Raw genomic sequence first — 72,089 nt, 5'->3', positions numbered from 1 at the left:
ACATACCTGGGAGATTAGCTCTCTCCTGAGTTTCAGTGTCTAGAGTACTTCCTGCAGGCAAGCTCTCCTCGTCCAGGAAATGTCCATAGATATCTGGTGTTCGGACCTGCCTCCTGGTAGAAGATGATGGCCAGAAACAGGGCCTGTCACAGAAGCTGTTAGTTTCTGTAGTCCACACTCTCTCCTGTGCAGACTAGTCTCGGAGGGATCTTGGAACCATGATGGCTTACCCAGGTGCTCTGGCAAAGCCCTCCCGGGTGGGGCGGAACCCTCTCTTCTGGTAGGGAATGTGCCCAGATGTCTGGAGCCTGAAAAGGCATCTGCCTCAGAAGCTGTGTCGCTTCTGCCTGTCCCAGAAACTGTTAGCTTCAGTAGTCCACACTCTCACCTGTGCAGACTCGTCTAGGAGGTATCCAGGAACCAAGATGGCTCGACCATCAGAATTTTAATACAGAAAAATATAGGGAAGTTAGGTGACACATCAGTCAATATACAATGAGGATACCAGATGTTTAATGACTCTTACACAAAACAGACTAATGCAAACATAAAGACTGGCAGGAACTGGGCAATAAAACAACTGAGACAAAGTCAGTTTTATCTAAGTTCAGCTATATTCTTAGAAGCCAGGTGTGAGGTCTTTACCCTCCTGGGCAAGGGTTTTCATGCCAAAGCCATAGTTCTAATTAGGGAGTTAACCTTCTCATGAATAATGCAATAATCTAGTTCCTCCTTAAATCACAGGCCAATATACTTCCTAAACCATTGTAAATTCCTGTATATGGGAGTGACTCAGCTTTTATTCTAAGTGATTGTGTATGGGGGACTTTCTACTAATAAGCAATGTAGTCTGCCATACATAACTATAATAAGAATCCCAAATTTACATTGCTAAGCTTGCCATGAGTTTTCTAACTCTATGTAGTAGATAGTAATGCCTGTTTTCTTTCACTATCTCTCTTACAATACTAGATGCAATTCTGAATGTTACTGAATAGGTAATATTCTTACTGGATTCCAAGCACATGGTTGGCTGAAGGACTACCTAGGGCATTGGTGAAGGTCAGGAAGCAAAGTTCAATTTTGCTTAGGTATTTGGCAAATCATTGCTTAGAGGCACCTATAATAAAAGAGTACAGAACGAAATCACATAGATTCCTGCACTGACTAATGAAAGGACAAGTTTGGAGCATTCGTTTTTTAGGATGCCATGGTTGCAGGAGACTAAGTTTCCATGAACTTTTTGCCTTGGGACTGCGTCCAATTTTTAGGATTGTCACTCATGTAAACACCCTAAATATCTTTGTCCTGCTTTCTTAAAATCCAGAGTTTCTTTTTCTTTTTTTTTTAATTTTTAATATTTTTATTACATATTTTCCTCAATTACATTTCCAATGCTATCCCAAAAGTCCCCCATAGCGCCCCCCACTTCCCTACCCACCCATTCCCATTCTTTTGGCCCTGGCATTCCCCTATATTGGGGCATATAAAGTTTGCAAGTCCAATGGGCCTCTCTTTCCAGTGATGGCCGACTAGGCCATCTTTCGATACATACGCAGCTAGAGACAAGAGCTCCGGGGTTCTGGTTAGTACATCATGTTGTTCCAACAATAGGGTTGCAGATCCCTTTAGCTCCTTGGGTACTTTCTCTAGCTTCTCCATTGGGAGCCCTGTGATACATCCAATAGCTGACTGTGAACATCCACTTCTGTGTTTGCTAGGCCCCGGCATAGTCTCACAAGAGACAGCTATCTTTGGGTCCTTTCAGCAAAATCTTGCTAGTGTATGCAATGGTGTCAGCGTTTAGAAGCTGCTTATGGGATGGATCCCTGGATACGGCAGTCTCTAAATGGTCCATTTTTTCATCACAGCTACGAACTTTGTCTTATTATACAGATCTTATTATACAGATCTATCTTATTATACAGATCTTTGTTCTTATTATACAGATCTTTCACTTCCTTAGTTAGAGTCATGCCAAGGTATTTTATATTATTTGTGACTATTGTAAAGGGTGTTATTTCCCTAATTTCTTTCTCAGACTGTTTATCCTATGTGTAGAGAGAGGCCATTGACTTGTTTGAGTTAATTTTATATCCAGCTACTTCCCCGAATCTGTTTATAAGGTTTAGGAGTTCTCTGGAGGAATTTTTAGGGTCACTTATGTATACTATCATATCATCTGCAAAAAGTGATATTTTGACTTCTTCCTTTCCAATTTGTATCCCCTTGTTATCCTTTTGTCATCCAACTGCTCTGGCTAGGATTTCAAATACTATGTTGAATATGTATGGAGAAAGTGGGCAGCCTTGTCTAATACCTGATTTTAGTGGGATTGCTTCCAGCTTCTCACCATTACTTTGATGGTGGCTGCTGGTTTGCTGTAGATTGCTTTTGTCATGTTTAGGTATGGGCCTCAAATTCCTGATCTTTGCAAGACTTTTATCATGAATGGGTGTTGGATTTTTTCAAATGCTTTATCAGCATCTAAGGAGATGATTATGTGGTTTTTGTCTTTGAGTTTGTTTATGTAATGGATTATGTTGATGGATTTCTGTATATTAAAACATCATGCATCCGTGGCATGAAACCTTCTTGGTCAGGATGGATGATTGTTTTGATGTTTTCTTGGCTTCGGGTAGCTAGAATTTTATTGTGTATTTTAGCATCGATGTTCATAAGGGAAATTGGTCTGAAGTTCCCTATCTTTGTTAGGTCTGTCTGTGGTTTAGGTATCAGAGTAATTGTGGCTTCATAGAATGAATTGGGTAGAGTACCTTCTGCTTCTATTTTGTAGAATAATTTGTGAAGAACTGGAATTAGATCTTCTTTGAAGGTGTGATAGAACCCTGCACTAAACCTATCTGGTCCTGGGCTTTTATGGGGGGGGTTGGGGGACTGTTAATCACTGCTTCTATTTCTTTAGGGGATAAAGTACTGTTTAGATAATTGCCCTGATCCTGATTTAACTTTGTTACCTGGTATCTGTCTAGAAATTTGTTCATTTCGTCCAGGTTTTCCAGTTTTGTTGAGTATAGCCTTTTGTAGAAGGATCTGATGGTGTTTTGGATTTCTTCAGGATCTTTTGTTATGCCTCCCTTTTCATTTCTGATTTTGTTAATTAGAATACTTTCCCTGTGCCCTCTAGTGAGTCTGGCTAAGGGTTTTTCTACCTTTTTTATTTTCTCAAAGAACCAGCTCCTCATTTGGATGATTCTTTGAATAGTTTTTCTTGTTTCCACTTGGTTCATTTCGCCCCTGAGTTTGATTATTTCCTGCCATCTACTCATCTTGGGTGAATTGGCTTCCTTTTGTTCTAGTTCTTTTAGGTGTGTTTTCAAGCTGCTCCTATGTGCTCTCTCTAGTTTCTTTTGGAGGCATTCAGAGCTATGAGTTTTCCTCTTAGAAATGCTTTCATGCCATAAGTTTGGGTATGTTGTGGCTTCAATTTCATTATACTCTAAAAAGTCTTTAATTTCTTTCTTTATTCCTTCCTTGACCAAGGTATTGAGAAGAGTGTTGTTCAGTTTCAACGTGAATGTTGGCTTTCTATCATTTATGTTGTTATTGAAGATCAGCCTTAATCCATGGTGGTCTGATAGGATGCATGGGACGATTTCAATATTTTTGTATCTGTAATGGCCTGCTTTGTAACTAATTATATGGTCAATTTTAGAGAAGGTACCATGAGGTGCTGAAAGAAGGTATATCCTTTTCTTTTAGGATAAAATGTTCTGTAGATATCTGTTAAATCCATTTGTTTCATAACTTCTGTCAGTTTCACTCTGTCCCTGTTTAGTTTCTGTTTCCATGATTTGGCCATTGATGAAAGTGGTGTGTTGAAGTCTCCCACTATTATTGTGTGAGATGCAATGTGTGCTTTGAGCTTTACTAAAGTTCCTTAATGAATGTGGCTGCCCTTGCTTTTGGAGCATAGATATGCAGAATTGGGAGTTCCTCTTTTAAGATTTTACCTTTGATGAGTATGAATTATCCCTCCTTGTCTTTTTTTTTCTAAAATTGATCCGATCTTTTATTATTATTATTATTAGGTATTTATTTCATTTATATTTCCAATGCTATCCCCAAAGTCCCCCACACCCTCCCATACCCACTCCCCAACACACTCACTCCCACCTATGGCATTCCTCCGTACTGAGGCACGACCAAGGGGCCTCTCTTTTCACTGATGGCTGACTAGGCCATCTTTTGATACATATACAACTAGAGACACAAGATCCGTGTGTGGGGGGGTACTGGTTAGTTCATATTGTTTTTCTACCTATAGGGTTCCAGATACCCCCATCTCCCTGGGAACTCCCTCCAGCTCCTCCATTGTGGGCCCTGTGTTTCATCCAATAGCTGACTGTGAGCATCCACTTCTGTGTTTGCTAGGCCCTGGCAGAGTCTCAAAAGAGATATCTATATCAGGGTCCTTTCAGCAAAATCTTGATAGTGTTTACAATGGTGTCAGCATTTGAAGCCTGATTATGGGATGGATCCCTGGGCATGGCAGTCTCTAGATGGACCATCGTTTTGTCTCAGCTCCAAACTCTGTCTCTGTAGCTCCCTCCCTGGGTGCCTTGCTCCCAATTTCCAGAAGGGGCAAAGTATCCATACCTTGGTCTTCATTTTTCCTGAGCTTCATGTGTTTTGCAAATTGTATCTTATATCTCAGGTATTCTAATTTTCTGGGCTAATATGCACTTATCAGTGCGTACATATCATGTGAGTTCTTTTCTGATTGAGTTACTTCGATCAGGATGATGCCCTCCAGGTAGAACCATTTGCCTAGGAATTTCATAAATACATTCTTTCAAATAGCTGAGTAGTAAGTACTCCATTGTGTAAATGTACCACATTTTCTGTATCCATTCCTCTGTTGAGGGACATCTGGGTTCTTTCCAGCTACTGGCTATTATAAATAAGGCTGCTATGAACATAGTGGAACATGTGTCCTTCTTACCAGTTGGAACATCTTCTGGATATATGCCCAGGATAGGTATTGCAGGATCATCCTGTAGTAGTATGTCCAATTTTCTGAAGAACTGCCAGACTGATTTCCAGAGTGGTTGTACAATCTTGTAATCGCACCAACAATGGAGGAGTGTTCCTCTTTCTCTAATCCTCCACAGCATCTGCTGTCACCTGAATTTTTGATCTTAGCCATTTGACTGGTGTGAGGTGGAATCTCAGGGTTGTTTTGATTAGTATTTCCCTGACGATTAAGGATGCTGAACATTTTTTCAGGTGCTTCTCAGCCATTTGGTATTCCTCAGGTGAGAATTCTTTGTGTAGCTCTGAGCCCCATTTTTAATGGGCTTATTTGATATCTTGGAGTCCAACTTCTTGAGTTCTTTACATGTATTTGATATTAGTCTCCTATCTGATTTAGGATAGGTAAAGATCCTTTCCCAATCTGTTGGTGGCCTTTTTGTCTTATTGACAGTGTCTTTTGCCTTACAGAAGGTTCCAATTTTATGAGGTCCAATTTGTAGATTCTTGATCTTACAGCACAAGCCATTGCTGTTCTATTCAGCAATTTTTTTCCCTGTGCCCACTATCTTTGAGGCTTTTCACAACTTTATCCTCTATAAGTTTCAGTGTCTCTGGATTTATATGGAATTCCTTGATCCACTTATATTTTACCTTAGTACAGCGACATAGGAATGGATCAATTCATATTCTTCTGCATTATAATCGCCAGTTGTGCCATCACCAATTGTTGAAAATGCTGTCTTTTTTCCATTGGATGGTTTTAGCTCCCTTGCCAAAGATCAAATGACCATAGGTTTGTAGGTTCATTTCTGCGTCTTCAATTCTATTCCATTGGTCTACTTGTCTGTTGCTATACCAGTACCATGTAGTTTTTATCACAATTGCTCTGTAGTACAGCCTTAGGTCAGGCATGGTGATTCCACCAGAGGTTCTTTCATCCTTGAGAAGAGTTTTTGCTATCCTAGGTTTTTTGTTATTCCAGATGAATTTGCAGATTACCCTTTCCAATTCTTTGAATAATTGAGTTGCAACTTTGATGGGGATTGCATTGAATCTGTAGATTGCTTTTGGCAAGGTAGCCATTTTTACTATATTGATCTTGCCAATCCATGAGCATGGGATATATACTACCATATCATCAGCAAAAAGTGATATATTGACTTCTTCCTTTCCAATTTGTATCCCCTTGATATCCTTTTGTTGTCGAATTGCTCTTGCTAGGACTTCAAGTACAATGTTGAATAGGTAGGGAGAAACTGGACAGCCTTGTCTAGTCCCTGACTTTAGTGGGGTTGCTTCCAGCTTCTCATCATTTACCTTGATGTTGGTGACTGTTTTGCTGTAGATTGCTTTTATCATGTTTAGGTATGGGCTGTGAATTCCTCATCTTTCCAAGACTTTTATCATGAATGGGTGTTGAATTTTGACAAATGCTTTCTCCACCTCTAACAAGATGATCATTTGGTTTTTATCTTTGAGTTTGTTTATATCCTGGATTATGTTGGTGGATTTCTGTATATTGAACCATCCCTGCATCCCTGGGATGAAACCTACTTGGTCAGGATGGATGATTGTTTTGATGTGTTCTTGGATTCGGTTAGCAAGAATTTTATTGAGTATTTTTGCATCGATATTCATAAGGGAAATTGGTCTGAAGTTCTCTATCTTTGTTGGGTCTTTCTTTCTGTGGTTTAGGTATCAGAGTAATTGTGGCTTCATAGAATGAGTTGGGTAGAGTACATTCTTCTTGCATTTTGTGGAATAGATTGTGAAGAACTGGAATTAGATCTTCTTTGAAGGTCTGATAGAACTCTGCACTAAACCCATCTGGTCCTGGGCCTTTTTTGGTTGGGAGAGTAGAAATGACTGCTTCAATTTCTTTAGGGGATATAGGACTGTTTAGATCATTAACTTAACCCTGCTTTAACTTTGGTACCTGATACCTGTCAAGAAATTTGTCCATTTCATCCAGCTTCTCCAGTTTTTTTGAGTATATATAGCCTTTTGTAGAAGGATCTGATGGTGTTTTTGGATTTCTTCAGGATCTTTTGTTATGTCTCCTTTTTCATTTCCGATTTTGTTAATTAGGTTGCTGTCCCTGAGCCATTTTATGACTCTGGCTATGGGTTTATCTATCTTGTTGATTTTCTCAAAAAAAAAAAAAAACCCACAAAAAACAAAAAAAATCAAAAAGAAACAGGTTCTTCTCTGGTTGATTCTTTGAATAATTTTTCTTGTTTCCTCTTGGTTCATTTCACACCTGAGTTTGATTATTTCCTGCTGTCTACTTCTCTTGGATGAATTTCCTTTTTTTTTTTTTTTTGTTCTAGAGCTTTTTTTTTTTTTTTTTTTTTTTTATATTAGAAGTCACCACTTTATTTATTTATTTTTTTAGAGCACAATTAAAATTTATTTCTACTTACAACTTAAAATACTTATAGCTATGTATCTACACTTACATATCAGTAACAGATATTTTGGAATATGATTCAGTTACATATTTCGAAGTTGAGGAAAGTCCCACAGTTCTCACTTGTTTCTGACCATTCAGAAATAAGAATGGCTTTTCCAAAGTCCAGCTTGACATCTAAGTAATAGGTTTTTTTTTTTTTTTTGGTCTGAAAACTGGGGAATTTATTTTTTTTTGATTTTTAATATTTTTATTACATATTTTCCTCAATTACATTTCCAATGCTATCCCAAAAGTCCCCCATAGCGCCCCCCACTTCCCTACCCACCCATTCCCATTCTTTTGGCCCTGGCATTCCCCTATATTGGGGCATATAAAGTTTGCAAGTCCAATGGGCCTCTCTTTCCAGTGATGGCCGACTAGGCCATCTTTCGATACATATGCAGCTAGAGACAAGAGCTCCGGGGTTCTGGTTAGTACATCATGTTGTTCCAACAATAGGGTTGCAGATCCCTTTAGCTCCTTGGGCACTTTCTCTAGCTTCTCCATTGGGAGCCCTGTGATACATCCAATAGCTGACTGTGAACATCCACTCCTGTGTTTGCTAGGCCCCGGCATCGTCTCACAAGAGACAGCTATCTTTGGGTCCTTTCAGCATAATCTTGCTAGTGTATGCAATGGTGTCAGCGTTTAGAAGCTGATTATGGGATGGATCCCTGGATACGGCAGTCTCTAAATGGTCCATCCATTCATCACAGCTACGAACTTTGTCTCTGTAACTCCTTCCCTGGGTGTTTTGTTCCCAATTCTAAGAAGGTGCACAGTGTCCACACTTTGGTCTTCATTCTTCTTGAGTTTCATGCGTTTAGCAAATTGTATCTTATATCTTGGGTATCCTAAGTTTTGGGCTAATATCCACTTATCAGTGAATACATATTGTGTGAGTTCTTTTGTGATTGTGTTACTTCACTCAAGATGATGCCCTCCAGGTCCATCCATTTGGCTAGGAATTTCATAAATTCATTCTGTTTAATAGCTGAGTAGTACTCCATTGTGTAAATGTACCATAATTTCTGTATCCATTCCTCTGTTGAGGGACATCTGGGTTCTTTCCAGCTTCTGGATATTATAAATAGGGCTGCTATGAACATAGTGGAGCATGTGTCCTTTTTACCGGTTGGGACATCTTCTGGATATATGCCCAGGAGAGGTATTGCTGTCTCCTCCGGTAGTACTATGTCCAATTTTCTGAGGAACCGCCAGACTGATTTCCAGAGTGGTTGTACAAGCTTGCAATCCCACCAACAATGGAGGAGTGTTCCTCTTTCTCCACATCATCGCCAGCATCTGCTGTCACCTGAATTTTTGATATTAGCCATTCTGACTGGTGTGAGGTGGAATCTCAGGGTTGTTTTGATTTGCATTTCCCTGATGATTAAGGATGTTGAACATTTTTTCAGGTGTTTCTCTGTCATTTGGTATTCCTCAGATGAGAATTCTTTGTTCAGTTCTGAGCCCCATTTTTTAATGGGGTTATTTGACTTTCTGGAGTCCACCTTCTTGAGTTCTTTATATATATTGGATATTAGTCCCTTATCTGATTTAGGATAGGTGAAGATCCTTTCCCAATCTGTTGGTGGTTTTTTTGTCTTATTGATGGTGTCTTTAGCCTTGCAGAAGCTTTGTAGTTTCATGAGGTCCCACTTGTCAATTCTCGATCTTACAGCACAAGCCATTACTGTTTTATTCAGGAATTTTTCCCCTGTGCCCATATCTTCAAGGCTTTTCCCCACTTTCTCCTCTCTAAGTTTCAGTGTCTCTGGTTTTATGTGAAGTTCCTTGATCCACTTAGACTTGATCTTAGTACAAGGAGATAGGAATGGATCGATTCGCATTCTTCTACATGTTAACAACCAGTTGTGCCAGCACCATTTGTTGAAAATGCTGTCTTTCTTCCACTGGATGTTTTTAGCTCCCTTGTCGAAGATCAAGTGACCATAGGTGTGTGGGTTCATTTCTGGGTCTTCAATTCTATTCCATTGGTCTATTTGTCTGTCACTATACCAGTACCATGCAGTTTTTATCACAATTGCTCTGTAGTAGAGCTTTAGGTCCGGCATGGTGATTCCACCAGAGGTTCTTTTATCCTTGAGAAGAGTTTTTGCTATCCTAGGTTTTTTGTTATTCCAGATGAATTTGCAGATTGCACTTTCTAATTCGTTGAAGAATTGAGTTGGAATTTTGATGGGGATTGCATTGAATCTGTAGATTGCTTTTGGCAAGATAGCCATTTTTACAATGTTGATCCTGCCAATCCATGAGCATGGGAGATCTTTCCATCTTCTGAGATCTTCTAGAATTTCTTTCTTCAGAGACTTGAAGTTTTTATTATACAGATCTTTCACTTCCTTAGTTAGAGTCACGCCAAGATATTTTATATTATTTGTGACTATTGAGAAGGGTGTTGTTTCCCTAATTTCTTTCTCAGCCTGTTTATTCTTTGTGTAGAGAAAGGCCATTGATTTGTTTGAGTTAATTTTATATCCAGCTACTTCACCGAAGCTGTTTATCAAGTTTAGGAGTTCTTTGGTGGAATTTTTAGGGTCACTTATGTATACTATCATATCATCTGCAAAAAGTGATATTTTGACTTCATCTTTTCCAATTTGTATCCCTTTGATCTCCTTTTGTTGTCGAATTACTCTGGCTAGGACTTCAAGTACAATGTTGAATAGGTATGGAGAAAGTGGACAGCCTTGTCTAGTCCCTGATTTTAGAGGGATTGCTTCAAGCTTCTCACCATTTACTTTGATGTTGGCTACTGGTTTGCTGTAGATTGCTTTTATCATGGTTAGGTATGGGCCTTGAATTCCTGATCTTTCCAAGACTTTTATCATGAATGGGGTGTTGGATCTTGTCAAATGCTTTTTCCGCATCTAACGAGATGACCATGTGGTTTTTGTCTTTGAGTTTGTTTATATACTGGATTACGTTGATGGATTTCCATATATTGAACCATCCCTGCATCCCTGGGATGAAACCTACTTAGTCAGGATGGATGATTCTTTTGATGTGTTCTTGGATTCGGTTAGCAAGAACTTTATTGAGGATTTTTGCATCAATATTCATAAGGGATATTGGTCTGAAGTTTTCTATCTTTGTTGGGTCTTTTTGTGGTTTAGGTATCAGATTAATTGTGGCTTCATAGAATGAGTTGGGTAGAGTACCTTCTGTTTCTATTTTGTGGAATAGTTTGTGAAGAACTGGGATTAGATCTTCTTTGAAGGTCTGATAGAACTCTGCACTAAACCCATCTGGTCCTGGGCTTTTTTTGGTTGGGAGACTATTAATGACTGCTTCTATTTCTTTGGGGGATATAGGGCTGTTTAGATCATTAACCTGATCTTGATTCAACTTTGGTACCTGGTATCTGTCTAGGAACTTCTCCATTTCATCCAGGTTCTCCAGTTTTTTTGTGTATAGCCTTTGGTAGAAGGATCTGATGGTGTTTTGGATGTCTTCAGGATCTGTTGTTATGTCTCCTTTTTCATTTCTGATTTTGTTAATTAGGATGCTTTCCCTGTGCCCTCTAGTGAGTCTGGCTAAGGATTTATCTATCTTGTTGATTTTCTCAAAGAACCAGCTCCTTGATTGGTTGATTCTTTGAATAGTTCTTGTTTCCACAAGAACTATTTGTGGAATAGTTTGATTATTTTCTGCTGTCTACTCCTTTTTGGTAAATTTGCTTCCTTTTGTTCTAGTGCTTTTAGGTGTGTTGTCAAGCTGCTAATGTGTGCTCTCTCTAGTTTCTTTTTGGAGGCACTCAGAGCTATGAGTATTCCTCTTAGAAATGCTTTCATTCTGTCCCATAAGTTTGGGTATGTTGTGGCTTCATTTTCATTGAACTCTAAAAAGTCCTTAATTTCTTTCTTTATTCCTTCCTTGACCACGGTATCATTGAGAAGAGTGTTTTTCAGTTTCCACGTGTGTGTTGGCTTTCTATTATTTATTTTGTTATTGAAGATCTGTCTTAGTCCATTGTGATCTGATAGGATGCATGGGACAATTTCAATATTTTTGTATCTGTTGAGGCCTGTTTTGTGACCAATTATGTGGTCAATTTTGGAGAAGGTACCATGAGGTGCTGAGAAGAAGGTATATCCTTTTGTTTTAGGATAGAATGTTCTGTAGATATCTGCCAGATCCATTTGATTCATAACTTCTGTTAGTTTCACTGTGTCCCTGTTTAGTTTCTGTTTCCATGATCTGTCCATTGGTGAAAGTGGTGTGTTGAAGTCTCCCACTATTATTGTATGAGGTGTAATGTGTCCTTTGAGAATTACTAAAGTTTCTTTAATGAATGTGGCTGCCTTTGTATTTGAAGCATAGATATTCAGGATTGATAGTTCCTATTGGAGGATTTTACCTTTGATGAGTATGAAGTGCCCCTCCCTGTCTTTTTTGATGACTTTGGGTTGGAAGTCAATCTTATCAGATATTAGAATGGCTACTCCAGCTTGTTTCTTCATACCATTTGCTTGGAAAATTGTTTTCCAGCCTTTCATTCTGAGGTAGTGTCTATCTTTTTCTCTGAGATGAGTTTCCTGTAAGCAGCAAAATGTTGGGTCTTGTTTGTGTAGCCAGTTTGTTAGTCTATGTCTTTTTATCGGGGAGTTGAGTCCATTGATATTAAGAGATATTAAGGAAAAGTAATTGTTGTTTACTATTATTTTTGTTGTTAAAGTTGGCATTCTGTTCTTGTGGCTGTCTTCTTTTAGGTTTGTTGAGGGATTACCTTCTTGTTGTTTCTAGGGGGTGGTTCCCGTCCTTGTATTGGTTTTTTTCCTGTTATTATCCTTTGAAGGGCTGGATTCGTGGAGAGATAATGTGTGAATTTGGTTTTGTCGTTGAATACTTTCGTTTCTCCATCTATGTTAATTGAGAGTTTGGCTGGGTATAGTAGCCTGGGCTGGAATTTGTGTTCTTTTAGTGTCTGTATATCATCTGTCCAGGATCTTCTGGCTTTCATAGTCTCTGGTGAAAAATCTGGTGTAATTCTGATAGGCTTGCCTTTATATGTTACTTGGCCTTTTTCTCTTACTGCTTTTAGTATTTTATCCTTATTTATTGCATTTGTTGTTCTGATTATTATGTCTCTGGAGGTATTTCTTTTCTGGTCCAGTCTATTTGGAGTTCTGTAGGCTTCTTGTATGTTCATGGGCATCTCTTTCTTTAGATTTGGGAAGTTTTCTTCTATAATTTTGTTGAAGATGTTTGCTGGTCCTTTGAGTTGAAAATCTTCATTCTCATCCACTCCTATTATCTGTAGGTTTGGTCTTCTCATTGTGTCCTGTATTTCTTGGATGTTTTGAGTTAGGATCTTTTTGCGTTTTACATTTTCCTTGATTGTTGTGCTGATGTTCTCTATGGAATCTTCTGCACCTGAGATTCTCTCTTCCATCTCTTGTATTCTGTTGCTGATGCTCGTATCTCTGGTTCCAGGTTTCTTTCCTAGGGTTTCTATCTCCAGTGTTGCCTCATTTTGGGTTTTCTTTATTGTGTCTACTTCCCTTTTTAGGTCTAGTATGGTTTTGTTCATTTCCATCATCTGTTTGGATGTGTTTTCCTGTTTTTCTTTAAGGACTTCTACCTGTTTGATTGTGTTATCCTGTTTTTCTTTAAGGACTTATAACTCTTTAGCCATGTTCTCCTGTAATTCCTTAAGTGAGTTATTAACGTCCTTCTTGATGTCCTCTACCATCATCATGAGATATGCTTTTAGATCCGTGTCTAGCTTTTCCGGTGTGTTGGGGTGCCCTGGACTGGGCGAAGTGGGAGTGCTGGGTTCTGATGATGGTGAGTGGTCTTGGTTTCTCTTAGTAAGATTATTACATTTACCTTTTGCCATCTGGTAATCTCTGGGGTTAGTTGTTATCATTGTCACTGTTTAAAGATTGGAGCAGACTCTGTGTTCCACTCACCCGAAGTCTCAAAATCCTGTGGCGGGTGTTGTGGGTAGTTGGCGAGTGTCAGCCGACCCTGCGCCCTAGCTACCCTGGTGTTGTTCTGACCAGAAGAGGCTTGTGGCCCTACTCAGGCCGGATTTCTGCCTCCCCAACCAAAGCAGTCTTAGGTCCCGCGTGATTGGACTGGAGCAGAAGCTGTGTTCCACTCACCAGAAGTCTCAAAATCCTGTGGTGGTGGTCGTGGGTAGCTGGAGGGTGTCAGCTGACCCTGTGCTCTAGCTACCCCGGTGCTGGTCAGGCTGGAAGAGGCCTGTGGCCCTACTCAGGCCGGTTTTCGGCTTCCCTAACTAATGCAGTCTCAGGTCCCGTGAGCAATTGGATTGGAGCAGAAGCTATGTTCCACTCACCAGAAGTCTTAAGATCCTGTGGCGGGTGTTGTGGGTAGTTGGCGAGTGTCAGCCGACCCTGCTCCCTAGCTACCTTGGTGCTGTTCTGACCGGAAGAGGCTTGTGGCCCTACTCTCCTGTATTTCTTTAATGGAATTTTTTTTATCCTCCCTAAAGGTCTCTATTACTTTCACGACATGGGATTTTAGGTCAGAATCTTGCTTTTCATGTGTGTTAGGGTATCCATGGTTTGCTGTATTAGGAGAACTGTGTTCTTATGGTGCCAAATTACATTGGCTTATGTTGTTTATGTTCTTGATCTTGCATTTCACCATTTGGTTATCCCTGATATTAATTGACCTGGGTGTCTCAGGTTAGAGCAAAGACAGATGAATCTGTGTAGCCTGGGTTTGATCAGGTTTTTTGGGATGTAGGCAATATTGTCTTTGGTTACAGCAGGCCTACTGTAACCAAAATGTTTAAACATTTTTCCTTGAAGAAAGGTAGGGCTGTGGGAGAACAGTTAGTTTGATCTGCCATTGGTGCAGGTGGAAGTACAGACCAGAAGGACTATGGGGTTATGTCAGGGTGGGTCAGGTCCCATGTCTACTGGGCTCTGTGGTCTTTACAGCTGTCATGGATATTGGTGCAAGGGTCTCCCCTGTGTTCCCAGTTAGGGAAGACATTCTGGGAGATAGGTAGGGCTTTGGGATCACTGAGTGGGCATGCCAGCATTCCACCAGTGCAGGGGCAGGTGGAGGTAAAGATCAGAAGGGCAATAAGGTTCTGGCAGGGTGCGATAACTCTAGAAAGTCTTATTTCTTTATATATCCCCTGATTCAAAGATTATTGAGTAAAGAGTTGTTTACATTCCACGAGTGTGTAGGCTTTCTGGTGCTTTTGCTGTGATTCAAGTCCAGGTTTTATCCATGGTGGCCTGATAAGATACAAAGCCTTATTTTACTTTTCTTGTATTTGTTGAGATTTGCTTTGTGACCAGCTATATATGATCAATTTTGGAGAATGAATCCATGAGGTACTGAGTAGGTATAGTCTTTTGACTTTGAATGAAATATTCTATAGATATCTGTTAGTTTCATTTGATTCACAAGGCCTGGTAGTGTCGTTATTTCTGTTTATTTTTTGTCTGGATGACCTATGGATTGGTGAGTTTGGGGTGATGACATGTGGGGTTTGATGTGCAACTTAAGCTTTAGAAATATTACTTTTCAAAATATGGGTGTCCTTTTATTTGGGGCATAGATGTTCATAATTGAGATAGCATCTTGGTAGATTTTTCCTTTCATGAGTATGAAGCATCCTTCCCTGTCTCTTTTGAGTAATTTTGGTTGAAAGTCTATTTTGTTCTATATTAGAATGGTTACTCCAGCTTATTTCTTGAGTCCATTTGCTTGGAAAACTTTTTTCTGGCCCTTTACTCTGAGGTAATGTCGATCTTAATTCCATCACTTCTTTTAGCCCGAGTTTATTGAAGTAGATAAGTTATTCCCTGTTATTTTGATGGTGGTAGTGGTGGTGATGGTAGTGTGAGTGTGTGTGTGTTTCCACTATTATGCTGGTATGTAAATATGTAAATACGTAATCCCTGTGTTTTCTTGAATGCAATTGTCCTCCTTTGATATGAGTATTCCTTCTAGTATTTTCTGTAGGGCTGGATTTGTGGATAGGCATTTTTGTGTTTTTAATTTGGAGTTGTCCCAACTTGGGATCTATTCCATGGGCAGAAACTAAATCCTGACACTATTACTGATGCTATGTTTTGCTTGTAGACAAGAGCCTGAAATGGGTTTTCTTTGAGAGACTTTATCATCAGCTGACTGAAATAGATGCAGATACTCACAGGCAAGCATTGGATTGAGTCTGTGGACTCCTATGGAAGAGTTAGGGAAAAGATTGAAAGAACTGAAAAGGGTAGCAATAACCATAAGAAAACCAACAATATCAACTAACCTGGATCTCTGGGAGCACTTAGAATGTGAACAACCAACCAAAGAGCATACCTGGCTGGTCTGACAATGCCTTTTTCTAGCCTCAATGGGAAAGGATGCACCTACTCCTATAGAGATTAATGTCCCAGGATGGGGGGGGTGTCTGAGAGGAAAGGGGGTGGGATAAAGGGGAAAAGAACTCTGTGAGCGGAGGTTGGGAGGAGGAAACATTTGGAATGTAAATAAATGAAAATTTAATCTAAAGTAATAATTTTATTATTAGTTATAGAGACATTAAACACCATTTGCTGTACATCACAGCACATTAGTGACTAATATTCAGCAATATCTTTCCCTGTGTCATATTTAAAGCAGAACTGACAAGTGAAGATAAAATTATGAAGTACATGTAGTAATTACTAAACTTATTAGAAAAATAATTTAGCAGTCAGAGAATTATTTAGAACATTATTTCAAATTTTTCAGTCTCTTATATTCAAGGAGTAGAAGTGTGAAATTATTAATATGTTCTCCATAAAACTGATTAATTTTCTTGGACAGGACTAATTTTATGGTTACCAATTTTGTGCTGTCTCAAATAGTGTTTCAGTAAGAAATCTTACCTACATTGAATTTCTTTCCTCTAACAGTGAAGTTCTAAATTCCTTAGCTTCATTATTATTCATCACTAAAACACTTCCCTTCACTGTCTGTCCTTCTCACTGATTCTTATTTCCAATTCACACCCAATCTTAATCATTTCTTCGGTCCAAATTGTCATCAGTCTACAATCATAACTACTTAACTCATAAAAAGATTTAATTTAATAATACTTTGTACAATTCTACATAAATAACCACACTTCACACATTTCCACTCACCAGTGAAGGTAAATAAGAAGAAACAGGTTGGAGAGTTAAGAGCAATACAACGGGCATTTGCAAGAGCAGACTTTGGAATGGACTATGTTATGCATTTTTTTCAGAGGACACATGAACACATGTTTTTGATTGGGCACCAATGACAGAGAAATTATTTTGTTAAGTCTGTCTTACAGAAACATTGAGTTTATTGACATTACTTACAACAGTGGTTCTCCATTTTCCTAATGCCACAACCCTTTAATACAGTTCCTCATGTTCTAATAAGCCCTCAGCCATAAAATTATTTTGTTGCTACTTCAGAATTATAATTTTGCTACAATATGAATTACAATGTAAATATCTGATATTCAGGATATCTGATATGCCACTCCCTAAGGGATTATGACTCACAGATCGTGAACTGCTCACTTAACAGAAATGTGGGTCAAGCATGGATGAATTAGAGACAAATGAAAGGCAATTCTGCAAAAATGACTTTTTGCTCTTATATGGAAGAGAAAGAGTTTCTGTTGGAGAAAATGTATGTTTAAATTTGGAAATAGTTCTAAGAAAGGAATTCCTGAAATGCTTCTTCCATCAGCATAGGGGAAAACCCATGAAACTTGAATCATTGGAGTTCCCTACACAACTTCCAAGCAACTTATGCCAGGCATGAGTTGTTATCCTTACTGTGTATATAAGTTTGGAGAAGCAATCTATGAATCTATAAGTTTTCAGGGCTTTCTGTGACTTTGATTGCTTCTTGAACCTTGTAAATGATATTTATATCTTGAATCTTAATAAGTGTTCCCAAAGAAGGGAGTGTTTTGATTCAGACAAAGAAAAAACTATAAGCATGGAGTTCACTAACTCTTCTAGACTTTAAAGGAGGACATTGGAAGAAACCCCCACAGAACACCAAGCTATCCAGCCATTAGAATTGAGCAATTGTATGAAAATGGAAGCTCTTCAGTATCCAGAAATATCATTCTAAGGTGATTTAGAACTGGTAACTTTCCAATGTCATCAGTTTTGAATGAGATATGTCACTTGTATCTTTGTGTAAAATTTTTTCATTACTTAAGAAGGCAAGAAAGAAGGTATTCTGAAGAGGAGTTATTTTCAGTTTTCCTAAGTACTAGATAATTAAGACATGGTTTAATCTGGATCCACATATAAAAATGTAATGTAAAAATGGATAGCTGAGATCCCAGGAAAACATAAAGTAGTAATTCCAAAATAATTGAGGAGCACAATATTTGGTCAACCTTTCCTCATAGTTCTGCTCCCATATACTATTCATAGAATCATGTTTCAACAGAGTATGGAGCATTTAATCTGCTTTTGAAACCTAACTTTGTAAGGAAATTTTATGCCAACTCATTAAATCTGAGCTATAGTTTAATGACCCAGACATATGCTTCATTTGTAAGAAGTTACTAAGTGTTAATAAATAATGGCCTGTGTGTGTGTGTGTTTATATGTGAGTTTGTGTATATATATGTTTTTCTGATGTGTGTGTATATACATGTATGTTCTAAGAAACTTATGTGTGGCAAGTCTTCCCTCTTGTCATCCTTACTGAATATATAAGTTTGGAGAAGCAATCTATGAATCTATCAGTTTTCAGGGCTTTCTGTGACTTTGATTGCTTCTTGAACCTTGTAAATTTTATTTACATCTTGAATCTTAATGTGATTAAATCATGTATGCATATCTGAAAGGATTTAAGGGTAGATGTTTAATTTAGGAGTAGAATATATGTTCCTTTACTCTTTTGCTTAGTAAGTAGTGAAAACTTAAGCATTTATATGAATGAAGAATCACTTATATCCAGCAGGCACCAGAGTGAGACCCTGTTTCAAAAGCAAAACAAAGGAAGAATTTCTGATGTTACAAATAATTACAATACTACATATTTTTTAAGTAATACATCAGTAAAAATTTAGTAGCATGTAAATCTTATAAACTAGAGAAACACAAATGGTAAAGCTTCTCAAAATGAAGTGTTTGGTATAGAAAGGCCTAGAAAACACCCATACCAGGTTATTAATCTTACAAATATGCTTGAAACATATTAGAGACTTCTTTTATATGGTAGATCCAAAACTAAAATTTCTACAGAAACACTGGTAAGCCATGTACTATGAGATTCTCACAAAAAGAACTCCAGTAACAAGGTATTCTTATAAAATAGCACATACAGTACAGATCTTGAAGCAATCTCTCATGAATAGACATCAATATTCCTAAATCTGTCCATGTCTTAGTCCTAGTTATGATTTCCATTGCTGTGATAAAATACTATAACCAAACCAACACTTGGAGGAAAGATGTACCTTGCTACTTCAGGTTGCAGTCTACCATGTCCAGATAGCTCCTCTGAACTTGGGGCAAAATGAAGGACTACCCTTTCTTAGCATCACTTCCTCTTCTCTGCCTGATCTGGGGAGCCTGGTCACCAGTCTTCTACCCAAAGAATGTCATTTAGTCCTTGGTAAAATTACAAGTTCTACTTCTTTCCCAATCAGAACCAACAAGTACCTAGCATTGCTGGATTGCCTCTCCGTATAAATTAGGCATTCACAGTAGTTTAAACGTCAGCCAATGATTACATTCATTGTGAAAACTCCTTCCAACTCTCTAAAGCTCCACTCCAAATAAGGTGTATGCATACAAGCTCACCCTGAATAAATATATGTGTATAAGCTAAGGTTGTCTATTTTGTTAAAACCTTCAAAGAATTGCTCCAATCCCCATCTCCACACCTAGCACTCACTCCTAGCTGGACTGGTATTCTGCAGATCACGCACACTATGAACCCCAATTTAACCTCTTTTCAGCCCTGTGCATAGTTGCATATTTACACCTGAAGGATGAGGAAACAGAGGACACAAAACCACAGCTTGACCCCACAGGCATACCACAGAAAAGGATTATTTCACCTTAAAACTTTCACTTCACACTCCATCCCAGAGTGAACTTAGGACAGGAATTCAAACAGGGAGGGAACTGGGCAGCAGAAGCTGAACCAGAGGTTATGGAAGAATACTGCTTAATAGCTTACTTTTCTTAACTTGTTTCTCTTGCTATAAGAAAGCACCAACAAAAACCTTCTGATGAGTGGTACCACAAATAGTGAGCCTTGTCCACCAATACCAACAGTCAATCCAGAAAATTCCTGACAGCCTTGCCCATGGGCCTCTGGTAGGCACAGTTACTCAGTTGAGGTTCCTTTTTCCCAAATAATTCTAACTTGTGTCAGTTGATATAAAACTATCCAGCACATGTGATAGGTCATTTCAAAATCTAAATATTGTCATCTTAGAATCTTAACCATGAGATAATGCTGGGTGGAAATAATGGACCTTGAACTGGGTGAGCATTAGATGAGATAGAGCATTATTCCAAAGGCAGCATGTGAAGGAACTGAGTAAGTGAGCCTTCCTCGGAAAGGCCCATTAGGGAGAGTCAGCAGTCAGAGAATGACACAGAACATAACACAGATTCTTATATTTTTCATTGTGAGCCTTGCCTTTAATGGCTGAGCCATCTCTCTAGCCCATAACAGATTCTTTAGGGCTAGAGAAACAAAGAAAATGTCTTACATGCATAGACTTTGGGAGGTGCAAAGTTCTTCATATTGTCCTTGACCTGGTACATCTAAGTGCCAACAGGTATGAAACCACACTGGAGAGGACTATAAACTTACCTTGGAATTGCAAAAGAGAGTGGTGATGTTCCTTATCCCTCTGGCCTCTCATGTACAACAGATCCCACAACAGAGGCTGCCAGTTCCAATGACAGACAAACTGCAAGGCTTATAGTGCACTTTCTGTGGAAGAAGGAGAAAGGAAGTTAGAGAGTCTAATAGAAAACCACAAGGTATAATAAAAGTTATTAAAATTAAGACATTAGGAAACCCCAACATTTAGGAAAGTAACACTAGTATCTAATTTAAACATAAAAGAAAAATAATTTCAGAAGTAAACTCAAAAACACACTGTACATTGCACATCACACAAAGTTGACTGCTGAGCAAAACAAAAACAAAAGCAAAAAACAATAAAAAAAATACAGTCAAATTATTCATTAAAATACTGCAAAAGCAGTCTCTATGCCATAAACTGAAATTCTCCACTCAAACATTTATTGGCCAGACCATATTCCTACTAGAAGAGTCCATTAAACTTCACTTAAAGCATTCCACTGGTTTATAAATCAAAGTCCCCAAATCTACATTCTTCCAAATAAAAGCATGGGCACACCTATCACAGCAATACCCCAGTGCCTGGTACCAACTTCTTTCTTAGGGTTTACTGCTGTGAACAGATACCATGGCCAAGGCAACTCTTAGAAGGACAGTAATTAATTGAGTCTGGCTTGTTGGTTCAGAGGTCCAGTCCATTATCATCAAGGTGGGAGCATGGCAATGTTCAGGCAGCCATGGTGCAGGATGAGCTGAAATTTCTACATCTTCAGGTGAAGGACACAAGGGGAAGACTGGCTTCCAGGGAGCTAGAATGAAGGTCTTAAAGCCCAGGCTCAGATGCTGGCTAGGATGTGGAGAAAGAGGAACACTCCTCTATTGTTGGTGGGATTGCAAGCTTGTAAAACCACTCTGGAAATCAGTCTGGCATTTCCTCAGAAAATTGGACATAGTACTACCAGAGGATCCCGCAATACCTCTCCTGGGCATATATGCAGAAGATGTTCCAACTGGTAAGAAAGACACATGCTCCACTATGTTCATAGCAGCCTTATTTATAATAGCCAGAAGCTGGAAAGAACCCAGATGCCCCTCAACAGAGGAATGGATACAAAAAAATGTAGTACATTTACACAATGGAGTACTACTCAGCTATTTAAAACAATGAATTTATGAAATTCCTAGGCAAATGTTTGGACCTGGAGGGCATCATCCTGAGTGAGGTAACCCAATCACAAAAGAACTCAAATGATATGTTCTCACTGATAAGTGGCTATTAGCCCAGAAACTTAGAATACCCAAGATATAAGATACACTTTGCGAAACACTTGAAACTCAAGAAGAACAAAGACCAAAGTGTGGACACTTTGCCCCTTCTTAGAATTGGGAACAAAACACCCATGGAAGGAGTTACAGAGACAAAGTTTGGAGCTGAGACAAAAGGATGGACCATCTAGAGACTGCCATATCTAGGGATCCATCCCATAATTAGCCTCCAAACGCTGACACCATTGCATACACTAGCAAGATTTTGCTGAAAGGACCCAAATATAGCTGTCTCTTGTGAGACTATGCCAGGGCCTAGCAAACACAGAAGTGGATGCTCACAGTCAGCTATTGGATGGATCACAGGGCCCCCAATGGAGGAGCTAGATAAAGTACCCAAGGAGCTAAAGGGAACTGCAACCCTATAGGTGGAACAACAATATGAACTAACCAGTACTCCGGAGCTCTTGTCTGTAGCTGCATATGTATCAAAAGATGGCCTAGTCAGCCTTCACTGGAAAGAGAGGCCCATTGGTCATGCAAACTTTATATGCCCCAGTACAAGGGAACGCCAGGGCCAAAAAGTGGGAAGGGGGGGGGGGAAGGAGGGGGAGAAGGTCTGGGAGTCTTTCGGGATAGCATTGGAAATGTAAATGAGGAAAATACCTAATAAAAATATATATAAAAAAGCTCAGGCTCACAATGACACACTTCCTCTACTAAGGTAACACCCACTCCAAAGGTTGACACCTTCCAATAGTGCCACTTGCTGAGCCAAGCAGAATGAAAACCATCACAATGAACAGTTTTTCTAGTTATCATTTCCTGTCATTCTCTTAAATATTCCACCCCTTCCCTATTCCACCTTGTATCCTCTATCTTTCATGTCTGTTCATTGTTATTGTTTTTGTTTATGTTGTTTGTTTGTTTTTTATTGAGTTTCATTAGTATGTTCATAGGCAAGTTTGGAAGTATTTACTGGAACTTTCCCACTTTATTAGTGACTGTATAACTGAAATAAATATTTCATCTTCCTGATCAACTGTTATCTGTGTATAATTCCTTAGGAAGGGGTGGATTTCATGTCTGAGTCAGGTTTTATAAGTAGTACTTTAGAAGGATTTTGTCCATTTTATCTAAATTATTAGCATTTTAAACTATTACAACATGTATTCTACGATCTACTTAATATATTATCTTATGTCTTAGATATATACATTTTACAGGATGTCTTTTATATATATTTTCTGTCACCTGACTGTATTTCCCCAAATTTATACTTCAGTAAGATAGGGTTAAGATGAAAATTTTATGATGCAAGGAATGTGCATATCATATTTTCCATAAGTAAAAATTAATTTTCTATTATTTATAAATTATCCATTATCATATATGCTGTTATCATAATATAAGAGGATAAAAATATGTTTATTTTTACTTTCTTGTGTCTTTGAAGTCAAAATCTTTTCCTAGGAGTTGAAGATTTATCTCAGCTATTGACCTATTGCTTAATAGGTCACAATGTTCTACTAATATAAGCATGGCTCAAAAAGAGAAGATATAAATAAATACATGTGCAAAATATTATTTCCTGGTAAAAACTTAAATAAGTACATTAGTGAATAAGCTTTTTGTAGCAGATCATCAAGCATTACAATAAATTATATTCTCTGTTAAAATAAGAATCACACTAGCTTCAAAAGTTACATAGGAAGAAATTGTTTTACTTTTCTTTAGCCATGATAAAATCAGTGTTTATGAGTAAGATAAGGGAGGAAGTGTTTATTTAGTTTATGCTTTTAGATCACAGTCCATCATTGAGGGGAGTCAGGATAGGAACTCAGGCAGAAACTTGGAGGAACACTACATGCTGGCTTACTCTCAGATCCATGCTTAATAGATTTGTTATATAGCCAGGACTACCTGACCAGAGATAGTGCTGCCCACAGTGAATTGAAAACTACAACAGTTAACAGTCAAGACAATCTCCCACAGACATACCCTCAGGAGTTCAATCTGATCTGGGTAAAGCCATAATGGGCTCTCTCCATTATTAGGTTGATAGGCCACATAAAATTGGAAGGAAATGCTAATTAGAACAATGAGATACTGTCCCTGTACCCTCTCGTTAGTCTGACTAAGGGTTTACCTATCTTGTCGATTTTCTCAAAACAAACAAACAAACAAACAAACAAACAAACAAAAAAACAAGCTCCTGGTTTGGTTGATTCTTTGTATAGTTCTTTTTATTTCTACCTGGTTGATTTCAGCCCTGAGTTTGATTATTTCCTGCCAGTCTACACCTCTTGGGTGAATTTTCTTCCCTTTGTTCTAGAGCTTTTAGGTATGCTGTCGGGCTGCTAGTGTATGCTCTCTCTAGTTTCTTTTTGGAGGCACTCAGAGCTATCAGTTCACCTCTTAGGAATGCTTTCATTGTGTCCCATAAGTTTGGGTATGTTGTGGGTTCATTTTAATTAAACTCTAAAAAGTCTTTAATTTCTTTCTTTATTTCTTTCTTGACCAAGTTATTGAGCAGAGAGTTGTTCAGCTTACATGTGTATGTGGGCTTTCTATTATTTATGTTGTTATTGAAGATCATTCTTAGTTCTTGGTGACTTGATAGGATGCTTGGGATTATTTCAATATTTTTGTATATGTTGAGGCCTGTTTTGTGACCAATTATATGGTCAGTTTTAGAGAAGGTACCATGAGGTGCTGTGAAAAGGGTATATCCTTTTGTTTTAGGATAAAATGTTCTGTAGATATCTGTTAAATCCATTTGTTTCATAACTTCTGTTAGTGCCCATGTGTGTCTGTTTAGTTTCTGTTTCCAGGATCTGTCCTTTGATGAGAATGGCATGTTGAAGTCTCCCACTATTATTGTCTGAGGTGCAATGTGTGCTTTGAGCTTTACTAAAGTTTCCTTAATGAATGTGACTGCCCTTGCATTTGGAGCATAGATATTCAGAATTGAGAGTTCATCATGGAAGATTTTTACCTTTGATGAGTATGAAGTGCCCCTCCTTGTCTTTTTTGATAACTTTGGGATGGAAGTTGATTTAATTCGATAATAGAATGGCTACTTCAGCTTGTTTCTTCAGACTGTTTGCTTGGAAAATTGTTTTCCAGCCTTTTACTTTGAGGTAGTGTCTATCTTTATCTCTGAGGTGGGTTTCCTGTATGCAGCAAAATACTGGGTCCTGTTTATGTAACCAGTCTGTTAGTCTATCTCTTTTCATTGGGGGAATTGAGTCCATTTATATTAAGAGATACTATGGAAAAATAATTACTTTTCCCTGTTATTTTTGTTATTAGAGTTGGGGTTCAGTTCTTGTGGCTGTCTTCTTTTAGTTTTGTTGAAGGATTACTTTCTTGCTTTTTCTAGGGTGTCATTTCCCTCTTTGGGTTGGAGTTTCCCCTTTATTATCCTTTGTGGAAAGATATTGTCTGAATTTGGTTTTGTCATGGAATACCTTGGTTTCTCCATCAATGGTAATTGAGAGTTTTTCTGGGTATAATATCCTGGGCTGGCATTTGTGTTCTCTTAGTGTCTGTATAACATCTGTCCAGGATCTTCTGGCTTTCATAGCCTCTGGTGAGAAGTCTGGTGTAATTCCAATAGGCCTGCCTTTATATGTTACTCGACCTTTCCCCTTACTGCTTTTGATATTCTGTCTTTATTTAGTACATTTGTTGTTCTGATTATTATGTGTCGGGAGGAATTTCTTTTCTGGTCCAGTCTATTTGGAGTTCTGTAGGCTTCTTGTATGTTCATGGGCATCTCTTTCTTTAGGTTAGGGAAGTTTTCTTCTATAATTTTGTTGAAGATATTTACTGGCCATTTAAGTTGTAAATCTTCATTCTCATCTATACCTATTATCCTTACGTTTGGTCTTTTTATTGTGTCCTGGATTTCCTGGATGTTTTGAGTTAGGTTCTCTTTGTATTTTGCATTTTCTTTGATTGTTGTTTCCATGTTCCCTATGGAATCTTCTGCACCTGAGATTCTCTCTTCCATTTCTTGTATTCTGTTGCTGATGCTCGCATCTATGTTTCCTGATTTTCTATATCCTAGAATTTCTATATCCAGAGTTGTCTCCCTTTGGGTTTTCTTTATTGTTTTTATTTCCCTTTTTGGATCTTGGATGGTTTTGTTGAATTCAATGACCTGTTTGACTGTGTTTTTCTGTAATTCTTTAAGGGATTTTTGTGTTTCCTCTTTAAGGACTTATACCTGTTTAGCAGTGTTCTCCTGTATTTCTTTAAGTGAGTTATTAATGCCCTTCTTAAAATCCTCTACCAGCATCATGAGATATGATTTTTAATCTGAGACTTGATTTTTGGTTGTGTTGGGTATCCAGAACTCAGCGTGGTTGGCATAGTGGGTTCTGATGATGGTGAGTGTTCTTGGTTTCTGTTAGTAAGATTTTTCCCTTTGCATTTTGCCATCTGGGAATCTCTGGTGTTCAGTGTTCTAGCTGTTTCTGGCTGGAGCTTGTTCCTTCTGTGGTTCTGTTAGCCTCTCTCAGCACCCCTGGAAATCCAACTCTCTCCTGAGTCCCAGTGGTTGGTGGTTTAGTTCTTGGGAGCTCTGGAGGGGGTCTGGTTGGTTAATATTGTTCTTTCTATGGGTTGCAAACCCATTTAGCTCTTTAGTCCTTCCCCTACCTTGTCCATTGGGGTTCCCATGCTCTGTCTGAGGGTTGACTGCAAGCATCTTCCTCTGTATTGTTAAGGCTCTGGCATAGTCTCTCAGGAGACAGCAATACCAGACTGCTGTCAGCAAGCACTTCTTGGCATCAGCAATAATGTCTGGGTGTGGTGGTTGCATATGGGATGGATCCCAAAGTGGGGCATTTTCTGGACACCCTTTTTTTCAGTCTCTGCTCCACACTTTGTCCCTGTATTTCCTTTAGATGGGAGCAATTCTGGGTTAATATTTTTGAGATGCACGTGTGTCCCCATCCCTTAACTGAAGGCTGTGCCTAACCTCTGGATATTATCATGACAAGTTCTTTCTCCCCTTTGTTGTGTATTTCAGCTAATGTCATCCACAATTGGTCCTGGGAGCCTCTTGCTTTCCTGGCATCTGGAACTTTCTAATGACTATACCCAGTTCCATATTCCTCACTGCTGCATACCTCTGTTCAATTTACTGACCCTCTGTATTTATCCCTCTTCTCCTCTCACCCCTGGTCCTGTCCCCATTTTTCCCTCCCACTCCTCTCCCCACTTCCCCCATGTCCCTCCCTCACTTTACCTCAAGTGATTATTTCGTTCCCTCTTTTAAATAGGACTGAAGCATCCACACTTTGGCCTTCCTTCTTCTTGAGCTTCATATGGTCTTTGAGTTGTATCATTTTCCACCTTTAAAATTTTTACCACATTTATCTAAAGGTATACATGTGTAGGCATGCATGTGACATAGTATCTTGGTAAAGAACAGGGGAAAATTGAGGAAGTTGCCTCTCATCTTCGACATGCACATTCCAGTGATAAACTTTTGCTAGCAGGCTTCAGTACAGAGCCATATCTTTGCCCACTCCCTTATTTTTCTGGGACAAAGTCTCTCATGGTGACTGGAGCTGAAAATTTTGGTGACAGTAGCTAGCTATGAAGTTTATGGAATCAGTCAGTATTCACTACTCCCTGTTCCTAGTGCTGTGGTTACAGAAACACAGCCAATATTTCTATATTTTATAGGGTACTGGAAATCTGAACTCGGGTCCTCTCACTTGTGCTCAAAGCACTTCATCTACTGAGCCATCTCTTCAGCCACTTTTTGAAATTTGATTAACCATTTTTCCTACTTATTAAAGTCAAACCTCCTGACTTTCTTTTAAACAGCGAACCACTACAACATCAATTTTCTCATTTTAATTCCAACACAATTACATAGGTCCCCTTTTTGACCCCCATAAACGTCGAAGTTCATCTACCATCTGTTCTTTCTACTAAAAACTTCATCTTCTATCTACCATTAGGTCTAACTGCAATGTTTTAAACACAAACAAGACATTAATTTTAAATATTTTGTTTGCACATATTAGTTATTATGAATAGGGATCTCAGTATGGCTACAGCTTTAAGGAGAGGCTCTGTATCATTTTTTTTGGTGGGGGGACTTACATGAAAACTGAGTTGCACATCTGCAACCTATGTACCAGGGGACTTTTTTTTGGTCCTTGTATGTTTTCTGTTTGGTGTATCAGTCTCTGATAGCTCATAAGAGTCCAGATTTGTTGATTTTCTTGGACCTGCTGTGGGGTTTTCATCCCCTTCAGGGTTTTCCATTCTTCATCCACACTTCTATAAGAATCACTGCCCACTATCCAAAGTTTGGCTCCGTGTATCTGCACCTATTTCAGTTAGATGCTGGGTAAAGCCTCTCAGAGGACAATTATGCTAGGCTCCTGTTTGCCAGCATAACAGAGTATCACTACTAATGTCAGATATTGGTTGCTTCTATATGGGATGGGTTTCTAGTTTCATGACAAGCAAAATAATAAAATACACTGTTTAAATAATAACATTACAGGACTCCTGAAAAATGTATGTGGGTGAGAATCATAAAAGATAGAAAAAGTAGAACGTGAATATAATCAGACAAAATTACTATGCATCAAATACAAAACACTGTTTTTCATAAATGAAAAAGAAAGATGAACAGCAGCAGGAAGGTGAGGATAGTAAATGAGAAGGCAATGAACAACCTAAAATGTATGAAAAGTGTTCAAATTCCTTTGTAGTTAAAGTAATATGAATATTCAGGAGCACATTTATATATAAGTGAGATACTTGTCCTTTCTAGTCACAGATATCTACCTGCCTCTGTTTCCTAAGAGCCAAAGTTAACAGAATGTGTCAACACATGCAGAATCAGTGGTGAGTATTTATTGGAGGCAATAGCATATAAGAAGAGTAATCATTTACTAAACCAATGTGTTTTTATTTTAGAACATTTCCAATGCAATCCCATACATTTTAGGAAATAGTATCTTCTATCTGCCATTAGCTGAAAGCCTATTGTCATTTTCATCTGTATTTATTATGCTAATAGTCTAGATAATTTTAGGTACAGTATTCTTTCCTAAGACAAGTCTAATTACGAGAATGTGTTGATGTAAAAGTACACAATAAAATTTGAAATCTCCTTTTGGACTAGAACTACACTTTGCATTCCTGAAACATCTGTATCCTCACATCCCTGATATACAGCTGTAAAATTATTTAAATAATAAGAAAATTAAAGAGGAAAAGAAGATAAAGAAACATATTGGAAAATACCAACTAAGCCTTGAGGCACAATTTGAGCTTGTTTTAGTATTTCCTCTAGAGGCTATTTTTATTCATTAAGGTGAGTTATCCAGGATGGAAAAATGTGTCTCTTTGCATTTTCCAGCATATTCTTTGTAGAAATTTAATGCCATTGGTTGGTAAAGCCATCTTTAATATAACTATATTTTCAGCCTCTTATCAGGACAAAGTCCCAACAAGGAAGATATTGTAGGAGAATGAAGTTCAGTTGCCTTCAGTGACAGCTGAAGGCATTAAAAATGATGCAGAGGTATCATATCTAGGTAAGAATAGCTTGAGCATCTGATCATGAATCCAAAAAAGAGCAATGTCCCCATTAAAAAGAATGTGATGATATAGTACAATCCCAGATCTTCCTTCAAAACCAAAAAATCATGTTCTTTTAGAACTGGACATAGAGTCCAAAAGGACTATGTCTGTGGATACAGTGGTGAAGCAAGCACTGATTGCCTTGTTTTTCTTGGCCCCAGCCAACTATATTGGTTACCCAGAAATACCTTCAGCTGTGGTTACCTCACAGATTCTGGCAATTATTGCAAATAGATGCCTCAATTCTGTTTTGATAAACCATCTCAGGTAAAGGCAAGGAAAGGAAAGAAAGGGTGAATATCAATTTCTACTGACAGCCGTGCTCAACCTGCAATTACAACTCCGGTCTGCCTATATTAGGTATATAGCAATTCACTGCAGTCACATACCCAGGTCTGTAGAGAAATACACCTTTTTTTTTTTTTTTTTTTTTTGGAAAAACAGCACATAAATGCAGAAAACGAAAGTCTTTTGTATTTTTCTGCCTATAGAAGATCATTGTTTCTGCATCTCTTCTCTGGGACCAGTAATGTTGTGTGGTCACTTTTGACTTCTGCTTTCTACTCTTCAGTGTTACAAGGAAGAGGGAGGATCTGTTCCATGTAAATACAGACTGACTTCTGGAATGTGGAAGGCCAACTTTGGTGAGATATTCCCTTCTGAAGGAGGCAGGAAAAATGGCTTTGTCTCAGGAAAATGTGTGCATGATTATGGAAATGGCTGAGTGTTCTTACAGAAATATCCAATTGTCAGAACTTCCAAACATTCCCTATGCTGACTCATATTTAAAGAACTATTTTGTCACATGACTTTCAGTATTAACTCTTCAAAACTTTGGTCAGTGGTGTGCTTATGACACCTTTTTACTTATTCCAGTCTAGTTTTTTTTTTTTCAATATAACTTCTATAAATGAAAACACAATCTGAAAATCTTATAAAGTTTCTGATAGCAAAGGTGAATATATATGATGATAAACATGAATGTGTAGTTGATTTCTACAGAGAATCACTAGGGTCACTATTTGGTTGTGAAGAAAGGTCCATGTATAGTGAGTGAGTGTTGCATCTGAGTACCTATTGCAGTAATTCTCAGCTTTCCTACTGCTGCAGCCTTGTAATTGAGTTCCTCATTGTGGTGATCCCAACTATGATTTTATTTTTATTGACAAGTCATACCTGTAATTTTGCTACTGTATGAGGCCTAATGTCCATATCTCTACTTTCTGGTGCCTTAGGCAAGCAACTACCATCAGATCATTTAATGGACCATACCATTTGATCCCCAAAGGGGTTACCACCCACGGGTTGACAACTGATGTCATATTGAGTATTAGCAGAGAAGTCACAACATTCTTTCATTCAGAAAATAATTTATCAGAAATACATACTAGTTATTGATAGCAGACCAAGTTTTATAATTAACAAATTTTTCTTTGGGTAAAATATAGAACTTGGACAACAGACACAAGGGGATATTGTTAATTTTAATTTCAGGTTCTATTGACCTTCATGGATGTGGCTTTAGAGTTCTCTAAGGAGGAGTGGGAATGTCTTGATTCTGCTCAGAGGGCTTTGTACAGAGATGTCATGTTGGAGAATTACAACAACCTGGCTTCTGTAGGTATGAATAATTTTTTCTTCCATAATTTCTACTCTCCTTAGGGAAGTCTAAAACTCTACTAGTGTTTTGGTGTGACTTCCATTAATCATTCATTGTCTTAAATTTTTAAAATTATTGGTTACTATCTTATTTATAGCTAACATGTTATATACTCTTATCTTGGTTTTACATTTAACATAAAGATCCTTCAGTCTTATACACTTTGGGAATAAGCATTCAATAGCATTTATATGTGAATCCACTTAGACTAACATATTCTTCTTTTTCTAGTAATTTCATTTAAAAAGAAATTCAGAATTTTAAATTTTGGTTGACTTAAAAAGACTCTAAAACATTCTGATGGAAGTGACTATAAAATAAGTTATTCATGTACTTTTTATGCTTTTTGATCTTACTTACAGGGCACAATACTGTGCTAGTGCCCAGCTACATTTAATGGCAAATCTGTATGTCTATTTGAATGTACAGGTGTTGCTGTTTCAAAACCAGAGTTAATTTTCTGTTTTGAAGAAAACAAAGATCCATGGATTGTTGATAGAAATGAGACAGAAGGAAGAGCACCAGGTAATCTGAAGTGAAATAACATGTTATATGACAATTCTAAATCAGGAAGAAACTTAGATGTAGTTAGAAAGCTCTTCAATAAAATTTTTTCCTAAGAAGTTCCTTTTTAACAATGTATAAAAGGAGTAGTCCACCATGGATGCTATATGATTTTTGCATTATTTTAACTTTATAGACATAATTTCAAATGTAGTATATATATTATACACACACCACACACACACACACACACACACACACACACACACAAATAGAGTAGTTGATGATTATCTCATATTATAATTGAGGTCAGTATTTTTCTTTTTTCCTTTTCTTTTTTTAATTCTTTAATCCTTTTGGACAGTCCAGTCTTCATCCCCTTCCCAGACTGCTCCCCATCCCACACCTCCTCCCTTCACTCTAACTATCTTCTAGAGGCTGTCTCTACCCTACCATTTCTACCCCACCAGAACGCCCAACTCCGTGGGGCCTCACGTCTCATGGGTTGGGTGCATCTTCTTTTACTGAGGCCAGACCAGGTAGTCCTCTGCTGTATATATGATGGGGGCCTCACATCAGGTGGTGTATCATACCTGGTTGGTGGCTGAGTGTCTGAGAGATTTCGGCGGTTTAATTCAGTTAAGACCGCTGGTCTTCCCATGGGGCTACCCTCCTCTTCAGCTTCTTCCAGATTTTCTCAAATTGAACCATAGGGGTCCCTGTCTTTAGAATATTGATTGGGTTCTATTATATGCATCTGACTCTTTGATCTGCTTGTTGGGCTCTCAGAGGGCAACCATGCTAGGCTTCTGTCTGCAACTACACCATAGCATCAGTAATAGTGTCAGGCCCAGGGGCCTCTCTCCTTGAGCTTAATCCCAGTTTGCACTTGTCACTGGATGTCCTTTCTCTCAGGATCTTCTCCATTTTTATTTCTGCAGTTCCTTTCAGACAGGAACAATTCTGGGTCAGAGATTTTGACTGTGGTATGGCCATCCCATCCCTCCAATTTGTATCCTGTCCCTCTACTGGAGGTAGACTCTACAAGTTCCCCCTCCCCACTGTAGGGCATTCTTTTATTAGATATTTTCTTTATTTACATTTCAAATGCTATCCTGAAAGTTCCCTATACCCTCCCCCTGCCCTGCTCCCCTACCCACCCACTCCCACTGGTTGGCCCTGGCTTTCCCCTGTACTGGGAATATAAGTTTGCAAGACCAAGGGGCCTCTCTTCCCAATGATGTCCAACTCCTAGGCCATCTTCTGCTACATATGCAGCTAGAGACTGGAGCTCTGGGGGTACTGATTCGTTCATATTGTTGTTCTCTCTATAGGGTTGCAGACCCCTTCAATTCCTTGGGTGCTTTCTCTAGATTCTCATTTGTGGGCCTTTTGTTTCATCCTATAGATTACTGTGAGCATCCACTTCTGTATTTGCCAGGCACTGGCATGGCCTCATATCAGGGTCCCTTCAGCAAAATCTTGCTGTCATTTGAAATAGTGTCTGGATTTGGTGGCTGGTTATGCGATGGATCCCCGGTGGGGCAGTCTCTGGATGGTCCATCCTTTCAATTTAGCTCCAAACTTTGTCTGTGTAACTCCTTTCATGGGTATTTTGTTCCCTATTCTAAGGAGGAATGAAGTATCCACACGTTGGTCTTCCCTCTTCTTGATTTTCTTGTGTTTTGAAAATTGTATCTTGGGTATTCTAAGTTTCTGAGCTAATATCCACTTATCAGTTAGAATATATCTAATGGCTTCTTTTGTGATTGGGTTACCTCACTAAAGATGATATCCTCCAGATACATCCACTTGCCTAGGAATTTCATAAATTCATTGTTTTTAATAGGTGAGTAGTACTCCATTGTGTAAATGTATCACATTTTCTGTATCTTTTCCTCTGTTGAGGGACTTCTGGTTTCTTTCCAGCTTCTGGCTACTATACATAAGGCTGCTATCAACATAATGGAGCATTTGTTCTTCTCACCAGTTGGAACATCTTCTGGGTATATGCCCAGGAGAGGTATTGCCCTTTCTAATTCCTTGAAGAATTGAGTTGTAATTTTGATGGGGATTGAATTGAATCTCTAGATTGCTTTTGGAAGGATAGCCATTTTTACTACATTAATCCTGCCAATCCATGAGCATGGGAGATCTTTCCATCTTCTGAGATCTTTGATTTCTTTCTTCAGAGACTTGAAGTTCTTATCATACAGATCTTTCACTTCCTTAGTTAGTTTCACACCAAGGTATTTTATATTATTTGTGACAATTGTGATGGGTGTTATTTCCCTAATTTCTTTCTCAGTCCCTTTATCCTTTGTGTAGAGAAAGACCATTGAGTTAAATTTATACCCAGCTATTGCACTGAAGCTGTTTATCAGGTTTAGGAGTTCTCCGGTGGAATTTTTGTGGTCACTTATGTATACTATCATATTATCTTCAAATAGTGATATTTTGACTTTTTCCTTTCCAATTATTATCCCCTTTATCTAATTTTGTTGTCTAATTGCTTTGGCTAGGACTTCAAGTACAATGTTGAATAGGTAGGGAGAAAGTGGGCAGCCTTGTCTAATACCTGATATTAGTGGGATTGCTTCAAGTTTCCCTCCATTTAGTTTGATGTTGGATACTGGTTTTCTGTAGATTGCTTTTATTATATATATGTATGGGCCTTGAATTCCTGATATTCCATGACTTTTAACATGGAGGGGTTTTGGATTTTGTCAAATGCTTTCTCAGCATTTAACGAGATGATCATGTGGTTTTTGTCTTTGAGTTTATTTATATAGTGGATTATGTTGATGAATTTCCATATATTAAACCATCCCTGCATCCCTGGGATGAAGCCTACTTAGTCATGATGGATGATCGTTTTAATGTGTTCTTGGATTCGGTTTGTGAGGATTTAATTGAGTATTTTTGCATCGATATTCATAAGGGAAATTGGTCTGAAGTTCTCTTTCTTTGTTGGATCTTTGTGTGGTTCAGGTATCATAGTAATTGTGGCTTCATAAAATGAATTGGGTTTCTGTTTCTATTTTGTGGAATAGTTTGAGGAGAGTTGTAATTAGGTCTTCTTTGAAGGTCTGATAGAACTCTGCACTAAACACATCTGGTCCTGGTTTTTTTTTTTTTTTTTTTGGTTTGGAGACCATTGATGACTGCTTCTAGTCATCTTTAGGGGAAATGGGACTATTTAGATCATTAATCTGATCCTCATTTAACTTTGACACCTGGTATCTGTCTAGGGAGTTGTCCATTTCATTCAGGTTTTCTAGTTTTGTTGAGTATAGTCTTTTTTAGTAGGATCTGATGATTTTTTGGATTTCCTCAGGTTCTGTTGGTATGTCTCCCTTGTCATTTTTGATTTTCTTAATTAGGATACTATCCCTGTGCCCTCTAGTTAATCTGGCTAAGGGTTTATCTATCTTGTTGATTTTCTCAAAGAACCAGCTCCTGGTTTGGATGATTCTTTGAATAGTACTTTTTGTTCCCACTTGGTTGGAGTTTATTTCCTGCCATCTACTCCTCTTGGGTGAATTTCCTTCCTTTAGTTCTAGAGCTTCTAGGTGTGCTGTTAGGCTGCTAGTGTATGCTCTCTCTACTTTCTTTTTGGAGGCACTTAGGGCTATGATTTTCATTAAACTCTAAAAAGTTTTTAATTTCTTTCTTTATTTCATCCTTGACCAAAGTATCACTGAAGAGAGTGTTGTTCAGGTTCCAAGTGAATGTTGGCTTTATATTATTTATGTTGTTATTGAAGATCAGTCTTAGTGCATGGTTATCAGATAGTATGCAAGGGATATTTTCTATATTTTTGTATCTGTGAAGTCCTGTTTTGTGATCGATTATATTGTCAATTTTGGAGGAGGTACCATGTGGCGCTGAAAGGAATGTATATCTTTTTATTTTAGGATAAAATGTTCTGTAGATATTTATTAAATCCATTTGTTTCATAACTTCTGTTAGTGTCCATGTGTCTCTGTTTAGTTTCTGTTTCCAGGATCTGTCCATTGGTGAGAGTGGGGTGTTGAAGTCTTGCACTACTATTTTGTGAGGTACAATGTGTGCTTTGAGCTTTACTAAAGTTTCTTTAATGAATGTGGCTATCCTTGAATTTGGAGCAGAGATATTCAGAATTTAGAGTTCATCTTGGTAGATTTTGCCTTTGATGAGTATGAAGTGTCCCTCCTTTTTAAAATTTTTTATTTTTTGATAACTTTGGGTTGGAAGTCAATTTTATTTGATATTAGAATGGCTACTCCAGCTTGTTTCTTTGGAACATGTGCTTTGAAAATTGTTTTCCAGCCTTTCACTCTGAGGGAGTGTCTGTCTTTGTCCTTGAGGTGGATTTCCTGTAAGCAGCAAAATGTTGGATCCTGTTTGTGTAGCCAGTCTATTAGTCTATGTCTTTTTATTGGGGAATTGATTTTAAGAGAAATTAAAGAAAAGTAATTGTTTCTTCCTGTCATTTTTGTTTTTAAAGTTGGAATACTGTTCTTGTGGCTGCCTTCTTTTAGGTTTGTTGAAGGATTACTTTATTGCTTTTTTTAGGGTCTAGATTCTGTCCTTGTGTTGGTGTTTTCCCTTTATTATCCTTGAAAGAGCTGGATTCCTGGAAAGATATTGTGTGAATTTGGTTTTATCATGGACTACTTTCGTTTTTCTATCTATGGCTATTGAGAGTTTTGCTGGGTATAGTAGCCTAGGCTGGTATTTGTGTTCTCTTTGGGTCTGCATAACATCTGTCCAGGATCTTCAAGGTTTCATAGTCTCTGATTAGAAGTCTGTTGTAATTCTAATAGGCCTGCCTTTATATGTTACTTGACCTTTTTCCCTTACTGCTTTTAATATTCTGTCTTTATTTAGAGCATTTGGTGTTCTGATTATTATGTGTTGGGAGGATTTTCTTTTCTGGTCCAGTCTATTTGGACTTCTTTAGGCTTCTTGTATGATCATGGGCATCTATTTCTTCAGTTTTGGGAAGTTTTCTTCTATAATTTTGTTGAAGATATTTGCTGGCCCTTTATTTTATTATTTTATTTTTTTTATTTTTATTTTTTTTAATTTTTTTATTACATATTTTCCTCAATTACATTTCCAATGCTATCCCAAAAGTCACTCATACAGCCCCCACTTCCCTACCCTCCCATTCCCATTCTTTTGGCCCTGGCATTCCCCTATATTGGGGCATATAAAGTTTGCAAGTCCAATGGGCCTCTCTTTCCAGTGATGGCCGACTAGGCCATCTTTCCATACATATGCAGCTAGAGACAAGAGCTCCGGGGTACTGGTTAGTTCATCTTGTTGTTCCGACTATAGGGTTGCAGATCCCTTTAGCTCCTTGGGTACTTTCTCTAGCTTCTCCATTGGGAGCCCTGTGATACATCCAATAGCTGACTGTGAGCATCCACTCCTGTGTTTGCTAGGCCCCTGCATAGTCTCACAAGAGATAGCTATCTTTGGGTCCTTTCAGCAAAATCTTGCTAGTGTATGCAATAGTGTCAGCGTTTAGAAGCTGATTATGGGATGGATCCCTGGATATGGCAGTCTCTAGATGGTCCATCCTTTCATCACAGCTCCGAACTTTGTCTCTGTAACTCCTTCCCTGGGTGTTTTGTTCCCTATTCTAAGAAGGGGCACAGTGTCCACATTTTGGTCTTCATTCTTCTTGAGTTTCATGCATTTAGCAAATTGTATCTTATATCTTGGGTATCCTAAGTTTTGGGCTAATATCCACTTATCAGTGAATACATATTGTGTGAGTTCCTTTGTGATTGTGTTACCTCACTCAAGATGATGCCCTCCAGGTCCATCCATTTGGCTAGGAATTTCATAAATTCATTCTTTTAAATAGCTGAGTAGTACTCCATTGTGTAAATGTACCATAATTTCTGTATCCATTCCTCTGTTGAGGGACATCTGGGTTCTTTCCAGCTTCTGGCTATTATAAATGAACATAGTGGAGCATGTGTCCTTCTTACCGGTTTGGACATCTTCTGGATATATGCCCAGAAGAGGTATTGCTGGATCCTCCGGTAGTACTATGTCCAATTTTCTGAGGAACTGCCAGACTGATTTCCAGAGTGGTTGTACAAGCTTGCAATCCCACCAACAATGGAGGAGTGTTCCTCTTTCTCCACATCCCCGCCAGCATCTGCTGTCACCTGAATTTTTGATCTTAGCCATTCTGACTGGTGTGAGGTGGAATCTCAGGGTTGTTTTGATTTGCATTTCCCTGATGATTAAGGATGTTGAACATTTTTTCAGGTGCTTCTCTGCCATTTGGTATTCTTCAGGTGAGAATTCTTTGTTCAATTCTGAGCCCCATTTTTTAATGGGGTTATTTGACTTTCTGGAGTCCACCTTCTTGAGTTCCTTATATATATTGGATATTAGACCCTTATCTGATTTAGGATAGGTAAAGATCCTTTCCCAATCTGTTGGTGGTTTTTTTGTCTTATTGATGGTGTCTTTTGCCTTGCAGAAGCTTTGCAGTTTCATGAGGTCCCACTTGTCAATTCTCGATCTTACAGCACAAGCCATTGCTGTTCTATTCAAGAATTTTTCCCCTGTGCCCATATCTTCAAGGCTTTTCCCCACTTTCTCCTCTATAAGTTTCAGTGTCTCTGGTTTTATGTGAAGTTCCTTGATCCACTTAGACTTGACCTTAGTACAAGGAGATAGGAATGGATCAATTCGCATTCTTCTACATGATAACAACCAGTTGTGCCAGCACCATTTGTTGAAAATGCTGTCTTTCTTCCACTGGATGTTTTTAGCTCCCTTGTCGAAGATCAAGTGACCGTAGGTGTGTGGGTTCATTTCTGGGTCTTCAATTCTATTCCATTGGTCTATTTGTCTGTCACTATACCAGTACCATGCAGTTTTTATCACAATTGCTCTGTAGTAAAGCTTTAGGTCTGGCATGGTGATTCCACCAGAGGTTCTTTTATCCTTGAGAAGAGTTTTTGCTATCCTAGGTTTTTTGTTATTCCAGATGAATTTGCAGATTGCACTTTCTAATTCGTTGAAGAATTGAGTTGGAATTTTGATGGGGATTGCATTGAATCTGTAGATTGCTTTTGGCAAGATAGCCATTTTTAAAATGTTGATCCTGCCAATCCATGAGCATGGAAGATCTTTCCATCTTCTGAGATCTTCTAGAATTTCTTTCTTCAGAGACTTGAAGTTTTTATTATACAGATCTTTCACTTCCTTAGTTAGAGTCACACCAAGATATTTTATATTATTTGTGGCTATTGAGAAGGGTGTTGTTTCCCTAATTTCTTTCTCAGCCTGTTTATTCTTTGTGTAGAGAAAGGCCATTGATTTGTTTGAGTTAATTTTATATCCAGCTACTTCACCGAAGCTGTTTATCAGGCTTAGGAGTTCTCTGGTGGAATTTTTAGGGTCACTTATATATACTATCATATCATCTGCAAAAAGTGATATTTTGACTTCATCTTTTCCAATTTGTATCCCTTTGATCTCCTTTTGTTGTCGAATTGCTCTGGCTAGGACTTCAAGTACTATGTTGAATAGGTATGGAGAAAGTGGACAGCCTTGTCTGGTCCCTGATTTTAGAGGGATTGTTTCAAGCTTCTCACCATTTACTTTGATGTTGGCTACTGGTTTGCTGTATATTGCTTTTATCATGTTTAGGTATGGGCCTTGAATTCCTGATCTTTCCAAGACTTTTATCATGAATGGGTGTTGGATCTTGTCAAATGCTTTTTCTGCATCTAACGAGATAACCATGTGGTTTTTGTCTTTGAGTTTGTTTATATACTGGATTACGTTGATGGATTTCCGTATATTGAACCATCCCTGCATCCCTGGGATGAAACCTACTTGGTCAGGATGGATGATTGTTTTGATGTGTTCTTGGATTCGGTTAGCAAGAACTTTATTGAGTATTTTTGCATCAATATTCATAAGGGATATTGGTCTGAAGTTTTCTATCTTAGTTGGGTCTTTTTGTGGTTTAGGTATCAGAATAATTGTGGCTTCATAGAATGAGTTGGGTAGAGTACCTTCTGTTTCTATTTTGTGGAATAGTTTGTGAAGAACTGGGATTAGATCTTCTTTGAAGGTCTGATAGAACTCTGCACTAAACCCATCTGGTCCTGGGCTTTTTTTGGTTGGGAGACTATTAATGACTGCTTCTATTTCTTTGGGGGATATAGGGTTGTTTAGATCATTAACCTGATCTTGGTTCAACTTTGGTACCTGGTATCTGTCTAGGAACTTCTCCATTTCATCCAGGTTCTCCAGTTTTGTTGAGTATAGCCTTTGGTAGAAGGATCTGATGGTGTTTTGGATGTCTTCAGGATCTGTTGTTATGTCTCCTTTTTCATTTCTGATTTTGTTAATTAGAATACTTTCCCTGTGCCCTCTAGTTAGTCTGGCTAAGGGTTTATCTATCTTGTTGATTTTCTCAAAGAACCAGCTCCTTGATTGGTTGATTCTTTGAATAGTTCTTGTTTGCACTTGATTGATTTTGCCCCTGAGTTTGATTATTTCCTGCCGTCTACTCCTCTTGGGTGAATTTGCTTCCTTTTGTTCTTGTGCTTTTAGGTGTGTTGTCAAGCTGCTAATGTGTGCTCTTTCTAGTTTCTTTTTGGAGGCACTCAGAGCTATGAGTTTTCCTCTTAGAAATGCTTTCATTGCGTCCCATAAGTTTGGGTATGTTGTAGCTTCATTTTCATTGAACTCTAAAAAGTCCTTGATTTCTTTCTTTATTCCTTCCTTGACCAAGGTATCATTGAGAAGAGTGTTGTTCAGTTTCCACGTGAATGTTGGCTTTCTATTATTTATTTTGTTATTGATGATCAGCCTTAGTCCATGGTGATCTGATAGGATGCATGGGACAATTTCAATGTTTTTGTATCTGTTGAGTCCTCTTTTGTGCCCAATTACGTGGTCAATTTTGGAGAAGGTACCATGAGGTGCTGAGAAGAAGGTGTATCCTTTTGTTTTAGGGTAAAATGTTCTGTAGATATCTGCCAGATCCATTTGATCCATAACTTCTGTTAGTTTCACTGTGTCCCTGTTTAGTTTCTGTTTCCATGATCTGTCCATTGGTGAAAGTGTTGTGTTGAAGTCTCCCACTATTATTGTATGAGGTGCAATGTGTGTTTTGAGATTTACTAAAGTTTCTTTAATGAATGAGGCTGCCTTTGTATTTGGAGCATAGATATTCAGGATTGATAGTTCCTCTTGGAGGATTTTGCCTTTGATGAGTATGAAGTGCCCCTCCCTGTCTTTTTTGATGACTTTGGGTTGGAAGTCAATCTTATCTGATATTAGAATGGCTACTCCAGCTTGTTTCTTCAGACTATTTGCTTGGAAAATTGTTTTCCAGCCTTTCATTCTGAGGTAGTGTCTATCTTTTTCTCTGAGATGAGTTTCTTGTAAGCAGCAAAATGTTGGGTCTTGTTTGTGTAGCCAGTTTGTTAGTCTATGTCTTTTTATCGGGGAGTTGAGTCCATTGATATTAAAAGATATTAAGGAAAAGTAATTGTTGTTTCCTGTTATTTTTGTTGTTAAAGTTGGCATTCTGTTCTTGTGGCTGTCTTCTTTTAGGTTTGTTGAGGGATTACCTTCTTGTTGTTTCTAGGGCGTGGTTCCTGTCCTTGTATTGGTTTTTTTCTGTTATTATCCTTTGAAGGGCTGGATTCCTGGAGAGATAATGTGTGAATTTGGTTTTGTCATGGAATACTTTGGTTTCTCCATCTATGTTAATTGAGAGTTTGGCTGGGTATAGTAGCCTGGGCTGGAATTTGTGTTCTTTTAGTGTCTGTATAACATCTGTCCAGGATCTTCTGGCTTTCATAGTCTCTGGTGAAAAATCTGGTGTAATTCTGATAGGCTTGCCTTTATATGTTACTTGGCCTTTTTCTCTTACTGCTTTCAGTATTTTATCTTTATTTAGTGCATTTGTTGTTCTGATTATTATGTGTCGGGAGGTATTTCTTTTCTGGTCCAGCCTATTTGGAGTTCTGTAGGCTTCTTGTATGTTCATGGGCATCTCTTTCTTTAGATTTGGGAAATTTTCTTCTATAATTTTGTTGAAGATGTTTGCTGGTCCTTTGAGTTGAAAATCTTCATTCTCATCCACTCCTATTATCCGTAGGTTTGGTCTTCTCATTGTGTCCTGTATTTCCTGGATGTTTTGAGTTAGGATCTTTTTGCATTTTCCATTTTCCTTGATTGTTGTGCTGATGTTCTGTATGGAATCTTCTGCACCTGAGATTCTCTCTTCCATCTCTTGTATTCTGTTGCTGATGCTTGCATCTATGGTTCCAGATTTCTTTCCTAGGGTTTCTATCTCCAGTGTTGCCTCATTTTGTGTTTTCTTTATTGTGTCTACTTCCCTTTTTAGGTCTAGTATGGTTTTGTTCATTTCCATCATCTGATTGGATGTGTTTTCCTGTTTCTCTTTAAGGACTTCTACCAGTTTGGTTGTGTTTTCCTGTTTTTCTTTAAGGACTTGTAACTCTTTTGCCATGTTCTCCTGTAGTTCTTTAAAGTCCTTCTTGATGTCCTCTACCATCATCATGAGATATGCTTTTAAATCCAGGTCTAGTTTTTCAGGTGTGTTGGGGTGCCCTGGACTGGGCGAAGTGGGAGTGCTGGGTCCTGATGATGGTGAGTGGTCTTGGTTTCTGTTAGTAAGATTCTTACCTTTACCTCTCGCCATCTGGTAATCTCTGGAGTTGTTATAGTTGTCTCTGTTCCGAGGTTGTTCTTCTGGTGATTCTGAGTATCCTCTGTCAGCAGACCTGGGAGACAGGCTCTCTCCTCTGAGTTTCAGTGGTTAGGGCACTCCCTGCTGACAAGCTTTCCTCTTAAAGGGAAGGTGTACAGATATCTGGCGTTTGGACCTCCTCCTGGCCGAAGAAGAAGGCGGAAAACAGGACCTTTCCCAGATGCTGTGTTGCTTTGGCAGGTCACAGAAGCTGTAGGCTTCTGTGGTGCACACTCTCAGCTGTGCAGACTAAGTTCCTAAGTTCAGTGGAGTCCTGGATCCAAGATGTGCTCCCTGCTCCTAAGGCAGAGGGCTCTTGTGCAGGGAAGACCACTGTCTTCCAGCTAGGAGGGTGCCAGATGTCTGTGGCCCCAAAAGGGTGCTGCCTCAGCGGCTCTGTGGCTCCCGCCTGTCCCAGAAGCTGTCTGCCTCTGTGGTCCTCAGTCTAACCTGTACAGACTAAGTTCGGAGGAGTCCCGGAGCCAAGATGGCGCTCCCTGCAGGGCAGGTCACTGTCCTCCGGCTGGGAGGGTGCCGGATGCCTTCGGCCCCAAAAGGGTGCTGCCTCAGCGGCTCTGTGGCTCCCGCCTGTCCCAGAAGCTGTCTGCCTCTGTGGTCCTCACTCTAGCCTGTACAGACTAGTTCGGCGGAGTCCCGGAGCCAAGATGGCGCTCCCTGCAGGGCAGGTCACTGTCAGCCGGCTGGGAGGGTGCTGGATGTCTGCGGCCCCAAAAGGGTGCTGCCTCAGCGGCTCTGTGGCTCCCGCCTGTCCCAGAAGCTGTCTGCCTCTGTGGTCCTCAGTCTTACCTGTACAGACTAAGTTCGGCGGAGTCCCGGAGCCAAGATGGCGCTCCCTGCAGGGCAGGTCACTGTCAGCCGGCTGGGAGGGTGCCGGATGCCTTCGGCCCCAAAAGGGTGCTGCCTCAGCGGCTCTGTGGCTCCCGCCTGTCCCAAAAGCTGTCTGCCTCTGTGGTCCTCACTCTAACCTGTACAGACTAAGTTCGGCGGAGTCCCGGAGCCAAGATGGCGCTCCCTGCAGGGCAGGTCACTGTCCTCCGGCTGGGAGGGTGCCGGATGTCTGCGGCCCCAAAAGGGTGCTGCCTCAGCGGCTCTGTGGCTCCCGCCTGTCCCAGAAGCTGTCTGCCTCTGTGGTCCTCACTCTGACCTGTACAGACTAAGGTCGGCGGAGTCCCGGAGCCAAGATGGCGCTCCCTGCAGGGCAGGTCACTGTCCTCCGGCTGGGAGGGTGCCGGATCTTGCTGGCCCTTTAAGTTGAAAATCTTCATTCTCATCTAGTCCTATTATCTGTAGGTTTGGTCCTCTCATTGTTTCCCGAGCTTCCTGGATGTTTTGAGTTAGGATCTTTTTGCATTTTGCCTTTTCTTTGATTGTTGTGCCCATGTTCTCCATGGAATCTTCTGCACCTGAGTTTCTGTTTTCCATCTCTTGTATTCTGTTGCTGATATCTATGGTTCCTGATTTCTTTCCTAGTGTTTCTATCTCCAGGGTTGTCTCCCTTTTTGTTTTCTTTATTATTTCTACTTCCCATTTTCTATCTTGGATGGTTTTGTTCAATTTCATTATCTGGTTGGTTGTGTTTTCCTGTAGCTCTTTAAGGGATTTTTGTGTTTCCTCTTTAAGGGCTTCTACCTCTTTAGCACTGTTCTCTTGTATTTCTCTAAATGAGTTATTAATACCCTTCTTGATTTCCTCTCCCAGCATCATGAGATATAATTTTAAATCCGAGTCTTGCTTTTCGGGTGTGTTTGGGCATCCAGTACTGGCTGAAGTGGGAGTGCTGGGTTCTGATGATGGTGAGTGGTCTTGGTTTCTGTTATTAAGATTCTTAGGTTTGCCTTTTGTCATCTGGTAATCTCTGGCTTAGTTGTTATGGTTGTCTGTGGTTGGAACTTGTACCTGCTGTGATTCTCTTAGCCTCTGTCAGCAGTCCTGGGATTCCAGCTCTCTCCTAAGTCTCCATGGTCAGAGTACTCTCTGCAGGCAAGCTCTCCTCTTGCAGGGAAGGTGCACAGAGTTCTGGTGTTCAGACCTCCCTCCTTGCTGAAGATGAAGGCCTGAAAAAGGGCCTGTCTCAGAAGATGTGTTGTCTTTGCAGTCTGCATGCTCACCTGCACAGACTGGTCTCCGAGGGACACAGGACACAAGATGGCTCTCTCACCTGGTCTAGAGGTCAGAGCCCTCCTAGGCAGGCACCTCTCCTCTGGCAGGGAAGGTGCCTGGATGTCTGGAGCCCAAAATGGTGTTTGTCCCAGAAGCTGTGTTGCTTCTGCCTGTCCCAGAAGCTGTGTCACTTCTGCCTGTGCCAGAAGCTGGGTTGGTTCTGCAGTTCACACTCTCACCTTTACACATTGATCTCTGATGGACACGGGATCCAATATGTCTCCGTGATCCATTCAGGCAGTCAGAGTACTCCTGGCTGGTCATCTCTCCTCTGGCAGGAAAGATGCCTGTGTGTCTGGAGCCTGAAAGGGGATTTGTCCCAGAAGCTGTGTCCTTAGGGCATTCCATTCAGTGTCCCTCCCCTTGAGTCCCAAGAGTCTCTTACCTCCAAGTTCTCTGGTGCATTCTAGAGGGTCTCACCACCTCCAATCTCTCAGAGTTGCCTGTTTTCATTCTTTCTGCTGGCTCTCAAGGATTCAGTCCTGTTCCTGCCCTAATACCTGATCATGTTTCCAACTTCCCCTCCCTGTTCCCTCTCCAAACCAAGTCCTACCCTGTATGTCCCCTGAGATTGCTTTCTTCTCCTTCCCTAATAGCACTGAGGCATCATCATTTGGCTCTTTGGCTTGTTAACCTTCTTGAGGTGTGTGGATTTTGTAGTGGATATTCTATATTTTTTGGGCTAATATCCACTTATTTATGAGGATATATCATGCATGTCCTTTTGGGTCAGAGTTTCCTCACTCAGGATGATATTTTCTAGTTCCATCTATTTGTCTGAAAAATTCAAGATGTCTTGTTCTTAATGCTGTGTTGTATTCCAATGTGTAAATGCACCACATTTTCTGTATCCATTCTTCTATTGTGGTACATCTGGATTGTTTCCAAATTCTGGCTATCACTAGTAAGGCCTCTATGAACATACTGGAGCATGTGCCCCTGTGGCATGTTGGAGCAAAGAGTGGTATAGCTGGGTCTTCAGGTAGATCTATTTGCAATTTTCAGAAGAAGCTTCAGATTGATTTCCAGAGTGGTTTTTAACCAGTTTGCAATCCCACCAGCAATGGAGGAATGTTTATGATGATTTTTCATTTTCACTTATGGTTTTGACTTATTTTTCAACGTGAAGTGTCTACAGTTGTTTGGATTCATTTCTGGGACTTCCATTCAATGCCATTGTCAACTTGTTTGATTTTCTACCAATACCAGGCAGATTTTATTACTATTGTTCTGTCGTACAGCTTGAAGTCAGGGATGGTTATTTCTCCAGAAGTTCTTTAACTGTTCATGATTGGTTTAGCAATTTTGGGATTTTGTGTTTAATTAGGAAGGTTAGAATTTTTCTTTCAGGAATTTTGATGGACATTGCATTGAATCTGTAGAGTGGTTTTGGTAAATTGACCATCTTTGCTATGTTAATCAAACCAATCCATGAACATGTGATATCTGTCCATCTTCTAATACCTTCTTTAATTTCCTTTTTCAGAGATTTGAAGTTCATGTCAAGAGTTGCAATAAGATATTTTCTTTACTTCTGACATTTGTGACGGGAGTTATTTCCCTTATTTCTTTCTCAGCCCATTTATCATTTTATCTTTGAAATCAGTTGGCTACTGATCTTTTTGATGTAACGTTTTAAGAAGCCATTTTACTGAACACATTTTTAGCTTTAGAAGTTCTCTGATAGAGGCATGTTGTCATTTCAATATATTATCATATCATCTCCCAACAGCAATATTTTAAGTTCTTCATTTCCATATTCTCTCCCCTTGATATCCTTTATATATCTTATTGTTTTAACTAGAAATTCAAGCACTATATTGAAAAGGTAAGAAGAGAATGACCAACCTTATCTTCTGCTGACTTTAGTGAAATTTCATTAACTTTCTCTCTATTTAATTTGATGATGGGTACTTGCTTTCTGTGAATACCCTTTTACTTTTTTCTTAATTTTTTTTATTATTTCAGTGCATTTTATACATTAAGCATATTAATAATATTGAGATTTTTGAGAATCAACTAATACATAAAAAATTTGTTCAACTTTTTTTTTTTTTTTGGTTTTACGAGACAGGGTTTCTCTGTATAGCCCTGGCTGTCCTGGAGCTCACTTTGTAGACCAGGCTGGCCTCAAACTCAGAAATCCGCCTGCCTCTGCCTCCCGAGTGCTGGAATTAAAGGCGTGCACCACCACGCCCGGCTTTGTTCAACTTTTATATTCATATCCTTTCATAATGAACATTTAATACTTTCCATAACTGAGGATCCTATATCCAATATTGAATACTAAATTGTTTCAAAACATACAAAATATTCTTTGGTAATAAAGCATAGCATAAGAGCATAAAATATTGAAAATTAATCATAAGATATATTCAAAAGCGCTTATATGATACCACCTGACATAGCGCGAGAGTATTTAAAATGCATTATATGCCTGTGTACATTATTTAACTATAAGTTTACTTAAAAATGCTTATCAGTGTTTCTAGGAGAGAAATTATTTTATCAGTAAGTATATCTTAAAGATTTCAAAATTGCAAAAACCTCTTTGAAGATAAAAATTAAGAAAATGATAACTTCCTGCAGAGTGAGAAAATTATCAATAATATTTCTATGAGGTTAGTAGAACACAATTTTAATATTTTTCTTTTTTTAAACAATTTTTTATTAGATATTTTCTTCATTTACATTTCAAATGCTATCCTGAAAGTCCTTTATACCATCCCCCTGGCCCTGCTCCCCACCCCACCCACTCCTGCTTCCTGGAGCTGGCATTCCCCTGTACTGGGGCATATAATGTTTGCAAGACCAAAGGCCTCTCCTACCAATCACAACAGAACTCACATGATATGCACTCACTGATATGTAGATATTGGTAGACTTTAAGCTCTACCAATGATGGCTGACTAGGCCATCCTCTGCTACATATGCAACTATAGACACAGCTATGGGGGGGGGGGGTACTGGTTAGTTCATATTGTTGTTCCTCCAATTGGGTTGCAGACCTCTTTAGCTCCTTGGTAACTTTCTCTAGCTCCTCCAGGCCCTGTGTTCCATTCAATAGATGACTGTGAGCATCCACTTTTGTATTTTCCAGGCACTGGCATAGCCTCACAAGAGTTAGCTATATCAGTGTTCTGTCATCAAAATCTTGCTGACATGTGCAGTAGTGTCTGAGATTAGTGGTGTTATATGCGATGGATCCCCGGGTGGGGCACTCTCTGGATGGTCTTTCCTTCAGTCTCAGATCAAAACATTGTCTCTGTAACTCTATCCGTGGGTAGTTTTTTCACCATTCTATGGAGGAATTAAGTGTCCACACTTTGGTCTTCTTTCTTCTTGAGTTTCATGTGTTTGGCAAATTGTTTCTTGTGTATTCTACATTTCTGGGCTAATATCTACATATCAGTGAGTACATATCATGTGAGTTCTGTTGTGATTGAGTTACCTCACTCAGGATGATATTCTCCAGATTCATCCATTTGCTTAATAATTTCATAAATTCATTGTTTTTAATAGCGGAGTAGTACTCCATTTTGTAAATATACCAAATTTTCTGTATCCATGAGTGACATCTGGGTTCTTCCCAGTTTCTAACTATTATAAATAAGGCTGCTATGAACATAGTGGAGCATATGCTCTTATTACCAGTTGGAACATCTTTTGGGTATATGCCCCGGAGAGATATTGCTGGATCTTCTGGTAGTACTATGTCTAATTTTCTGAGGAAACTCCAGACTGATTTCCAGAGTGGTTTTGCAAGCTTGCAACCACACCAACAATGGAGCAGTATTTCTCTTTGTCCACATCCTTGCCAGCATCTGCTGTCACCTAAATGTGTGATCTTAGCCATTCAGACTGGTGTGAGGTGGAATCTCAGGGTTGTTTTGATTTGCATTTCCCTGATGATAAAGGATGTTGAACAGTTTTTCAGGTGCTTCTCAGCCACTTGGTATTCCTCAGGTGAGAATTCTTTGTTTAGCTCTGTACCCCATTTTTTGAAAAGGGTTATTTGATTTTCTAGAGTCCAGTTTGTTGAGTTCTTTGCATATATTAGATATTATTCCCATATCTGATTTATGATTGGTAAAGATACTTTCTCAATCTGTTTGTGGCCTTTTTGTCTTATTGAAGGTGTCTTTTGCCTTACAGAAGCTTTGCAATTTTATGAGGTCCAATTTGTCGATTCTCTATCTTACAGCACAAGCCATTGCCGTTCTTCAGGAATTTTCCCCCTGTGTCCATATCTTCGAGGCTTTTCTCCACTTTTTCCTCTATAAGTTTTACTGTCTCTGGTTTTATGTGGAGTTCCTTGATACACTTAGACTTTAGCTTTGTACAGGGGGATAAGAATGGATCAATTCAAATTTTTCTACATGATAACCACCAGTTGTGCCAGCACCATTTGTTGCAAATGCTGTCTTTTTTCCCACTGGATGGTTTTAGCTCCCTTGTCAAAGATCAGGTGACCATAGGTTTGTAGGTTCATTTATGCATCTTCAATTCTATTCCATTGAACTACCTGTCTGTTACTTTACCAGTTCCATGCAGTTTTTATCACAATTGCTCTGTAGTATAGCTTGATGTCAAGCATGGTGATTCCCCCCATAGGTTCTTTTATCATTGAGTATAGTTTTTGCTATCCTAGGATTTTTGTTTTCCAGATGAATTTGCAAATTGCTCTTTCTAATTCGTTGAAGAATTGAGTTGTAATTTTGATGGGCATTGCAATGAATCTGTATATTGCTTTTGCCAAGATAGACATTTTACTATATTGATGTTGCCAATCCATGAGCATAGGAGATCTTTCCATGTTCTGAGATCCTTTTCTATTTCTTTCTTCAAAGACTTTAAGTTCTTATCATACAGATCTTTCACTTCCTTAGTTAGAGTCACACCAAGGTATTTTATATAGTTTGTGACTATTTAGAAGGGTGTTGTTTCCCTAATTTCTTTCTCAGCCTGTTTATCCTTTGTGTTGAGAAAAACAACTGATTTGTTTGAGTTAATTTTATATCCAGCTACTGCAATGAAGCTGCTTATCAGGTTTAGGAGTTCTCTGGTGGAATTATTGGACCACACACACACACACACACACATATATACATATATATATATATATATATATATATATATATATATATATATATATATATATACCAACATATCATCAGCAAATATTGATATTTTGGCTTCTTCCTTTCCAATTTGTATCCCTTTGATGTCCTTTTGTTGTCAAATTGCTCTTGCTAGGACTTTGAGTACTATATTGAATAGGTATGGAGAAAGTGGGCAGCCTTGTCTAGTCCCTGATTTTGGTGGGATTGCTTCCAGCTTTTCTCCATTTACTTTGATTTTGACTAGTGGTTTGCTGTATATTGTTTTTTCATGTTTAGGAATGAGCCTTGAAATCCTGATCTTTCCAAGACTTTTATCATGCATGGGTGTCGGATTTTGTCAAATGCTTTCTCAGAATCTAAGGAGATGATCATGTGATTTTTGTCTTTGAGTTTGTTTATATAGTGGATTATGTTGATATATTTCCTTATATTAAACCATCCCTGCATCCCTGGGATGAAGCCTACTTGATCATGATGGATGATCATTTTTTTAAAGATATTTCTTCATTTACATTTCAAATGCTATCCCCAAAGCCCCCTATACACTTCCCCAGCCCTGCTCACCAAGCCACACACTCCTGTTTCCTGGCCCTGGCATTCTCCTGTCCTGGAGTATATTATCTTTGCAAGATCAAAGGCCTCTCCTCCCATTGATGGTTGGCTAGGTCATCCTCTGCTTCATATGCAACTATAGACACAGCTCTGGGGGGGGGTACTGGTTAGTTCATATCATTGTTCCATTAATTGGGTTACAGTTCCCTTCAGCTCTTGGGTACTTTCTCTAGCTCCTTCATTAGCAGTCCTGTATTCCATTCAATAGATGACTGTGAGCATCCACTTTTGTATTTGCCAGGCATTGGCATAGTCTAACAGGGGAGAGCTATATCAGGTTCCTGTCTGCAAAATCCTGCAGGAATATGCAATGGAGGTTGTATATGGCATGGATCCCTGGGTGGGGCAGTCCCTGAATGGTCCTTCCTTCCATGTGAGCTGTGAAATTTGTCTCTTTAATCCTTCCATGGGTATTTTGTTCCCCATTGTAAGAAGGAGCAAAATATCCACACTTTGATCTTCTTTCTTCTTGAGTTTCATGTGTTTTGCAAATTGTTTCTTGGATATTCTAAATCTGAGCTAATATCTGCTTATCAGTGAGTGCATATCATGTGAGTTCTTTTGTGATTAGGCTAACTAACTCAGGATAATATCCTCCAGTTCCATCCAATTGCCTAAGAATTTCATGAGTTCATTGTTTTTAATTGCTGAGTAGTACTCCATTGTGTAAATGTACCACGTTGTATAGAAGGCTGCTATAAACATAGTGGAGCATATGTCTTTATTAAACGTTGGAACATCTTCTGGGTATATGCCCAGGAGAAGAATTTCTGGATCTTCTGTTAGTACTATGTACAATTTTCTGAGTAACTGACAGCCTGATTTCCAGAGTGGTTGTTTAGTTTGCAATCCCACCAACAATTGAGGAGTGTTCCTCTATCTCCAAATCCTTGTTAGCATCTGTTGTCACCTGAATTTTTGATCTTAGCCATTCTGACTGGTATGAGGTGGAATCTCAGGGTTGTTTTGATTGCCTTTCCCTGATGATTAAGGATATTGAACATTTTTTTTTCAGGTGCTTCTCAGCCATTTGTTATTCTTCAGTTGAGAATTCTTTGTTTAGCTCTGCACTACATTTTTTAATTGGTTTATTTGATTTTCTGGATTCTATCTTCTTGAGTTCTTTATATATATTGGATATTATTTCCATATCTGATTTAGGATTGGTAAAGATACTTTCTCAATCTGTTGCTCAATCTGTTGGTTGTCTTTTTGTCTTTTTGACAGTGTCTTTTGCCTTAAAGAAGCTTTGCAATTTTTATTTTATTTTATTTTTGTTTTTCAAGACAGGGTTTCTCTGTGTAGCCCTGGCTGTTCTGGAACTCACTCTGTAGCCCAGGCTGGCCTCTTGGATTCGGTTTGGGAGAATTTTATTGAGTATTTTTGCATTGATATTCATAGGGGAAATTGGTCTAAATTTCTCTTTCTTTGTTGGGTCTTTGTGTGGTTTATGTATCAAAGTAATCATTGCTTCATAGAATGAATTGGGTAGAGTACTTTCTGTTTCTATTTTGTGAAATAGTTTGAGGAGAATTGGAATTAGGTCTTCTTTGAAGGTCTTATAGAACTCTGTACTAATCCCATCTGGTCCTGGGCTTTTTTTGGTTGGGAGACTATTTTTTTTTATGGATATGGTACTGTTCATATTGTTAATCTGATCTGGATTTAACTTTGGTCCCTAGTATCTGTCTTTTCCAGTTATGTTGAGTATAGCCTTTGGTAGTAGGATCTGATGATGCTTTGGATTTCCTTATGTTCTGTTGTTATGTCTCCATTTTCCTTTCTGATTTTGTTAATTAGGATACTGTTCCTGTGTCTTCTAGTTAGTCTGGCAAAGGGTATATCTATCTTGTTGATTTTCTCAAAAATCCGGCTCCTAGTTTGGTTGATTCTTTGTATATTTCTTTTTGTTTCTACTCAGTTGATTTCAGCCCTGAGTTTGATTATTTCCTGCTGTCCACTCCTATTTGGTGAATTTGCTTCCTTTTGTTCTAGAGCTTTTAGGTGTGTTATCAAGCTGTGAGTGTGTGCCCGAAGGGACTCTGTCCAAGAATCTCTGTTTCTTCTGCCACCCAAGTTCTCTCCTTAGTAGACTGGTGTCAGTGATCCCAAAATTCTATGATCCTAGGAGTGCTAGGGCCTGCTGAGTTTGTGCCCACGATGAGGGGAGGCTGGATCCACCAGAAAGAGTCCCAGCTGCCAGTTGGATGAATTTCTTTTGTCCCTATTTCTGCAGTGATCCCAATATCCTGGGTGTACTAGGACCCATCGAGTTCGCACCCAGGATGACAGGGAGCTGGTGTGGACCTGAACGAACCTCAGCAGCTGGTTTGATGGGTTTCCTTCATCCCTGGGTGTACTAGGGCCTGCCGAGTCAGTGCACAAGATCAATATTTTCTTTTTTATTGGACATTTTCTTTATTACATCTCAAATGTTATCCCATTTTGCAATTACCCTCCCTCCCAGAAACACTCTATCACATCCTCCCTCTCCCTGCTTCTGTAAGGGTGTTCCTTCACCAATCTACCTACTCCCACCTCCCTGCCCTTGATTTCCTTATACAGGGGTATCTATTAAGCCTTCATAGGACCAAGGACCTCTCATTGCATTGATGACAAGGCCATCGTGTGCTACATATGCAGCTGAAGACATGTGTTTTCCTTTGTTGATGGTTTAGCCACTGGGAGTTCTGAGGGGTCTGGTTGGTCGATATTGTTGTTCTTCCTATGGAGTTACAAGCCCCTTTACCTTCTTAAGTCCCTTCTCTAACTCCTCAGTTAGGGATCCTTTGCTCATTTCAATGGTTGGCTGCTAACATCTGCCTCTGTATGTGTAAGGCTCTGTCACGGCCTCTCAGGAGACAGCCATATCAGGCTCATTTAAGCATGCACTTCTTTGCATCCACAATAGTGTCTGGGTTTGATAACTGTATATGGGATGAATCCCCAGTGGGACAGTCTTTGAATAGCCTGTCCTTTAGTCTCTGCTTTACACTATATCTCCATATTTGTTTCTGTGAGTATTCTGTTCTTTTTCTAAGAAGAACCAAAGCACCCACACTTTGGCCTTCCTTCTTATTAAGCTTCATGTGGTCTGTGAATTGTATCCTGGGTATTTGGAGCTTTTGGGCTAGTATTTATTTATCAGTGAGTGCATATCATATATTTTCTTTTGTGACTTGGGTTACCTCACTTAGGATGATATTTTCTACTTCTATCCATTTGCCTAAGAATTTCATGAATTCTTAGTTTATAATAGCTGAGTACTACTTTATTTGTAAACATACCACATTTTCTGTATCCATTTCTTTGTTCAACCAGCTCCTGGTTATTATAAATAAGGCTGCTATGAACATAGTGTAGCATGTGTCCTTATTACATGTTGGAGCATCTCTTGGGTGTATGCCTAGGAGTGGTATAGCTGGGTCTTCAGGTAATATTATGTCCAATTTTCTGAGGAACCGCCAAACTGATTTCCAGAGGGGTTGTTCCAGCTTGCACTCTGACTAGCAATGGAGAGTGTTCCTCTTTCTCCACATCCTCACGAGTATCTGCTCTTACCTGAGTTTTTTATTTTAGCCATTCTGACAGGTGTGAGGGGGAATCTCAGGGTTTGTTTGATTTGCATTTCCCTGATCATTAATCTGATCCTGATTTAACTTTGGAACCTGGTGTCTGTCTAGAAATTTGTCCATTTCATCCAGGTTTTCCAGTTTTGTTGAGTATAGCCTTTTACAGTAGGATCTGATGATTTTTTGGATTTCCTCAGATTCTGACGTTATATCTCCCATTTCATTTCTGATTTTCTTAATTAGGATATTGTTCCTGTGCCCTCTAGTTAGTCTGGCTAAGGGTTTATTTATCTTGTTGATTTTCTCAAAGAACCAGCTCCTCGATTGGTTGATTCTTTGAATAGTTCTTCTTGTTTCCACTTGGTTGATTTCACCCCTGAGTTTGATTATTTCCTGCCGTCTACTCCTCTTGGGTGAATTTGCTTCCTAGTTCTAGAGCTTCTAGGTGTGCTGTCAGGCTGCTAGTGTATGCTATCTCTACTTTCTTTTTGGAGGCACTCAGGGCTATGAGTTTTCCTCTTAGAAATGCTTTCATCGTGTCCCATAAGTTTGGGTAATTGTGGCTTCATTTTCATTAATCTCTAAAAAGTCTTTAATTTCTTTCTTTATTTCATCCATGACCAAGGAATTATGGAGTAGAGTGTTGTCCAGTTTCCCCGTAAATGTTGGCTTTCTAATATTTATGTTGTCATTGAAGATCAGCCTTAGTTCATGTGATCAGATAGGATGCATGGGATAATTTCAATATTTTTGTATCTGTGGAGGCCTGTTTTGTGACCAATTATATCATCAATTTTGGAGGAGGTACCATATGGTGCTAAGAAGAAGGTATATCCTTTTGCTTTAGGATAAAATGTTCTGTAGATATCAATTAAATCCATTTGTTTCATAGCTTCTGTTAGTGTCCATGTGTCTCTGTTTAGTTTCTGTTTCCAGGATCTGTCCATTTGTGAGAGTGGGGTGTTGAAGTCTCTCACCATTATTGTGTGAGGTGCAATGTGTGCTTTGAGCTTTACTAAAGTTTCTTTAATGAATGTGGATGCCCTTGCATTTGGAGCATAGACATTTAGAATGGAAAGTTCGTCTTGGAAGATTTTACGTTTGATGAATATGAAGTGCCCCTCCTTATCTTTTTTGGATAACTTTGGGTTGAAAGTCAATTTTATTTGATATTAGAATGGCTATTCCAGCTTGTTTCTTCAGACCATTTTCTTGGAAAGGGTTTTCCAGCCTTTTACTCTGAGGTAGTGTCTGTCTTTGTACTTGAGGTGGGTTTCCTGCAAACAGCAAAATGTTTGGTCCTGTTTGTGTAGCCAGTCTATTAGTCTATGACTTTTTAGTGGAGGAATTGAGTCCATTGATGTTAAGAGAAATTAAAGAAAAGTAATTGTTGCTTTCTGTTATTTTTGTTGTTCAACTTGAGATTCTGTTTTTGTGGCTGTCTTCTTTAGGTTTGTTGAAGGATTACTTTCTTGCTTTTTCTAGGGTGTAGTTTCCATTTTTGTGTTGGTGTTTTCCTTTTATTATCCTTTGCATGGCTGGATTCATGGAATGATATCGTGTGAATACTTTGTTTTTCCATCTGTGGTAATTTAGAATTTGGCTGGGTATAGTAGCCTGGGCTGGCATTTGTCTTCTCTTAGTGTGTATATAACATCTGTCCAGGATCTTCTGGCTTTCATAGTCTGTGGTGAGAAGTCTGGTGTTCTTCTAATAGGCCTGCCTTTATGTTACTTGACCTTTTTCCCTTACTACTTTTAATATTTTGTCTTTATTTAGTACATTTGGTGTTCTGATTATTATGTCTTGGTTTGAATTTCTTTTCTGGTCCAGTCTATTTGGAGTTCTGTAGGCTTCTTGTATGTTCATGGGCATCTTTTTTTTTTTTTTTTTTTTTTTTTTTTTTTTTTTTTTTAGGTATGGGAAGTTTTATTCTATAATTCTGTGGAAGATATTTGCTGGCCCTTTAAGTTGAAAATCTTCATTCTCATCTACTCCTATTATCCATAGGTTTGGTCTTCTCATTGTATCCTGGATTTTCTGGATGTTTTGAGTTAGGATCTTTTCACATTTTGCATTTTCTTTGATAGTTGTGTCCATTTTCCCTATGGAATATTCTGTACCTGAGATTCGTTCTTCCATCTCTCGTATTCTGTTGCTGATGCTCACATCTAAGCTCCTGATTTTTCCCCCTAGGGTTTCTATCTCCAGAGTTGCCTCCCTTTGGTTTTCTTTATTGTTTCTACTTCCCTTTTTGGATCTTGGATAGTTTTGTTCAATTCCATCACCTGTTTGGTTGTGTTTTCCTGTAGTTCTTTAAGGGCTTTTTGTGTTTCTTCTTTAAGGAGTTCTACATCTTTAATAGTGTTCGCCTGTAGTTCTTGAAGGTATTTTTGTGTTTCCTTTTAAAGGTCTTCTATTTGTTTAGCAGTGTTTTCCTGTTATTCCTTGAGGGATTTTTGTGTTTCCTCTTTAGGGGATTCTACTTATTTAGCAGTGTTCTCGTGTCTGTCTTTCTTTTCTTTCTTCCTTCTTTCTTTCTTTCCTTCCTTCCTTCCTTCCTCTCTCTCTCTCTCTCTCTCTCTCTCTCTCTCTCTCTCTCCCTCCCTCCCTCCCTCCCTCCCTCCCTCCCTCCCTTCCTTCCTTCCTTCCATCGTTCCTTTGTTTTTGTTTTTGTTTTTTTGGGCAGGGTTGATCTGTGTAGCCCTGGCTGTCCTGGAACTCACTCTGTAGACTAGGCTGGCCTCAGATTTAGAAATCCACCTGCCTCTGCCTCCCAAGTGCTGGGATTAAAGGCATATGCCACCACTGCTTGGCTTCTCCTATATTTCTTTTCTTTTTTTTTTTAATTTTAATTTTTAAAAAATTAGGTATTTTCTTTTTTTACATTTCAAATGCTATCCCAAAATTCCCCCAGACCCTCGCCCCGACTCCCCTACCCACCCACTCCCACCTCTTTACGTGAGTTAATAATGTCCTTCCTTAAATTTTCTACAACCATCATGAGATATGATTTTAAATCTGAGTCTTGCTTTTCGGATGTGTTGGGGTATTCAGAACTCACTGTGGTGGGGGTTCTGATGATGGTTATCCCGAGAAACCATTCTCGCCGGCAAGAACACACTCAGACAACAGGAATCTTCTGCAGCAAAAGCTTTATTGCTTCTTCAGGAGGGAAGACCCCGACCCAGAAAATGGCGTTGCTTATATAGCCCTCAGCCATGGCGTTTCAGCACCTGATGTGGCATGTCAGCTCCTGATTCGTTGTTCACCCATCACCCCATTACTACACTCTGAGATAGGCAGTGACTAGGCGTGAGTTCACTCTTGCACCTGCGTACAAGGCTTGTTTACTAGTTAGGCACAGTGGAGGCCAGCACCATCTTATAATGGCGATTGCTTGCAGCACTGCTCTCCACATCTCCCCCTTTTTATTTTATTAAAATGAGGCTGGACTAGGTCTGTGTAATTATGTCCATCTGCTGTGGCTCCTGTCTTAGGTCGTTCCTCTAATGTCACAGCCTTTCCCGTCATAGGGTAACCCTATCACCACCGGGCCCCATGTCTTAGGATGATCTGTGCATGAGGAAAGTTGCCCGTCCCTGGATACCGCAGTGCTATGTGACAGTAACTTCTAAATGACCTAGGGTGAACTCTACAAAAGAGGCCAGCCACCAATGTCAATGAGCATAGATAGCCAGATTTTGGGGGAGGCCCCTTGCTCAATGGCAGCAAGTGCTTGAGCTATCACAACCTTGTCATTTGTTTGTTGGGTTTCGAGCTTGCAAACCAACCAGAGCATGAACACAAGTCCACAGCAGGTGGCAACACCAAATAAACCTACCCCCACCCATTCCTTAAAATAAGAAAATGCAGATGAAATCCAGGAGGAGAGGCCCTCTGTCAATGACAGGTCCACTCGAGTTGAGTTGATCCTTAAAACTGCCACCCTCAGGGCCTCAAGAGTCTCATCAAAACCCTCGGACCAATTTCCTGCAAGATACAAGGAAATCTTTCTAGACAGATTAGCTGCATGAGTAAAATTTTCATATTGTACACTGGTAATACACAGAGCGCCCAAATTTCTTTTACAACCCAACTGGGCCATCTGGTATAGGACGCCTATCTGTTCCTCCGCCAGGTCAAGGCACTGATTCAAAATCATCAGCCCTCCCTTTAACTTGGTACTAGTAGAAGTTTGGACAGTGATGGCATCAGTCAGATCTGCTGAAAGCTGATTTAATTTTGTGCCTGATTGAACAGTACTAGCCATAGTGTACCCCGCAGCTGTAGCAGCAGCTTCACTGGATGAAATTCCTATGATTATGGCAGCAGTAATGCCAAAACCTATTTTTTGTCAAAACAGGGATAAGGTGGAGGGTGTTTCCACCGGAACAGGGATCCAACGTGGGATCCATGCCACCATGGCACAGGTGTCCTTTGTTACATCCCAACATTGAGAAATCCAACAATAATCATTGAAACAGACTTCAAATGAATCATTTGAAAGAATAAACAAGAAAGGGGGGGTAAACACAGACTGGGGTAGGTGGATAATTAATCTGGTTTACCAAAGTTTTATTGAACCCAGTGATCTCTACACTGGTATTAGTATATCCATAAGCGTCCAGGGAGGCAGCATGTATTCCCCAATACTGAGCAAATCTTGAGATGCCAGTAAAAGAAGCCTTTCCAACTGTTCCTCCCTGGATAAAGATCAAAGAATTGAGGTCGGTACAACTGCCATTGACTCCACAAAGCACCCACTTGTGAAAGGGATGCATTCTAAAGTCCTGTATTAAAACTCCCTTTTTCATAACAAATTCCTTCTCTGGGTCAGCCATCATATTGGGAGAAAAGGAGAAGGTTTTACTCTGATCTGCCCAACGAGTGATGGAGGATTTCCATGAGACATAGGGCCAGGAAGGCCAGAATGAGTCCTAACATGAGTAATATACACAAGATGTCTTCTATGTATCAGGGCTGACTGAATTTGCTGAAAAATGTGAGCAAGTTTGCTAGAGGGTCTAATTAAGCCAGCAACTTTAAGCATATTAACTGCATTAACCGCATATAAGGAATCAGATACAATATTGAGTGGTCCCGGAAAAGTTTCAAGGACCTCTAGAACTACCAAACACTCTACAACCTGGGGTGATGTCTCATTATATTGTTTAGATGTTACTTGGCCATTTACTACATATGCACCTATGCCAGATTTGGATCCATCTGTATACACTACTACCCCATCTGGAAGTGGGTGTTTGGCTGTTACTACTGGAAACACTATGGTTTGACATAAGGCAAACTGTAAAATTGGATGTTTTGGATAATGATTATCAATTTGTCCTGAATAGGAGGCAACCAAGACTGCCCAATCATTAGTTGTTGCTGCCAGGGTTTGAACTTGAGCAGAGGTATAAGGCACAATTAGCTTATGAGGTTCTTTCCCAAAATGAGTAATGGCTGCTTTTATCCCCAGAAGTGCAAGTTGTGCAACTGCATTAGGATACCACTCAATGATTTTTGCAGGCAAGCATTAGGGTGGAATGAATGAGTCTGAATGATACCTCTGCACATAGGGCAGAGGTGCACTAGGACCCAGAGGTCGAGGGCCTGAAGACCGCACAGCGATTTGACATTTGTCTCTAGCTGCTTTCATGTTATTCTGTAACTGATTAGCTCGTCTTTCATCTGGCTGGTATCTTTCTCCCTCATAGCCTGCCACTTTTTCCTCTAAGTCTGTTTCCTCAGAGGAGCTAAGTTCCTTATCCGATTCTGAGCTACTGACAGCTAGTGCCTTGAACTCGTCTAATGGAGGATAGAGGCTCCTTTCCTTATGTGCCTCCCCAGTTCGATCTCTCTTCTTCTCTCCCTTTCCATCCCTTTTTCTAAGCTCTCCCAGGGCATTTTGTCCCTTAATTCTCTTTTCCTCAGGCTCAAGGCCCGTGGAAAGGCCTTTATTCTTCAGTGCACCTTGTTTCCTCTCAGCTCTTACTCTCTCTCCCCGCTCTGTCTCTGGTAGACTGTCTTGAATTTCATCCAAAACTTTCTGCCCTGCCTCAACCATTTGCTTACAATCCTCGTCTGTTAAGCATGATCTTACCAGTTTCCACAATGGCATGGTCCCTGCTTTAAGTTTGCCGTTCTGCTGTTCCCTAACTAGATCTCCTTTCAGTTTGTCCCATGAGGCGACAGTTAATGACCGTGAACAAGCATACCATGGTGCCACAAGTTCTATCTCCCTGACAAATCCCTCTATAGTTTTAGTGGCGATTTTCAGGCCACACTGCTTCAAGACTGACCGTAAGGCCTTTACTACAGAGTGGGAGATTCCCATACTGGTCGCTGTCCAGGCCTGACTGCGATTGAGAACCAGTCAGCAATACTGGTCGCTGTCCAGGCCTGACCGTGACTGAGAACCAGTCAGCAGTTCCATTGGTGGAATCAAAACGAAATCGAAAGGGAAGGAATAATCGCTGTGAAAACAATCAAAAGGGCGTCTAACTCTGGAGAATTTCAAGACTGTATGTACCTTACAGAGCTGCAGTGTCCTGCAGTTCTGGTTCTGCCCCGTGAACGGGGAATCTCCCTTGTGCCAGTGTGATGGTATAAAGTTCCCAGGTTCCTCGGAGCCACTTATCCCGAGCTACCGTTCTCGCCGGCAAGAACACACTCGAACAACCAGAATCTTCTGCAGCAAAAGCTTTATTGCTTCTTCAGGAGGGAAGACCCCGACCCCGGAAAATGGCGTTGCTTATATAGCCCTCAGCCATGGCGTTTCAGCACCTGATGTGGCGTGTCAGCTCCTGATTCTTTGCTCACCCATCACCCCATTACTATGCTCCGAGATGGGCAGTGACTAGGCGTGAGTTCACTCTCACACCTGCGTACAAGGCTTGTTTACTAGTTAGGCACATTGGAGGCCAGCGCCATCTTATAATGGCGATTGCTCATGGCACGGCTCTCCACAGATGGTTAGTGTTCTTGGTTTCTGTTAGTAAGATTCTTACGTTTGCCTTTCACCATCTGATAATCTTTGGTGTTAATGTTCAAGTTGTCTCTGACTGGAGCTTTATCCTCCTGTGATTCTGTAAGCCTCTGTCAGCACTCCTGGGAGTCCAACTCTCTCCTGAATCACTGTAGTCAGAGCACTCTCTGCAGGCAAGCTCTCCTTTTGCAGGGCAGGTGTCCAGAAGTCTGGAGCTCAGATCCACCTCCTGAGTACTGGGGTCAGAGACCTCTCTGTAGGCTGACTCTCCTTTTGCAAGGAAGGTGCCCAGGGTTCTGGGTCTCAGCTCTGCCTCTTGGCTCTGTTGCTTCTGTAGCCCAAGTGTTCTTCAGTGATCATGTGGTCCTGGGTGTGCTAGGGGTCCTGGGGTGTGGAGAGTCCTCTGGGACTCTTGGTGCTTTTGGCTGGGTTCATGCAGAAGATGGCAGAGCTGTCCCCAAAGGGAAAGGATCCCACCTCTGGTTTGGCAGGGGTCCTTTGTCCCTGTTCCTGCTGGCACAAGACCCTTCTTGATTCTTTGGAGCTGATGTTGCATTCCACTCACCCGTGATGCCAAGGTGATTCTGAGGTCCTGTGGTGTGGAGAGTAGTCTAGGGCCCTTGGTCTTCTCATTGTCTTCTGTATTTCCTGGATGTTTGGGGTTAGGTTCTTCTTGCATTCTGTACTTTCTTTGACTGTTGTGTCAGTGATTAATATGGTATCTTCTGGACCTGAGATTCTCTCTTCCATCTATTATATTGTGTTGTTGATACTTGCGTCTATGGCTCCTGACTTCTTTCCTAGGTTTTCTATCTCCAGGGTTGTCTCCATTTGTGATTTCGTCTTTGATTCTACTTCCACTTTTAGAACCTTGATGGTTTTGTTCTCCCAGTGAGAGTTGATTATGGAGAGCTGTGGCACAGGGTCGGCTCCAGGCATAGGTACTTGTTTTGTTTTTAAATAAATATTCTCACTGATTTTAATTCTATTGTTTAATTTTACATTAGTATTCCATGATGAAAAAGGTATTCTAGTACCTCCTTTTCATCAATCTGTCATTGGATAGATGATTTGGGTGCATATTGACCATTGAGTTTCATAGTGTGGAGATTTTTTTTTTAAATCAAGGCATGTTAGCTGCAAACATTTTGTTTTGTTATTTGTTATACTGTGTAATTATGATGGAGTTCATACATATAAAAACATATTTTGTATTTCATGAAATATCTTCTAACATATGTTATGCCTATAAATTTATTTCTTTTGAATAAAATTGCTGCAGTTCTGTGTTGTATGCTTTTCCATGATCCTCAGATTGGTGCTATTTCATGCATTATGCATGCATGTTATTTTCAACCAATTGTAAAATGTCATATAGTGACATGCTCTCATTAATTCTGGCTCTGTCTTTTATTCATACCAAGAAGCTATTTCCAAAGGCATGTACACAGAATTATTTCCAGAAGGAAATAACAGGAAGATTTGCATCTAATGGCCTTTCAGTTCTATATAGAGAAAAAAATCATAGAATATAGAGGTAGTAGTAAAGAGCATGAAATATGCTTTTATGGAAGTGATCTGTTTATAAAGCACATTTGTTTCATTCCTGAAACAGGTCAGGAAGTTCCAGATACTCTTCTTGAGAGAACTCAGTCCCCAAATCTTAAGGCTCACAACAGAGTTTATACTCGAGTAAAATTTTACAAATGTAATGAATGTGGGAAATCTTTTTCACAGTCCTCAAGTCTTAAAGTTCACTACAGAATCCACACTGGAGACAAACCTTACAAATGTCATGAATGTGGGAAATCTTTTAAACATTTGTCAAGTGTTAAAATTCACCACAGATTACATACTGGAGACAAACCTTATAAATGTAATGAATGTGGGAAATCTTTTACCCAGTTCTCACATCTTAAATTTCACCACAGAACCCTTATTGGAGACAAACCTTACAAATATAATATATGTGGCAAAACTTTTACATGGTATTCAGATCTTAAAGTTCACCATAGAATCCATATTGGGTACAAACCTTACAAATGTAATGAGTGTGGGAAATTTTTTTTTGCTTTTTATATTTTTTTATTGCGTATTTTCCTCAATTACGTTTCCAATGCTATCCTAAAAGTCCCCCATACCCTCCCCCCCACTTCCCTACCCACCCATTCCCATTTTTTTTTGACCCTGGCGTTCCCCTGTACTGGGGCATATAAAGTTTGTGTGTCCAAAGGGCCTCTCTTTCCAGTGATGGCCGATTAGGCCATCTTTTGATACATATGCAGCTAGAGTCAAGAGCTCTGGGGTACTGGTTAGTTCATAATGTTTTTCCACGTATAGGGTTGCAAATCCCTTTAGCTCCTTGGGTACTTTCTCTAGCTCCTGCATTGGGAGCCCTGTGATCCATCCACTAGCTGACTTTGAGCATCCACTTCTGTGTTTGCTAGTCCCCGGCATAGTCTCACAAGAGACAGCTATATCTGGGTCCTTTCAGAAAAATCTTGCTAGTGTATGCAGTGGTGTCAGCGTTTGGAAGCTGATTATGGGATGGATCCCTGGATATGGCAGACTCTAGATGGTCTATCCTTTCGTCACAGCTCCAAACTTTATCTCTGTAACTCTTTCCATGGGTGTTTTGTTCCCAATTCTAAGAAGGGGCACAGTGTCCACACTTTGGTCTTCATTCTTCTTGAGTTTCATGCATTTAGCAAATTGTATCTTATATCTTGTGTATCCTAAGTTTTGGGCTAATATCCACTTATCAGTGAGTACATATTGTGTGAGTTCTTTTGTGATTGTGTTACCTCACTCAGGATGATGCCCTCCAGGTCCATCCATTTTGCTAGGAATTTCATAAATTCATTCTTTTTAATAGCTGAGTAGTACTCCATTGTGTAAATGTACCACATTTTCTGTATCCATTCCTCTGTTCTGGGGCATCTGGGTTCTTTCCAGCAAACATTCGTCAAATCTTAATGTTCACCACAGATTCCATACTGGATACAAACCTTACAAATGTAATGAATGTGGCAAATCTTTTACACGTTCCTCAAGTCTTAAAGTTCCCCAGAGAAGTCATACTGGAAACAAACCTTACAAATGTAATGAATGTGGCAAATCTTTTGCATAGTCCTGTAGTCTTAAAGTTCACCAGAGAATCCATACTAGAGACAAACCTTACAAATGTAAGGAATGTGGGAAATCTTTTACCCAGTCCTCAAGTCTTAAAGTTCATTAGAGAATCCATACTGGAGACAAACCTTACAAATGTAATGAATGTGGCAAATCTTTTACCCAGTCCTCAAGTCTTAATGTTCACCACAAAAATCCATACTGAAAACAAACCTTACAAATATAATAAGTGTTGTCAATCATTTACAAATTCCTGACCTCTTCAAATTCACCACAGAATCCATTCTAGAGATAAATCTTAAAAATGTATTAAATGTGGCAAATCTTTACACAGTCCTCAGATCTTAAATTTCACCAACAAATCCATACTAGAAACAAACTTTACTAATATAATCAATGTGACATATTATTTACTCAGTCTTTAATCTTCAAGTTTACTACAGAATCTATATAAAGGATAATCTTCATGAATGAAAAAAGTTGGCAAGTCTTTTTCCTTGTCCTCAACTCTCCAAGTGCATCAAAAAATCCATATAGGAAAGTAGTCTTATAAGTGCAGTGAATGTGGGAAATATTTTCCTCTTTCACTCCTCTTCAAAATCACTACATAATTCATTTTAGACACAAATATTCCTAATGTAGAGCATGTGGAAATTTATTTACGGTAATCATATCTTCAAATACAGCACAGCATGCATACTGGAGAGAAACCTTACTAATGTAAACAATATGGCAAATCATTTAGCAAAAGCTCAAACCTCAGATAAAGTAGATCCATACAGCAGACTAACGATATGTAATTACTTTTTAAGTATTTATATAGAATTATGTTATTTTAAATGTTAAATATAGTTATAAGAGTTTAAACTGTGTTGAAACATTACTTATCAGATAATTCCCACAAGGTAGCATTATACATAGTAGTAATTGGAAACCCTTATTTTGAAGTGACTGTTATATTCATATGAAATTGTTATATCAACAGTAAAATATGAAAAAATCTTTCTCCCAGCATTAATCTGATATAATTGATGAATAATGGTATAGAATTCATTTTCAAACCCATTAAAGAAATAATATTTTAATTTGTAAGCATTTAAAGCAAGATAGTATTTTTTTTCTTTCTTTTTTTTTAATTAGGTAGTTTCCTCAATTACATTTCCAATGCTATCCAAAAAGTCCCCAATACACTCCTCCCCAAATCCCACACCCACCCACCTCCACCCCTTGGCCCTGGCATTTCCCTGTACTGGGGCATATAAAGTTGGCAAGTCCAATGGGCTTCTCTTTCCAGTGATGGCCTACTAGGCCATCTTTTGATACAAATGCAGCTAGAGACAAGAGCTCTGGGGTACTGGTTAGTTCATAATAATGATCCACCTATGGGGTTGCAGGTCCCTTTAGCTCCTTGGGTACTTTCCCTAGCTCCTCCATTGGGGGCCCTGTGATCCATCCAATAGCTGACTGTGAGCATACACTTCTGTGTTTGCTAGGCCCCGGCATTGTCTCACAAAAGACAGCTATATCTGGGTCCTTTCAGCAAAATCTTGCTAGTGTATGCAATGGTGTCAGCGTTTGGAAGCTGATTATGGGATGGATCTCTGGATATGGCAGTCTTTAGATGGTCCATCAATTCTTCACAGCTCCAAACTTTATCTCTGTAACTCTTACCATGGGTGTTTTGTTCCAAATTCCAAGAAGGGGCACAGTGTCCACACTTTGGTCTTCATTCTTCTTGAGTTTCATGCGTTTAACAAATTGTATCTTATATCTTGGGTATCCTAAGTTTTTGGGCTAATATCCACTTATCAGTGAGTACATATTGTGTAAGTTCCTTTGTGAATATGTTACCCCACTCAGAATGATGCCCTCCAGATCCATCCATTTGCCTAGGAATTTCATAAATTCATTCCTTTTAATAGCTGAGTAGTACTCCATTGTGTAAATATACCACATTTTCTGTATCCATTCCTCTGTTGAGGGGCATCTGGGTTCTTTCCAGCTTCTGGCTATTATAAATAAGGCTGCTATGAACATAGTGGAGCATGTGTCCTTATTACCGGTTGGAACATCTTCTGGATATATGCCCAGGAGAGGTATTGCTGGATCCTCTGGTAGAATTACGTCAAATTTTCTGAGGAACCTCCAAACTGATTTCCAGAGTGGTTGTACCAGCTTGCAATCCCACCAACAATGAAGGAGTGTTCCTTTTTCTCCACATCCTCGCCAGCATCTGCTGTCACCTGAATTTTTGATCTTAGCCATTCTGACTGGTGTGAGATGGAATCTCAGGGTTGTTTTGATTTGCATTTCCCTGATGATTAAGGATGTTGAACATTTTTTCAGGTGATTCTCTGCCATTTGGTATTCCTCAGGTGAGAATTCTTTGTTCAGTTCTGAGCCCCATTTTTTAACGGGGTTATTTGATTTTCTGGAGTCCACCTTCTTGAGTTGCTTATATATATTTGATATTAGTCCCTTATCCGATTTAGGATAGGTAAAGATCCTTTCCCAATCTCTTGGTGGTCTTTTTGTTTTATTGACGGTTTCTTTTGCCTTGCAGAAGCTTTGCAACTTTATGAGGTCCCATTTATCAATTCTCGATCTTACAGCGCAAGCCTTTGCTGTTCTATTCAGAAAATTTTCCCCTGTACCCATATCTTCGAGGCTTTTCCCTACTTTCTCCTCTATAAGTTTCAGTGTCTCTGGTTTTATGTGGAGTTCCTTAATCCACTTAGTTTTGACCTTGGTACAAGGAGATAGGAATGGATCAATTCGCATTCTTCTACATGATAACCGCCAGTTGTGGCAGCACCACTTGTTGAAAATGCTGTCTTTTTTTCACTGGATGGTTTTTGCTCCCTTGTCAAAGATCAAGTGACCATAGGTATGTGGGTTGATCTCAGGGTCTTCAATTCTGTTCCAATGGTCTACTTGTCTGTTGTTATACCAGTACCATGCAGTTTTTATCACAATTGCTCTGTAGTACAGCTTTAGGCCAGGCATGATGATTCCTCCAGAGGTTCTTTTATCCTTGAGAAGAGTTTTTGCTATCCTAGGTTTTTTGTTGTTCCAGATGAATTTGCAGATTGCTCTTTCCAATTCATTGAAGAATTGAGTTGGAATTTTGATGGGGATTGCATTGAATCTGTAGATTGCTTTTGGCAAGATAGCCATTTTTACAATGTTGATCCTGCCAATCCATGAGCATGGGAGGTTTTTCCATCTTCTGAGATCTTCTTTAATTTTTTTCTTCAGGGACTTGAAGTTCTTGTCATACAGATCTTTCACTTCCTTAGTTAGAGTCACGCCAAGGTATTTTATATTGTTTGTGACTATTGAGAAGGGTGTTGTTTCCCTAATTTCCTTCTCTGCTTGTTTATCCTTTGTGTACAGAAAGGCCATTGACTTGCTTGAGTTAATTTTATATCCAGCTACTTCACCGAAGCTATTTATCAGGCTTAGGAGTTCTCTGGTGGAATTTTTAGGGTCACTTATGTATACTATCTTATCATCTGCAAAAAGCGATATTTTGACTTCTTCTTTTCCGATTTGTATCCCCTTGATCTCCTTTTGTAGTCTAATTGCTCTGGCTAGGATTTCAAGTAAAATGTTGAATAGGTAGGGAGAGAGTGGGCAGCCTTGTCTAGTCCCTGATTTTAGTGGGATTGCTTCCAGCTTCTCACCATTTACTTTGATGTTGGCTACTGGTTTGCTGTATATTGCTTTTATCATGGTTAGGTATGGGCCTTGAATTCCTGATCTTTCCAAGACTTTTATCATGAATGGGTGTTGGATTTTGTCAAATGCTTTTTCAGTGTCTAACGAGATGATCATGTGGTTTTTGTCTTTGAGTTTGTTTATATAATGGATTACATTGATGGATTTTCGTATATTGAACCATCCTTGCATCCCTGGGATGAATCCTACTTGGTCAGCTGGATGATTGTTTTGATGTGTTCTTGAATTCGGTTAGCGAGAACTTTATTGAGGATTTTTGCATCAATATTCATAAGGGAAATTGGTCTGAAGTTCTCTATTTTTGTTGGGTCTTTATCTGGTTTAGGTATCAGAGTAATTGTGGCTTCATAGAATGAGTTGGGTAGAGTACCTTCTGATTCTATTTTGTGGAATAGTTTGTGAAGAACTGGGATTAGTTCTTCTTTGAAGGTTTGATAGAACTCTGCACTAAACCCATCTGGTCCTGGGCTTTTCTTGGTTGGGAGACTATTAATGACTGCTTCTATTTCTTTAGGGAATATGGGACTGTTTAGATCATTAACCTGATCTTGATTTAACTTTGGTACCTGGTATCTGTCTAGAAACTTGTCCATTTCATCCAGGATCTCCAGTTTTGTTGAGTATAGCCTTTTGTAGATGATCTGATGGTGTTTTGGATTTCTTCAGGGTCTGTTGTTATGTCTCCCTTTTCATTTCTGATTTTGTTAATTAGAGTACTTTCCCTATGCCCTCTAGTGGGTCTGGCTAAGGGTTTATCTATCTTGTTGATTTTCTCAAAGAACCAGCTCCTCAATTGGTTGATTCTTTGAATTGTTCTTCTTGTTTCCACTTGGGTGATTTCACCCCTGAATTTGATTATTTCTTGCCGTCTACTCCTCTTGGGTGAATTTGCTTCCTTTCGTTCTAGCGCTTTTAGGTGTGTTGTAAGGCTGCTAATGTGTGCTCTCTCTAGTTTCTTTTTGGAGGCACTCAGAGCTATGAGTTTTCCTCTTAGAAATGCTTTCAGTGTGTCCCATAAGTTTGGGTATGTTGTGGCTTCATTTTCATTAAACTCCAGAAAGTCCTTAATTTCTTTCTTTATTCCTTCCTTGAACAAGGTATCATTGAGAAGTGTGTTGTTTTTAATTTCCACGTGTGTGTTGGCTTTCTATTATTTATTTTGTTATTGAAGATCAGTCTTAGTCCATGGTGATCTGATAGGGTGCATGGGACAATTTCAATATTTTTGTATATATTGAAGCTTGTTTTGTGACCAATTATGTGGTCAATTTTGGAGAAGGTACCGTGAGGTGCTGAGAAGAAGGTATATCCTTTCGTTTTAGGATAAAATGTTCTGTAGATATCTCTCAGATCCATTTGTTTCATAACCTCTTTTATTTTCTCTGTGTCCCTGTTTAGTTTCTGTTTACATTATCTGTCCATTGGTGAAAGTGGTGTGTTGAAGTCTCCTTCTATTATTGTGTGAGGTGCAATGTGTGCTTTGAGCTTTACTAAAGTATCTTTAATGAATGAAGCTGCCCTTGTAGGGGGCTACTTCATTCATAATGACTACTCCAGCTTGTTTCTTCATACCATTTGCTTGGAAAATTGTTTTCCAGCCTTTCATTCTGAGGTAGTGTCTATCTTTTTTCTGAGATGAGTTTCCTGTAAGCAGCAAAATGTTGGGTCCTGTTTCTGTAGCCAGCCTGTTAGTCTATGTCTTATTAATGGGGAGTTGAGTCCATTGATATTAAGAGATATTAGGGAGGAGTAATTGTTGCTTCCTTTTATGTTTGTTGTTAGGGTTGGTGTTCTGTTTTTGTGGCTGTCTTCTTTTAGGTTTGTTGAGGGATTCCCTTCTTGCTTTTTCTATGACGTGGTTTCCGTCCTTGTATTGGTTTTTTTCTGTTATTATCCTTTGAAGTGCTGGATTCGTGGAAAGATAATGTGTGAATTTGGTTTTATCGTGGAATACTTTGGTTTCTCCATCTATGGTAATTGAGAGTTTGGCTGGGTATAGTAGCCTGGGCTGGAATTTGTGTTCTCTTAGTTTCTGTATAACATCTGTCCAGGCCCTTCTGGCTTTCATAATCTCTGGTGAAAAATCTGGTGTAATTCTGATAGGCTTGCCTTTATATGTTACTTGACCTTTTTCCCTTACTGCTCTTAGTATTCTATCTTTATTTAGTGCATTTGTTGTTCTGATTATTATGTGTCGCAAGGAATTTCTTTTCTGGTCCAGTCTATTTGGAGTTCTGTAAGCTTCTTGTATGTTCATGGGCATCTCTTTCTTTAGGTTTGGGAAGTTTTCTTCTATAATTTTGTTGAATATATTTGCTGGTCCTTTGAGTTGAAAATCTTCATTCTCATCTACTCCTATTATCCGTAGGTTTGGTCTTCTCATTTTGTCCTGGATTTCCTCGATATTTTGAGTTAGAATCTTTTTGGATTTTGTATTTTCTTTGATTGTCGTGCCGATGTTCTCTATGGAGTCTTCTGCACCTGAGATTCTCTCTTCCATCTCTTTTATTCTGTTGCTGATGCTCGTATCTTTGGTTCCAGATTTCTTTCCTAGGGTTTCTATCTCCAGTGTTGCCTCAATTTGGGTTTTCTTCATTGTTTCTACTTCCCTTTTTAGGTCTTGGATGGTTTTATTCAATTCCATCACCTGTTTGGTCTGGTTTTCCTGCAATTCTTTAATGGATTTTTGTGCTTCCTCTTTAATGTCTTCTACTTGTTTAGCAGTGTTCTCCTGCAAATCTTTAAGGGATTTTTGTGCTTTCTCTTTAATGTCTTCTACCTGTTTTGCAGTGTTCTCCTGTATTTCTTTAAGTGTGTTATTAAAGTCCTTCTTGATGTCCTCTACCATCATCATGAGATATGGTTTTAGATCCGGGTCTAGCTTTTCGTGTGTTTTGGGGTGCCCTGGACTGGGCGAAGTTGGAGTGCTGGGTTCTGATGATGGTGAGTGGTCTTGGTTTCTGTTAGTAAGATTATTATGTTTACCTTTTGCCATCTGGTAATCTCTGGAGTTAGTTGTTATAGTTGTCTCTGTTTAGAGATTGTTCTTCTGGTGACTCTGTTAGCCTCTATCAGCAGACCTGGGAGACAGGCATTCTCCTCTGAGTTTCAGTGGTCAGAGCACTCTCTTCAGGCAAGCTCTCCTCTTACAGGGAAGGTGCACAGATATCTGGTGTTTGGACCTCCTCCTGGCCGAAGATGAAGGCCCAAAACAGGACCTTTCCCAGAAGCTGTCTTGCTTTGGTGGGTCACAGAAGCTGTCAGCTTGTGTAGTGCACACTCTCACCTGTGCAGACTATGTTTGGTGGAGTCCCGGAACCAAGATGGCTACCACCAATCTAGAGGTAAAAGCCTCTCGTGCAGGGTTGACACTTGTCTTCTGGCCAGGAAGGTGGTCGGATGTCTGTGGCCCGAAAAGGGTGCTGCCTCAGTAGCTCTGTGGCTCCTGACTCTCCCAGAAGCTGTCAGCTTCTGTGGTGCACACTCTCACCTGTGCAGACTAAGTTCAGCAGAGTCCCCAAACCAAGATGGCTCCCGCCGATCCTGAGGCAAAGGGCTCCTGGGCCGGGTGGACACCTGTCCTCTGGCCTGGAGGGAGGCCTGATGTCTAGGTCCCAAAAAGGGTGCTGCCTCAAAGGCTCTGTGGCTCCTGCCTGTCCCACAAGCTGTCAGGTTCTGTGGTGCACACTCTCACCTGAGCAGACTAAGTTCCTAAGTTCGGCAGAGTCCTGGAACGAAGATGGCTACCACAGAACCTGAGGCCAATGGCTCTCGGGCTGGGAAGATACCTGTTCTCTGGCCAGGAGGGTGGCCGGATGTCTGGAGCCCGAAATGGGCACTGCCTCAGAGGCTCTGTGGCTCCCGCCTATCCCAGAAGCTGTCAGCTTCTGTGGTGCACACTCTCACCTGTGGAGACTAAATTCCTAAGTTTGGCAGAGTCCCAGAACCAAGATGGTTCCCGCTGATCCTGAGGCAAAGGGCTCCCAGGCTGGTCAGAGACCTGTCCTCTGGCCAAGAGGGTGGCCAGATCACCTGAAGTCTTAAGATCCCGTGGCTGGTGTTGTGAGTAGCTGGCGGGTGTCAGCCGACTCTGTGCCCTAGCTACCTTGATGCTGGTCAGACCGGAATGGACTTGTGCCCCTACTTAGGCGGGGTTTTCTGCTTCCCTAACTAATGCAGTCTCAGGTCCCACACGATTGGATTGGAGCAGATGCTGTGTTCCACTCACCAGAAGTCTTAAGTTCCTGTGGCGGGTGTCGTGGGTAGCTGGCGGGTGTCAGCTGACTCTGCACCCTAGCTTCCCTGGTGCTGGTTGACGGGAAGGGGCTTATGCCTTTCCTCAGGCCGGGTTTTTGCTTCCCTAACTAATGCAGTCTCAGGTCCTGCACGATTGGATTGGAGCAGATGCTATGTTCCACTCACCAGAAGTCTTAAGATCCCGTGGCTACCCCGGTGCTGGTCAGACTGGAAGGGGCCTAAATTTATTTTTCTAGAGAGTCACAGTTAATGTAAAACTTTTGGGCAATGTGTAATACTTGAGGCCTAATTATATTTGTAAATATTACTAATGTCTAAAGTTTCTATTTTCTTTTTTATTAAACTAATAAAATGTATTTTAAAATATACAACCCAGTATCGACTTTT

The 72,089-nt window shown here is 39.5% G+C and overlaps 1 pseudogene; it reads left to right on the top strand.

The window, feature by feature from the left end:
• Nucleotides 1-29,276: 29,276 nt before the first annotated feature.
• On the top strand, nucleotides 29,277-64,092 carry LOC147006111 (uncharacterized; annotated as a pseudogene).
• The last annotated feature ends 7,997 nt before the right edge of the window (nucleotides 64,093-72,089 follow it).

Source organism: Mus caroli, unplaced genomic scaffold (genome assembly GCF_978045245.1).
Source record: "Mus caroli unplaced genomic scaffold, Mus_caroli_1 scaffold_1, whole genome shotgun sequence".
Taxonomy (NCBI): Eukaryota; Metazoa; Chordata; class Mammalia; order Rodentia; family Muridae; genus Mus; species Mus caroli.
Note: the sequence above shows the minus strand (reverse complement) of the source record. Positions and strands in the feature narration are given on the sequence as shown.